Source organism: Rhyacophila brunnea, unplaced genomic scaffold (assembly GCF_057557595.1).
Source record: "Rhyacophila brunnea isolate RB1 unplaced genomic scaffold, BYU_Rbru_1.0 scaffold_13, whole genome shotgun sequence".
In the NCBI taxonomy this organism is placed as follows: domain Eukaryota; kingdom Metazoa; phylum Arthropoda; class Insecta; order Trichoptera; family Rhyacophilidae; genus Rhyacophila; species Rhyacophila brunnea.
This window is the reverse complement of record NW_028232785.1, coordinates 42,038,429-42,110,517: the sequence shown is the minus strand read 5'-3', so window position 1 is coordinate 42,110,517 and position 72,089 is coordinate 42,038,429. Positions and strand designations below refer to the sequence as shown.

Sequence of the window (72,089 nt, the reverse complement as noted above, 5' to 3'; positions counted from 1 at the left end):
GATTGAAGAATATTTTTTATTAGTTATGGTTTGGTATAGGCAAACAAATAATGAATTTTAAAGCCATCTGTGAAATGTTCTACTAATTCAACCAAAACAAATAAGTATAATCGAAAGAGTGTGCACTCTTTTGTCGGATTGCCCATAACATTGGAATGTCGTTCGGTGATTATACATTCACCTGCCAAATAAAGTCAAATATTGGCGACCAATTATTGAAGAAAGAGCTCTGGGAGACCTTCTCTGGCTTATCGTAATGATGATACTGTTACTTAATATTTATAATGTTAATTTCAGAAGCGCGAAAACGGTCTGATGAATATTTAGTATGAGAATAATGATGAGGCAGCCATCATCAAAGAAGAATTAGTTGAGAATACAATTCAACAAATCAATGATAAATTAACTGAACCTGGCTGCTCTAATCTTCAATACAAGCCATTAGACCAGGTATGTTTAAAAACAAATGCGGCTTTCTCCGATAGGCCGACGTCAAATTCTGGGCGCCCAGTTCGGATTACTTTTGTTAAAGCACTGCTGGTCGTATTGTACGGGAAATGTTGGGTTATAAGGCCTTAAATGCTGCTAGTTTATCAGGATAAAACAGTGACTTTACGAATCCATTTCTCAAAATCAATTAATCTCCAAATCTTGATTCAAATAAAGCGATGGTTGCGGTAGCTGTATGGCACTTCCTGTTAAAATCACTGTTCTTTCGAATGATTCCATATTTAAAACCAAGTAATAATCATGGCTCGACAAGGATATCCATTGACCTAAACGTGAGCTTTGGCGCCATTTTTGAAAAATTGTGCGGCGATGCCGCCAGCGTGTAAACCGCACCAAATGATGCATTTTTGTGGATGTAATGAATTATGGGAAGTCTTCTTAATTGGTATTTTTCCGTGTAGGAAATTTTCCTTATTAACACACCCGTTAAGCAAAAATGAGCGTCATCGCTAAATGCATTTTTTTTATTAATAAACATGTCCTTTCTTTTTCGTACAAGGTTAATGTTATTGCATGCTTGCATGCAGCGTATATTTTTAGTGTGGATAAGTGATTTTACCTCTTACCTTAATCTGTTGCAGACTAGACAAATAAAAGGTAATGGAAATTTGTGTTAAAATAACTCTTTTTTATAGACAACCAATAATTAATAGACAAAAGCGAAGTGTGCCGCAAAAGTGGGCAAGCCAAACGTTATTAATTTATTTGCACAATAATAATAGTGATAATATGTTTAATAATCATGTTCCAAATTCACGATATATTGAAAGCAACAGTAAAGGTTTCTACTGGGAATTATTTTCTCCCATACGGAATAGTACCTGTTGTAATAATCTATTAAAACCTGTGGAATTCTGATGTATGGAATATTAAAATACTGTCAATGATCGAGTTTGCTTGATGAATTTTGAATATAATTTTATAGCTTTACCTTTCAGCATGGCAGGCACTGCGCACACTCTCCAACGACACACTAGAATAGAACAAAATATAATTATTGTTCTCGAAGATGATGTATACATACATATAAGTGCATTGTTTTGACCCACTTATGGATCTTTTCGTAACAATATTTCACTCTCACTTCGCTCTTTAATATTGTCTGAAAGCGCTGAAAAACAAAAGCGTCAAAAAAACAAATTGAATATTATAACTCACAATAATTGATAATATTGATATCGATTATTACGATTTTTCTAGGTTTCTACCAAGGGATTTTTCACGAAGCATCACGATACAGTTGAGAGTCAACAATCCTCAGGTGATGGCATCCAGGATAGAAAAATACAGTATTCAGAAGTGACGATAGATGAGAATAGCATTAAACAAGAAATATTAGAACGAAGTGCTCCGAAGGAAATTCGACTTATTCTTAAAAGAGTAAACCATTTCTCGCGTAATATGATTTGCTGCATTTGTAACACAGTTTTCGGATGCGGAAATGCTCTAAAAACTCACAAAATGGTGCACATGGACGTCATTCCTGATCAAAATCAGAGCGTATTAGTCTCGCAGCATAGTAATGTCAAAGTACATTCAAAGACAATTACTGGTGAAAAACCTCATAAATGCAATGTATGCTCATATAGATGCTCGACATCTTGTCATCTTGAAAGACATAAAATGACACATACAGGTGAAAAACCTTATAAATGCAAACTATGTTTATATAGATCCTCGACATCTTCTAATCTTAAAAAGCATAAAGTGACCCATACTGGTGAAAAACCTTATAAATGCAATGAATGTTCATATAGATCCTCAACATCTGGTAGTCTTAAAAGACATAAAATGAAACATACCGGTGAAAAACCTTATAAATGCAATATATGTTCATATAGATCCTCAGCATCTGCTCATCTTAAAAAACATAAAATGACACATACCGGTGAAAAACCTTATAAATGCAATGTATGTTCGTATAGTTGCTCGACATCTAGTTATCTTAAAACACATAAAATGACACATACTAATGAAAAACCTTATAAATGCAAACTATGTTCATTTATATGTACGACATCTAGTATTCTTAAAAACCATATAATGACCCATACGGGTGAAAAACCTTATAAATGCAATGAATGTCCATATAGATCCTCGACATCTGGTCATCTTAAAATTCATAAAATGGCACATACCGGTGAAAAACCTTATAAATGCAATGTATGTCCATATAGATCCTCAAGATCTCATGCTCTTAAAACACATAAAATGACACATACTGGTTAATAACATTATAAATGCAATGTATGTTCATATAGATGCTTGCAACTTTGTAATCTTACAATAGATGAAATGTGACATGTTGGTGAATAACCTTTTTAAAACAATATTATTCATATTACGCAGGTGATACTTTTCGCATTCCTGAATAGTATCTTCAAGTGAACTTCCTCAAATTGTGTCTGCGTAAAGTGTTCAACACATGCGTGCTACCAACGCTCACGTAAGTGTCTGAAACATGCTCTTAATGTCAGATAACATTTAAAAAAAATGGATTGCTTGCGCAACTTGACATGAAAAGGTGCTTCTTGGGCACAACGGTAAAGATTGCAAAATAAACTAATGGACAAGGAAGCAGACAAAAATACGCGATGTGATCGAGCTCGCCAAACAGATGAAATGGTAATAGACTAGAGATGTCTGTCAGTGAGTAAACAACCGCTGGACAAATGGCGTCCTACAGTGGTACCCAAAGAGCGAAGCACTAAATGCCCACAGGTACTCCTTTAAGCCCGTTGGATTCATAATGTTTGGAGAATGCACGTGACAGCAAAAAAACTACGTACCGGGTAGGCTGGAGGTAGCTTTACTGGGTTTCGAGAAAAACTTCAACAAGCTTCCAGCCACATAGATTCTGGTTTCCTGGAAGGTAGTTTAATACCAACTATCTATAGAGTGCACACTGGAGACCTACGAAATGTTGGTGTGGCTTGGAATTATTATGCTAAGAGATTTCAGAGCGACATGTATTCTTGAAGGCGCAGTGTCGTGTCTAGCTGACAAGGGAAAACAATTTAAAAATAATGAATTATGTCAATTACATATTGGAATTTCTTTTAATGTGTTTACTGTCAATAAATGATGGAACTGCATTGTATTATTGATTTAATAAATCTGAAAATTATAAGTACTTATTTTACTTTTACTTTTTAATAAATCTGGACCGGTTTCGTCTGCTTCAGAAAGACATTATCAACTTTCGAATTGTCTCTCTGAGGCGAAAGTTGATAAAGCACTAAAAAATTTGCGTTTTATTAAATTAACCAATAATATATATCATCATCATCAGCCGGGGTCAATTCACTGCTGGATGAAGGCCTCCCTAAGCTTTCTCCAACTTTCTCGGTTCTGTGTCGTTCGCTGCCACGTATTTCCGCCGAACTTTACCAGTTCGTCAATCCAGCGGCTTTTAGGGCGATCCTGTGGCCGTTTCGTGCCCCTTGGGTACCACTGGATGACGGCATTTGTCCAGCGGCCGTCCTTTCGGCGATAATAAGTAATAAAATAAGAAAATAAGTGACAAAATAAAAGTAGATGGAAGCACACAGAGTGAACTTTGATAGACCCTATCTTAAAAACTTATAAAACAACGTCCACCTAAATTCACCCTCACGTAAGTGGAATATATCAATATCCGAAGCTATTTCATTAAACATGGTTACTGCCCTCCCAATTGGCATTACTAATGGCAGGTTAGTTCTGCACCGTGGTAGAACAAACAACGTATGCCATCGATTCCTAAGGTAATTATCAAAGACACACAAGCCAACACCACCAAGAATGGCAGAGTTCACATTTACGCCGCGTATAAGTCTGAAAAAATAATATAAAAATAATAAATAAAAATAAAAGATCCCTTCTAAATTTTAAGCTACAGTATGTAAGCATCCCAAAGAGAAAATCAGTCGGATAGAGCCAGGGATAATATCCATACAGCCGAAAGTAAAGAAGTCTTAAAAGTTTCTTTTGGATTCCCTCCACCACAGTACTTCGACTGATGCGGGGCCCAAATTCACAACCCTGACCAAAGTTTATCAATAAAAAGCGAATGAAAACGAAGGTAAATCAGAACCACAACTTCGCCTATTACAAAATACCTACACATCTTGCTATATTCAACCGTATAAACACAATAATGAATTGGTTTCTATTGTTTTGAGAATGATTTTAAATATTGTTTTATCGGTTTTTGTCTATTATTTAGTGGAAGCCAGCGGCAAATAAATTGAAAATAGCCGAGACGATTACTGGATTATTTGTTGGATTATCTTAGGATAGGTTTAGGTTTTCATTCTTGAATAATTATACAGCATTTTGAAGTAGGTACTAATACCGGGAAGAATGGAGGGACTCACATGAATGCTGGCAGCATTCTTCAAAGGCATCACTTAATTTGAGGGTGGTGTGACATCACGAGGTTTAATTTATATAAAACACATATTTGATTCGACGGTTCCACGTGGAACTAAATTTATTAACGCTAGGGCATAGGTAAACATTGATAATATTACAACATTTACATCTAAGGAGGTCTTAAATTAGTCACCGCACTGTCTTTATATTAGGGGTCGGTTTATCATTATTATCCCGCGCACTAAGCACTGATTCACTTCTTCTCTCACTAGGGAATTGATTAACTTTCATTGGATTTTTGCGCGAGTCACCGATTGGTATTACAGCGATTCCGGGTTATTAACGATTGATTTAAAAATGGGCCGGGGCGCCATCGATACACTTAATCGGATACTTGTTATTTACCACAATATTTATTAATAATAAAAAGTTCATTTAGTAATTGGCTAGAAGCGCGGTTGATTTTTGCGATTTACGCGGGCGACGCCACCCGCTGGCGTAACACTTATTTTTGTTATCACTCCATTGTAGGGTAGATCTGGACTGACTTTATTTTTCGAAAGCATCTTTTAATTTTGCCGGGTCTATCCTACGGTGGGGAAGAGAAAGGGGAAGGTCACTGACTAACGGGAAAAACATTTCGGGACGGGCCGCTTCTGTCCTTGGGCCAGGTAATCAAATGCATCTTTTCTGAATGACCGTTTACGAAATGTTATTTGTAATATTTTCGTGTAAGTCAGAGGTTCTAAACATTCTACAGGGGAGCTGGATATTTTTGTTGTTAAATTGTTGATCTGGAATTTGAAACTGTCGGGCATCAGGGCCTTTTTTATGTCTGGTGACAGTACTCAGTAATGTAAATTGCTGGTGTTCCCGCCTGGCTTCCAGTAAACTGACGTACGCTTTTTCTGTTATAGGTACACGTCAAGATGAAGTTATGTTAAGTTTACTAAACGTCGCTCCGGTTTCAGACGGGACACCGGTGTCGCGCTCGTATATTATAAGGAGGCTTTTGTATACGAATAAAGGGGATTTTGTATTATATTTATAAACGCCCAGAGGCCGGAACCATTTCCGAGCTGATTCATAGTAATGGTCGATAACGAGAAAGAAATTATCCGGCAACGTCGTTTGTCAGAACGCAAAAAAAGCAACGCTGCATTTGTGTCCACCGCTTTTGTGATAGGAGTTCGCTTGTAGCGCTAAAGCGCTTCTCGGTGATAGCGAGATCGAAAGCGAAAAAATTTAGGCTTCCAGAGATTGCAATAAAATAATTGTACATACTTAAACATAATATACATCTCGCGTTCCGAAAAATTGATAATAATGTAATTAATAGTAAAAATAAAAATCGACGTTTTAGACCATTCCGAGGTACCTATTTATTTGTTCACTCCCAAGTCTTAAATAACAGACGTTAACCAGCATACCGAGCGAAGAAAGAGAATGCATCTTCTTCGATCTGACGGGAGATGGCAATAACTACATGGGTTTCAATGATGAACCTCATATTAATGTACCTAGTTTCTTTGTGCGAGCCTGTGCTACTTATTATGAATGGGATAGTGTGAATAAAAGCGATTAAAATCAAATAAGTTTCCCGTTTCTTTATTTATATATAAAATATAATACTTATTGTTACTAAATACAGTTATTAACCAAGCTATCGTCATACTCAGCAGGTTGGTATCTTCCACTTGTCAAACGGCTAAAAATGTTGGGTTCATTATTTATTCAAAACAAAAACTTCCGTCGGCTGACATTTTACTTAGACAGAACCAAGTCCAATCTTTTTGGACATAACTATTATTACCATAACAAGGAAAACTCTTAATAATTAAGAGAAGCATGCATAGAACATTAAATAACACCAATAATTTACAGCCATAAACGAAAATACGATGACAGTTGTACATTTTTTTGTACACACACACATCTATTCTATACACAAGACTACTATCGGCCGCTATCGATAACTATCGAGGGTAGTTTTTAATTTTTTTTTGTATCGAGGTATTAGCACTTATTGTAACAATTACAAGAAATTGGTTGTAATTGTTACAATGCGTGCTTTGTTTTAACATCACCTCTGTTTTTTTTTAAATTTTATAGCGGAATAGCCAGTATTGACTGTTTATACGGCTAACTTATTGTAATTGTTACAAAACGTTCTAATACTTCGATATAAAAATGAAAAACTACCCCCGATAGCAATCTTGTGTACAGAATAGATGTGTAAAGGCACCTAACGCAAAAATACGAATCATGCACACATTTAAATTGTTATAAAAATCGATGTTTTTTATCAAATAAATATAAAAAGAATTAAAACTATGCATTTGCCAAAAAGTGCAACATAGAAAACTTAATAAACTAAATTTTAATAATACCTAAATTTTACCAACCTAATAATAAGATGGGGTCCTTTGACAAATTTACATTTTTGTACAATTGTAAGTTTACTTTAGACTTAAAATATTTATTTTTCAATGTTTTCAGATACATATTTATTAATTAATACAGTTAAAATATTGTAAATTATAGAAAAAATGTATATCGCCTTAAACCCTGCGAATCCAAACCAAAACAGAATATACTTTGTCAAACAATACTCATATAATATAAATTTTCTAAAATTATGCCATATTCATACGTAAAATAAGATATTTTATAGATAGAATAATATTTGTTACTATTATAGTTTTGTTTGAGCAGAGCATAACAATTTAAAAAAAAATAACAAACAACGTGACACGAGTGGTATGTATTTATAATTCAACTAAAATAAATAAATATGAATGAAAGAGTGTCCAACATATTGCCGGATCGCCCAAACAAAGCTATGAACTAGCTAACACCCACGATGGACGCGCAGTTTAAGCGTCGGCAGTCCCAAGTTCAAATCCTTAGTCTGGCATGTACACATACTATTTGTCAATTTTTGTAGGGTCAGAGTATGGACTTAATAGGTTGAGCAAGTGGCTGACACCCATTTCTCGTAAAAACAAAATCTGTTGGAGGCCCATGTCTTAACAAAAAAAAAACTAGCACACTTCAATTTAACGTCCACTTACACAAACCCAAAATACACCAAACAACAAACGAGATTTCTTAGAGCAAGTGGGTTTGAAGTTTTCAAAAACTGTATTTAGCACAGAGTCAATAATTAATATTGTATGGCTTAAAATATTATTACATACGGTTACATAATAATATTATGTCGCTATAGAATGGGCTACAAAAATATTAATTGTTTACGTTATCGGTTGATGATAAAAATGACGTACGCACGTTCGGTCCCTTCTCGACTGACCATTATTTCAAAGTCTTTACTACAGATACTTTATCCTAGCTAAGTAGTGAACGGGTAGCCAATGCCTTTATTGGTATAATATATTATATTGAAATAATGTATAAATAAATACGTTGTTGTGAAATATGCTACCAGAAGTTATGCATGAGTAATTATATCATACTCAAATGGCCTTGTCTGAATACGCCAATTAGGATGGCCCTAATACAACGGATAAATTTCTACCCACCTGACAATTTGACCCTTGCCTGGCGCAACAAATAACGGTCAGTCATTCATCAACTGTGCGCATATAAACACTTACCTAAACTAAAACGTCAAGTTCACGCACCGGATGACCCAATGAACAATACCGAACGAGACTGATATTACGACCAGGATTAACAACTAGGCCATGGTGCCAACTTCTATAGCATAAAGGGTCAGTAACTGGCATCCTAAACATACCCACCCCTCTTCCAAATCATTCCTGCACAGTTTACAGTTCACTGATAAGCACAGCCAGTGTATTTTAGAGACAATTAGCATGCGTATAAGAGTTTACACGAAATGGCTTTTCACCGGAATGGGTCCTTTCATGTGATTTCATCTTATTAAAATATATGCATGGGTAATTGCATTTATCATATTAATTATGTAAATGACTTTTCACTAGAATTAGTCCTTTTATGCAATTTCATGCTACCAAACGTTGTGGATGCGTAACAACACTCATCTCATTAAAATGACCTTTCAACAGAATGAGTCAATTTGTGCGATATTATGACACTGGACGTTGTGCATCAGTAATTACATAAATTTAAGATTTAAATGGCTTCTCACCAAAATGTGTCCTTTTATGCCATTTCATGCTACCAGATCAAATGCATGAGTAAATATTAGATAAATCACATTTAAATAGCTTATCACCAAAATGAGTCTTTGTGTGTATTTTAATGCTACTGGACGTTATGCACGAGTAATTACATTTATCACTTTGACTTTTCACCAGTATGAGTAAGTTTGTGTCTTTTCATGTTACCAGATGTCGTGCATGAGTAAGTGCATGTGTCACATTTAAATGGCTTTTCACCAGAATGAGTCATTTCGTGTTTTCTCATATTACCTGACTCTATGCATGAGTAATTGCACTTATCACAGTTAAATGGCTTTTCACCAGAATGAGTCATTTTGTGTGTTTTCAAGCTAATAGACTGTCTGCATGAGTAATTGCATTTATCACAGTTAAATGGCTTTTCACCAGAATGAGTCATTTTGTGTATTTTTAAGCCAAAAGACTGTCTGCATGAGTAATTACACTTATCACATTTAACGGGCTTTTCACCAGAATGTGTCATTTTGTGTGTTTTCAAGTTACATGCTTGTTTGCATGAGTAATTGCATTTATCACAGTTAAATGGCTTTTCAACAGAATGAGTCATTTTATGTCTTTTCATGCTACCAGATATGGTGCACGAGTAATTGCATGTATCACAGTTAAATGGCTTTTCACCAGAATGAGTCATTTTGTGTCTTTTCATGTCAACTAATCGTTTGCATGAATATTTACATATATAACAGTTAAATGGCTTTTCACCAGAATGAGTCATTTTATGTGTTTTCATCCTACTAGACTGTCTGCATGAGTAATTGCATAGATCGCACTTAAATGGCTTTTCACCAGAATGAGTCATTTTGTGTCTTTTCATGTTACTTGGATATCTGGATGAGAATTTGCACTTATCACATTTAAATGGTTTTTCACCAGAATGGGACATTTTATGTGTTTTCATGTTAACTGATTGTTTGCATGAGTACTTGCATATACTACATTTAAATGGATTTTCACCAGAATGAGTCATTTTGTGTGTTTTCATGCTACCAGACTGTCTGCATGAGTAATTGCATAGATCGCACATAAATGGCTTTTCACCAGAATGAGTCATTTTGTGTGTTTTCATGTTACTTGAATTTCTGCATGAGTAATTGCATAAACTACATTTAAATGGCTTTTCACCAGAATGAGTCATTTTATGTGTTTTCATGCTACCATAAGTCGTGCACGAGTAATTGCATTTATCACATTTAAATGTTTTTTCACCAGAATAAGTCATTTTGAGTGACTTCATGACGTGACCAGGACGAAATCTTGAAAAATGACCATCGTCACATTTAACCAGCCTTGCAACGGATTCGGACGTTTTCGCAATTGTGGTTTTGTGTATCGCTTTGTGAAGCAACATTAGGTCGAACGATGAAAAAAAATCATAACAGATACTGCATACAAAATTTTCTTTGTGAAACGTTTTTTTTTCCAGTTGTATAACAGCCACTAATAATTCTGTGTTTACCATATTCGATTGACAAATATCACGTTTAGTATTGCGACAGGCGACATCTTTGAACCTTTTTATATATTTATTCAGTTCTAGCTTAATGTCTTGTTCCTCAATGTGTAGGTCTTCGCTAGACGCTTGTGCTTCAGTCACATCCCAGGTGGATATGAGGCTCGCATCATTGGCCGGTACAGTGCTTCTAGCGATAATCTAAAAAATACATTTAAAAGTATTAATAAATTATGAGATTTTTAAATAACAGTTCATTATAAGGAAGAGATCGAGGTAGAAATATTATAACTAGACACGGTGTTGGTGAACCTTTTTACATAGGCACCTTGTGACCACGTGCCAAAATTTTCCAAATATAATCTTTCGACTGTCTGACGTGCCGAGCAGTTTCTTTATACGGAAAAAATGAAAAGGTAGTTTTTAAGAAATCTATAAAAAAAAGTTTAAATATTACAATGATAGATTCTATCTTTACCGTGTTTCTAGACGAATGCATATCTTTTATTCTTTGAATATTATGTTATTTTTGCTTGTTTCAAATTTTTCAAAAAGGTCGTGGGAGCATTTAAACTACGCTTTTTTTTATAGAATTCACATATCGGAACGGTTTTCCATTTTCACTGTTTGTCAGAATTACTACTACTAGCTCCACCAAGCTTTTGTGGAGTTGAGGTGAGTAAGACACGATTGTCATTTATTTTCTTTCGCGAACCGATTATAAACGATTGCTTTAGTTGATTTCGAATGATAGACCTGACAATTATTGGCCTCCTCCAAGGTGGTGCGATTTGATATATCTGGATTATTTCAACTTCAAACAACTGCGGTGACCATATAAAGTTTAATGCCAAAAAATGTTTAAAAGTTGTGTTATTAGTGAACCTATTAATGGACGTACCTGGTCTACTGGGCTGTGTTGTCGATCGGAGGAGCCGGGTTGAGGATTCTCATTATTGTTTTGGCGAATTGCATCGACAACAAATTCTTGTTTGATGATGACATCCTCATTATCATTCTCTGACTTTATATTGATCAAGCTGTCTTCACACTCCTGAAAATAACAACATGATTAATAATATTATGTAACAGTCAATCCATTCCAGGATAAGACCTGCCACAGCTGCATCCTCTGTTTTCAGTGGCCACCAATGTAAGACTGCATTCGGCAAGTGAATGAATACTCACCAAAAGACATTCCAGCTAACTGCAGCACATTGCGTACTTTAATCTGCCTTTTTTTAAACATATCGCACATTGATATCTATAGGGTCGTAACTGCAATCATTATGATCTTGAGTCATTTGAGTTTGAATGTAAAATAATTAACTACAATTTAATTAATTGCAGTGGACTGCAGAACATTGTACCATGTTAGAATAATTTTGGGTACTCTATCCTACTGTAGTTTGTAAATATATAAATATATTTTTTTAAATTATATTGTGGATTTTTGCAATCGCGGCCATATAGTTTGAGAATTGACGAACAAACTCTCAGATGCGGCTTCATAGTTTTAATGGAAAAAAACAATATGCACCCTTTTCATATAAAATTTTATTAAAATTAGTGTTTTATATAAAAATTCTTTTAACCCTTAGAATGCTACGCAACGATATATCGTTGTTTTTGATAATGGCCAGAAATGCTAACAACGATCGTCGTTTTGTCTTTGATGCCTGAAATGTTAAGTTAATTTAGGAACATACTACTGCACCAGTGGTACGAAACATTGTTTTATCTATTTAGTTTTATTGTTGTATAATATAACCCGATTCATATATGTTTTGTGACTGGGTAGGCTTAAAACTTATAACTATTGTATTTTTTTTCATGGCATCACCCTTTTTACAATAAAAACAATTCCAAACACAAATTTCAGTTTACCATTTAAAAAATTGTTTACAGTCAAATTCTTGGTGGAAGGACAATGTTTTATTGTATTTTATGCATTTGAAATAATGGGAAAGACTTTTACTCAACTCAGTGTTTGAAGTAGAGTGGATTTGTGCTATATAAAAACCGTTTCATTTATAAAAAAATAATGAAATAAAATCATTTGCAATACATATTTTAAATGTTTTAATAAACAAACACCATGAAGACTTTTTTCACAAATCACGCATATTGTACGCGATCTTTTAACGGGGACACCATGCAATTTTTTTTTTTCAGCCGGGTAGTTTCCTAATTCCACTACTTTGTATTATCCCTAATGTGGAATAACCGAATGTTTCCAATAACTGAAAAAAATCAAAACTCTGTGCGCGGATCGTGCATTTCGCTCGCTCTCGCGATCGCCCGTATGATAGAGCGAGAAAGAGATATGTCAATTACTTGCCTCGTTATCTATTAAAAACGATAAATTAATTACGAAACGTGTTTTCATAATATTCCGATTTCGCAGAATCAATTAGAGTGGTAAGGTATCAAAGGTGTAAAATAATACAATACTTTAAATTATCGACAACTATTGGTAGAAATAATCGACCGGATTTTGCACAACATCGTAGCAGCCAAAGGGTTAATATAGAAATAAAAAAATATATATAAAACATAGAGAAATAAAAGAGAACAATAAAAATAACTTAATCGTCAGAAGGATCCGAAATATAATTCATTTCAATGTCTGACAATTAAAAAAAAATTGGTGTGTGTACTTATGTACACACGTTAGAAGTTATACTTCTTTGGCGTAACAAAATAAAAAGATAACTTGTGATAACCTAGATTCTTCGACTAGCACTTATTTTTTCTTTTAAATTACACACGTAAGAAAACGGGCCGCTTATTGAAGCGCCGTTGGTTTATTTCTATAAAAAATGTTAACTTGCATTACTAAATTATATAATTATTTATCGTTGTTTTATTTTCAAAGTACTAACTGTCACTGTGACGTTTAATAGTTTGTTTATGTAAGGAATTGCTAATGGCCGACAATAATAGATTCGCTGCCTAGGCAACGGAACATTTCTAAACCATAATATTATACTGTATAATCGATCACGATTGCAATATCGTACTGTGGCGTGAAGGTAGTACGTTCGGCCGATAACCGAACAATCGGTGGTTCGAATCCAATCGAGTGCGTCTTTTTTCGTGTGAACAAATAAATTATGTGGTACATATCACACGCCAAAAATACACTCTGATCTGATTTTTTATACGCGATAAAAGATGTATAACTTTAAAAATACATGTGCGAATGTACTTACTCGATCAATGCAAATCATCTGCAAATACGGCTATATAGTACAATAAATATTGTACCAAAGATTAAATATTTTTAGGCAAAGGGACGTCATGTAAGATAATGCCATATAGCTCAGAATGTATTTCTTTATATAAAATAACCATATGGACACAATGGTGTAGGAGGCCACTGCTTCCAAGTAGCAGTAAATGCCATATAGCATTAAAAATAGATTTTAATTTAATTAAAATAGAAAAATAGAAATAGGTAATTTTGCAAATACGACCCTATAGATCTCAGGGTGCGATATGTATTTACCTTACTATGTTAAACATACATAATTTTGAAAACACTTATGAGAAAATATAGTCAATAAAGAAAATCTTTTTCGAAAAAAAGTAAGAATCGAACCTGCGTGTCTTGGGTTCGCGCACTGTGCATTACCTCTATCCTATGACTGCCATGCTTAATTACGACAAATTTTAACTATTGGCCTTTTTAATACCTGTTTATAAGAGCTCTCCAAACAGAAAAAATCCATAAACACAAAATTGTATCAGCTGATATGTTTGTTGAGATACGTTTTAGATTATGTCTTTACTCATAATACGGAGATACGCTTTTGTGTTACAGATAGAACCGATTATAGTGTTCTAATTGAATAAACATCAATTATTTAGACATGACGCCCACGGTGGCCGCGCGGCTTAAGCGTTGGTTAAGAATCAAAACTGCGTCTTGGGTATCGCGCACTGTGCATTACCACTATCCTACGACTGCCATGCTTAATTACGACAAATTTTAACTATTGGCCTTTGTAATACTTGCTCATAAGCGTTATCTAAAGCTGAAAAAATTCTTAAACACAAAAATGTCGATCTTCAGCCATGAGTGTACGACCAAGAAGCAGAGCAAAGCATAGTCTTTGCCGCGTTAAACCGACTCTCACCTCAAAATTCGTTCGCCTGCAATGTGTCGAATACGTCATTGTTATTCACAAAACACACGTTGCTAAATAGAGCTCCGCATATTGGTAGAATGCGACTTTTTAATTTGAAAAAAAATCTATTGTTGCAACGAATTGGTCAGTCTTTTGCAAACGAGCAGGCCACATACGGCTGTCTATGTGAGAAGCATAGATTTTCTGAATTCGGTATAGGAACGCATACGAATAGAAGAAGATATAATAGAAGAAGAGGAAGATGGTTGTACTTATTCAGAAACTTTCGCGGGTGTGCGCACAACAACAGACAAAAGTTTCATCGCTATCGGATGAATGGTATAGGAACGCATACGAATATAAGAAGAAAAAGAAGCATGTTCGTACTAATTCAGAAACCTTCGCGGCTGTGCGCACAACAAATCACCAAAGTTTCATCGCAATCGGACAAATGGTATAGGAAAGCATACGGGACAGACAGACAAATAAACAAACATTCATTTTTAAATATTATATATAGATATTACATTCTAATAAAGCCAGTTTAAATGTAAAAGGTGTTTATATAAAGTTGATCCCGACGTTCTATAACAGTACCTACACAATACATAATAACAACGTGAACTCTATTTGCATTGTAATAAGGGTGAAATTTATATCTCTGTCAAATAGTAAACGCCATTACGGTTTTATCTGCCCTGCGCTTCTGCCGATAGGCACAAAAATCTGCCACAGGACCGCGCTCCTGCGAAAGAAGAAAACTGAGCTGATCTAGCACACTCTCGCGCTCGTTCCTCTTCGGGTTTATTCGGGATATTGTAGAGCAACATAGTAAAGCCTTCCTCTCACGTGGATACTCAAAAAAGACGAGACTGAAACTCCAGTATCCAGCTAATGTATTTCAATGGCGGCAACACTGGAATCTCTCAGTTTCAAAATCTCCGCAATTCAAACCGAGGAGATGCGACATGTAGTCTCCCAGTAGCCAGTCACCATTGCCGACATTCAAAAGATGGCGGTGCAGTTACCCATAAATCAGTGGTACCAACATTAGTAGATTCTATGAAAAATCATATTTTCTTACCAAAATTGGTACCTCTGAACTGAAATACACAAGCATTAACAAGTCAAAATGTAAAGCCGAGATTTGGGAGAAAAAGTTTAGAGATGGGCTAACCGATTTTTAATTTAAAATATGTGGCAGATGTTGAGAAATACTCCTGCCTGTATAATTGCAAGCTGCCAGAATATTCCCGTAAAGATATTACGGAAAAAGCTTAGGATGAAGTAGGAAAGACAATGAATGGGTTTGACAGTTTGGCATTTTGTGCGAAGCATGTCACTGGGCAGTTTATGAATTCCATCAGCAACTAGTTTGTCGGATTTTAGTTTCTGCGTGAGAGGATTGCCTTAGTCTAGCGTGAACAATTATTACCAAAATAAAATAATAATTGCTGTCGAATTGAATGTAGGAGGGTAATTGACTAAACAAAATTTGAAAACCTTTCTAAATAATTTGTAAAATATAGAAACATATTACTATACTCCATACTGGTGTTTTGCAGTAGTATTTGACAGATTCTTAAAAAAACTAACCTCAAACTTGTAACCTGAATCATCAGCATTCTCTTGCTTTATGGTGGAGGCGTCCGGGACGATTGGATTCATTATTTTTGGTGCTTCAAACCAAGGCTGCACTTCGTCATCAGGATCGCGCTTGATAATAGTATCCATGCTTCAATATTTGGGCTTTGGTCTGCGTATATTAATCTATGGCCAGGCTCAGTACCGGGAAGGAAAATGAAGTATGAAGCGTCCTCGTTGGTGTTGCCATAATCGAGAAAATAATATTTTGTGAAACGAAGTAGGTATACATGAGTTACCTAAAATTAGATAATTTTAAAGAGTTAGGTAGGTACAATCATTGATATACATAAAAAAATCAATTTAACTGTTGTTCAAATCAATTGAATGATTCATCATATTAAATAATTCAAAAATAAGTACCTACTTACCTACATAGTCTAAAGCTGGTAATTAATGGTAGGTACTTACCTAATTCTATTATCATAAAATAGAGGTTAACACAGTCAGGCAAACATTATTAACAATATTAATAATTATTGAGTGGATTAACCTGGAACGCAAAGTTCGAGCCCCCGTCCCCCTATCGACCCATCCTTAAATAATAATAAAAATTATTCTAGGTATGTTATTATATTGGTTTTATTCACAACTCTGACCAAAGTTTATCAATAAAAATCGAATGAAAACGAAGGTAAATCAGAACCACAACTTCGCCTATTACAAAATACCTACACATCTTGCTATATTCAACCGTATAAACACAATAATGACTTTGGTTTCTATTGAACATATATAATTTAGAAAAATACTTTCTGAGAAAGTATATAGGTATTATAAGCAATAGAAAAAAATCTTTTATGAAAAAAATGAGCCACCCCGGCCGGGAATCGAACCCTGCATCTCCCGGGTATACGCCCCATCCGTCGCATTTAACCAATATGCTACGGCGTGACATACTAATTGCGTCAATTTTAATACCTACTCATCAGCGCTCTTCCAAATCAAGCAACTTTGGCAATCGATTTTTGTTTCTTAAATCAAAGTAGGTAGGTAACTATTTACTATTACTTCGATTACTAATCGACGTCGTGGAATTTGTTTCTATTGTTTTGAACACAATGATAATATTGTTTTTATCGGTTTTTGTCTATTCCTTAGTGGAAGCCAGCGGCAAATAAATTGAAAATAGCCGAGCCGATTACTGAATTATTTGTTGGATTGTCTTAGGATAGGTCTAGGTTATCTTTCTTGAATAATTATACAGCATTTTGAAGTAGGTACCTACTCAGTAATGTAAATTGCTCCTTGTAAACTGACGTACGCTTTTTCTATTATAAGTACACGTCAAGATGAAGTTATGTTAAGTTCACTAAACGTCGCTTATGCCAGTTTCAGACAGGACACCGGTGTCGCGCTCGTAGGTATATAATAAGAAAGCCTTTGTATTCGAATAAAGGGGATTTTGTATTATGTTTATGAACGCCCAGAGCTAATGAGTCAGCGCATAATTTCGCGATATAAATTAAAACATAAAACTGGCTGCGATCATGAAAACATGTGTATCGGCGGCTTGAGAATGTAGCGGCCGACGGAAAAGTGTACCATACACGCTTTGACTCATTAGCTCGGGGCGTTCATAAACATAATACAAATACCCTTTTGTTCGAATACAAAGACCTCCTTATTATATACGAGCGCGACACCGGTGTCCCGTCTGAAACAGGGGTTAGAGTCTTTGAATGATCAAAAATTAATCAGTAATTTCTTTGCCATAGTATTATACCTACCTATATAATGTGTAATTTTTTACGTCACTCGTATGAAATTAATAACGCAATGATTCATTGAATAACTAGCTACTAAACGCGAAAATGAGCTAATTTTTATAATATTACGAAGAAGCATAATATTATTAGAAATCCTAGGTCAGGGAGGCCAACCTTTTTACGTACACCTGCCAAAATTTCCCAAATAATATTTTACGACTGTCTGACGTGCCAAGCAGTTTTTTTGGCGAATTTTTTTTTTTAGTTTTCTAAAAAAATAGTTTTTAAGAGTTCTATTAAAAAGGTTTCAAAATTACAATTGAGTTATTAATATTTCGTCTCTGTTCTGGCAGAACACACTAACTGGAGAATATTAGTTTTGAGTAATTTGATTTTGAAGTTGTTAAAATGTTTGAATTAATGGTCTATCATGTGAGTTTATTAAATAATCATAGAAAGGATGACTTTAAAATAAAGACTGTTTATTTATTAAGAAGGTTTCCAGACGGTAAAGTTTAAAATAAGGAAATTTTGGTATAACTAACTCAATATGTATTTTTTTTTGAATTAGTGTCTTCTGCCAGAACAGTGACGATTTTATCTTTCACCGTATTTCTAGCCGAATGCATATTTTTTATTCTTTATTATTTTTTCCTTGTTTTCAAATTACTCAAAGAGATCGATGGAAGCATTTAAACCACTCTTCTTTCATAATATATTCTCCATCACTGAGCGGTTATCCATTTTTAGAGATTATGTTGGAGGTAAAATAACAAACGGTTATTATATATATTTGAGTGACTGCCGATAATAATTAATATCATAAAGTTTGTTGATTGTACTTATATTTTTATTTTTAATTCCCTGATCCTTATGACCGACTACACAATTATATATTTACATTAAAAGTAATGTAGGGTAAGAGGTACAATGATGGGCCAGTTAAGCGAATGGCTTGCTTTGATCGGTCAGAACAAGCTTATTAATGCGGTTTTATTGAAATGCATTTTTTTTTCGTGTTTACAAAGCATGTATATTGATATATATGTGTACATATTTTATAATACCAAACATGGTTATTACAAAAAATATAAATGAAAAAAAAATCTCAAAAAGTACAGTGATGGGCCACGCTCAGATAGTGATCGGCCACTTTCCAGACAGTGATGGGCCACCCGTCTTTTTCTGCATAAATTAAACAACTAAGGCTTACTTTTCAATAAAATAATGAATCAACGTGTCTAATCTTATGATATAATCAACAAACATACTCCTTTATCTCACCGCTGACGTAATAAAAGAGGATAGAGTGACAGAGAGTGTATTCTAAGGTCTTAGAAAATTATCGACCTATCTGTTGAATACTTCATCACCTGAGTCACTAAATAAAACATCAATCTCAATTGGGACATGGACCTGCTGAGATTTTGGAACGCAATTTGAATGGAAGCTATCTTTATATACTGAACATTCTAATTTAATAAAATGTTTTATTATTATTTCACAAATCGCACAACGATTTTGGCCGCCATTTTTTAAACTTTATTATTTTTGATTGCCTCTACTTTCAATTGCCTCATTAAAATGTGTGGTTTTTGCCTTTATTCTTTTTATCTTCCTCTGCACTTTTCTTGTTTTCCGTTTTTTGATCTTAAATATCTCTATATTTTTGCGAGGTGATGGCGAATGGAACTCTTTGTAAAACATGTTTATCGTTTATTTTTGGTATCTGAGGCCATGATAATGTTTGAATTAGAACTGTAGATATATTAACCATATGTTCATTTATTTCTTCCATACGTTCAGTATCTATTTCCATGTTGCATTCTCTGACGGCACTGACACGTTAGATACATTTAATTGTGTTATATTTTCTATGCTCTTGCTGTTGTCAGATAATGACTTAATTTGATTAAGTTTTTCCGCAATCGGTAGGTATGGTATAAAAATGTTTTATTTGTTTACGTCAGCTAGTATTTTAAATATTTTTAAGCTTCTCTTCTGTTTAATTGCCCACTACATTCGTTAAATCTTTAAGGATGAAAACAGCATTTTGCGATATTTTGCAGCTTTAACTGGAGGGAAAACAGTTATATCTATAGGCTGAAGAATCCTAGATGCATTAGGATTATAGTGCTATAAGATTTATTTCAAATACAATTTTAGACAAAGCTCACTAACTTGGTAGATAAGATGTGACTTGTGCCTTTCGATAAATTATATAGGAAACTCTATTCACAGAGTAACCAGATTCAGATAGAAAATATTTCCAATGTATTGTGTATGGTGGCACTCCATACGAGGCAGGTACCAACCATAGATTAAATAATAATAAGAGTAGCTTGGTATCGAAGTGGGACAAACACCACGTCCCACTAAATTCATGTTTTGATTGATTATGGTAGTGCAATTGGTGATCTTTTCAAAAAATTCATAAAAAGTATCAAAAACGGTGGTTTTCATATACATTATTGAGTTTAAAGTTGGTATTTTATATGAAAAATGGATACTTTACACCCAATATGTTTGTGAATCTCCTGTATTTTTTTGTAAATGGCTTATGTCCCACTAAATTCTCAGATGAACTGAATTTAAAATGGTGAGATGCAAGATGCAGAATAATTATGAGGTGTCTGGAAACAAAAACGGCAGTTCTTAAAAATTAATAAAAACAAAAAATGGAATTTTTCAGCAGCTGCCACCAGAATATTGCCACTTTTGTTTCTATCAATTTTTAAAAACATCCGTTTTTGTTTCCAGACAACTCTTAATACAGCATAATATGTTGTATTGAGTTGACTCATTTGAGTTCCGTCTTGTTCAATTCAACATCTTAAGTATACCTACTGTCACATTCCCAAATTGTCCCCATTTGAGGATATCTCTTCTGAGGGTCTAAATCGGCCGAAACCATTTCGAGCCGACTCATAGTAATATGAACAGGGGTCAATATCAAGAAAGACCAGAGAATTTTGACACTTTAATCTTCAACTTATTATCTGAAATGAGGAGCAACTTTTCAAATCGTATTTTGTCCACATTAAAGGGCAAAATAAGGGGCAAACTGATATCTTATTATGTACTTATGCAATATTACAGAATGTGTTTAACCGTATAATATCCGAAAATGAATAAGTATAACAATAATAGAACATACCAAAAAGGTGAATTTTATTTTATTTTAGGAAATATTAATTATATAATTATGGACAAAGTTTGTTTTGATGTTACTATGTGGACAAAATACACTTTGATACGAATCATTCGGGACAAAATGTATTTTGATGAAACCACTTTAGAGAAAAAGTATAATATTATAATTATCATTAAGCTTTATTAAAGTAAAAAAAAAAGAACAGATTAATTTTATAATTAACATGAAATACGACATCTGATATTACAATAATTAAGCAAATAATTACAAGATACTTTTTCAAGTTTGGTCAAGAAGGCACGATATTAACTAAGCCTGTGCAGCTGCTGGCGTATGCCGATGATATCGACATCATTGCCATATCATAATTGGCGCTGAAAAAGGCATTCACAGCACTAGAAGCCTCTGCCAAAAGAATGGGTTTACAAATAAATGAGGCAAAAACTAAATACATGCCTGTCTATGTCACACCACGAGAAGTCGCACCAAAGTTAGATATTGGTGCATACAAGTTTGATACGGTCGACAGTTTCATATACCTTGGATCTCTTGTAACTCGACATAATGATATTACAGAAGAAATCAACAAGAGAATCGTGTCTGCGAATAAACGTTACTTTGGTCTGTTAAGATATTTTAAGTCCCGCTTACTATCTCGCCGAACTAAAAGCACTCTTTACAAGACACTTGTAAAGCCAGTGCTCACCTACGCGTCGGAAACCTGGACATTAACTCTGCGAAATGAACGAGCCCTGAACATCTTTAAAAGAAAAATTCTCCGCCGTATGTATGGACCGATCAGGGATGGCACCAATTGGAGGAGAAGATATAATGCTGAGCTCTACGGGCTGTACGAAGATTGTAGCGCAGTTCAATCAATTAAGATTGGGAGACTTCGATGGCTAGGTCATGTGCACCGTATGAATGACAATGAACCAGCAAAGAGAGTGATGTCCAGCAATCCAATAGGACGTAGAAGAAGAGGGAGGCCAAAGATTCGCTTGTTAGATGGAGCTGCCAGTGACTGCCGTATTATGGGGGTACCAAATTGGAAAGCGGCCACACTGTATAGGGACAGGTGGAGGGAGCTGTTGGAAGAGGCCAGGATCCACACCGTGTTGTCGCGACCCTGATGATGATGAAAACGACATTTCACTTTATGTAATTTGAAAATAAGATTTATGTAGTGAAGTTGTTTTTCAAAAAATAGACGCGATTTTTGAAGGCCTAATTACACCAGTTGACACAGAATCTGAACAATATTACATGAACGATATCAACCTAAAATAGCAATTACACAAAATTATTCAGCTACCAACTCGATTGTGATTTTATTGATTTATAATATTATACGCTTAAATGCTAATGTTGACAATTATAAATAAACTAAAAACTATTTATTGTCAGCTTGGTAGCAAAGGCTTTCCTTACGATATTAAGTTGTTACATTAAAATCTTTAATCGCTAATAGAAACTATTGGAGATGACATTTAGAAAGAAGTAACAAGTTGCACTTTGTATTTACTAGTCTTTCAATTATGTAAACGTCAAATTTGTGGGTTTATATTAACGCCATATGCGGCCATTTTCAGTAACTTAATATCGTCTCTGTTCTGGCAGAACACACTAACTGGAGAATACTAGTTTTGAGTAATTTGACTTTGAAGTTGTTAAAATGTTTGAAATGGTCTATAATGTGAGTTTATTAAGTAATCGTGAAAAGGATGAATTGAAAATAAAGACTGTTTATTTATTAAGAAGGTTTCCAGACGGTAAATTTTGAAATAAGGAACATTTTGGTATAACTAATATCAAATGTCATTTTTTAGAATTAGTTTCTTCTGCCAGAACAGTGACGATATGGTAAATTCAGACATTAGTGTACATTTTCGATATTCTTCCGATTTGATCGTTTCCAAAAGATATGAATTATTCCAATTCCATCACGACTCTAGGGTACCACTCAAATGTGACTTTTCATGATCGGGTACGATCGTGACAGACGGTCGGCCTGTGAATTTGCCAATAGACTGAAATTTTTATATTATGCGCTAAGAAAATTTATAAGTGCAACCAACTCTCTCATTATTCATTTTGTAAAGATTTTTGCTAACACTGCTCATTTAAATACAGTCCACCAATAATTCAATGACCACATGACATGGCTATGTTGAAATAATAGTATGACATGTCTTTTTATGCTTTTTGAGAGCATAAAAGACCGTGAACTTGGATTCACATACATCGCATTCGTGAGGTTTTTCACCACAATGTGTTATTTTATGAGTATTTAGATTACTTAATTGCGAACATTTAAATGGACATACATCGCAAAGATATGGTTTTTCACCAGAATGTACCCTTTTATGGTTTCTAAGGATACAGAGGTTTGTGCATTTATATGGACACATGTCGCATTTAAAAGGTTTTTCGCCAGTATGTGTTTTCTTATGTCTTTTGAGATCATTAGCTAACGCAAATTTTAATGAACATACATCACATTGAAGTGGTTTTTCACCAGTATGTGTCATAAAATGTGTTTTAATGCGACTGGAATACGAAGTTTTGTATGAACAAAAGGCGCATTGATAAGGTTTTTTAGCGATGTGTGTTTTCGCATGCGTTTTCAAAGTAGTTATGTCTGAGCATTTAAATGAACAGTATTCACATTGATATGGTTTTTCAACCGTATGCATTCTTTTATGTTTTTTCATGATATCAAGTCGCGTGCATTTGTAAGAACATATATCGCATTGATGAGGCTTTTCACGAGTATGTATCACTTTATGTTTTTCGAGATCACTAACCAACGTAAATTTTAATGAACAAGAATCACATTGATTTGTTTTTTCTGCATGTTTTAACTGATGTCTTTTGAGATTACCCAAGTCCGAGCACTCATACGAGCATACATTGCAATGATATGGTTTTTCACCAGAATGTGTCTTTTTATGCCTTTTGAGAGTATTACTTTGCGTGCATTTATATGAACAAACATCGCATTGATAAGGTTTTTCACCAGTATGCGTATTTATTTTATGCGTATTGCTTGTATGTCTTCTGAGCGCACTAATATAAGCAAATTTTAATGAACAAATAGTACATTCATGTGATTTTTCAAAAATATGTGTCATTTTATGTATTTTTAGTCGACTGAGTTGCCAGCATTTAAATGAGCAATCATTGCAATGGTATTGTTTTACACCGGTGAGTTTTGGCTTCACTTTTTTTTCATCTGTTGTTATCTCGGGGCGCTGTATTACCGTTTCTTGAATATCTTCGGATGTGGGTTCCGCGTGTTTTCCGATATCACCCCCTTTGAAACATGTATTTACATCAACGTCGCTCAGTCGAATTTCGTACTTATTGCAGCGTTCGGTGACCATTTTCAAAGTAGAATTCTATAAAAAAAAAATATTTTTATATTAAAATCAAAATTAAAAATAAATACTGTCGACGTCATCTGATTCCTGTAACCAAGATCTCAATTATTATAATATTATTTATTAAATATTCATTACAACGTTTTTCTTAGCTCGTATTCTTATTTGTCCGGTACAAATCTTGCAATCGATTTTTAACTAACTTCCCGACTAGTTAGACATTTAAAACTTTTAGAATATACTAGAACATGATGCCAGTGCATTTTTTTACCATGCCATACTATTTATTGATAACGTACTTGCAGGCAGAGTTTGGTATTCTATAATGACTGAAGAATATAATTATTATTATATTATATATTATAACTATTAGTTATTGTCGTTTAGAATTGACTGTCACAATGAAAAACGTCCTAGTGCATTATGATATTATTATGCACAGATGAAGTTTACTTACTTTGATCGTCAAATGCATTGTTTTTAATACTTTTAACCATCTTTAAGTAGATTTGAATTCATTTTCAGTTAATTCTGTTTTGTTTGAAAAGTTATTTTATTTCGACACCATTATTGGTTGCTAGGGGTCTGGGGTCTTAGCAACTAAATTATTAATATATACGTGCGTTACTATGGAAATCAATATGACATGTCAAGTACAATTTTTTTTATCGTTTAAGCTAGTCAAGTCAAGTTTATATGATTCAACAGAAAATTTAAAAACATTGTACATAAAAAGTTCTTTTTATCTTGTAATTATTTCTCATATACAATCAGTCAGTACCATTTATATATGTATAATTTATGATTTCGTAATGTTATGATATAGCGGATCTGCAATTTAATAAGGTTTTTCAATTTGTGTGTCAGAGTATATAGCGACATCCATTTCGCGTGAAAATAAGTGGAGGCCCATATGATCCTTTTAGGATCGGACATGGTCGAAAGAGATTCTTTCATATTTCAACATTACATTTCATGGTAAGTCGCTCAGATGCAATTGGACATCTCACTCGATTGCAGGTTTGTGTTAAAGACTTGTGTCTTATTAAAATGAAATACGTATGACTGACAACGTTTAGTGTGCACCATTTATGGTGGTTCTTAACAGCCTACCTCCGCCCTTTCGCTACTGGACTACATACAACAGATGTTAATTATCATACTATCATACTAACAGATATTTATACTAGGTAAGATGTTCTCTGTTCAAAAATAAGTCAAATAAATATACTTACCTTACTTATCAGAAAACAATATTGTAATCATATCAAGGTACTGAAGCTGCATGAAGTCAGTTATTAGGAATTTAATACATGATGAGGAATCAGATGGCAATTAATACAATCACTGCTGACCAGTTAATTACTTTTTTATCATCATCAGCCGGGGTCAATCCACTGCTGGATGAAGGCCTCCCCGAGCTTTCTCCAACTCTCTCGGTTCTGTGTCATTTGCTGCCACGTATTTCCGTCGAACTTTACCAGTTCGTCAATCCAGCGGCTTTTAGGGCGACCCTGTGGCCGTTTCGTACCCCTTGGGTACCATTGGATGACGGCATTTGTCCAGCGGCCGTTCTTTCGGCGAGCAATGTGCCCCGCCCATCTTCATTTCAGCTGTTTGGCAACGTCTATTACATCGCGTACTCTTGTCTGCTTCCTAACCCATTCGTTTCTCTTACGGTCCTTTCGCGTGATGCCCAACATGCACCTCTCCATGCCTCGCTGTGTGACTCTTAGCCTTTGGACATTTCTCGTGTTGAGGGTTCACGTCTCGCAGCCATACGTGAGCACAGGTAGCACACATTGGTTGAACACCCTACGCTTAAGACATGATGGTAGGTCACTCTTGAAGACACTATTCAGACGTCCGAAAGCATTCCATCCCAGCTTTGTTCTTCGAGCAATTTCATCGTGCATGCTTCCGTCTATGGACACCTGCTGTCCGAGATAGACGTAGCTGCTAACTTGCTCGAGTTGGGTGCCAGAAATACAGATAATCGCAGGGTCCGAAAAACAGTTCCTCAACACTTTTGTCTTTGAGACATTTATCTTTAGACCGACCGTTTGACTGACATCCGCGAGTTCTTGCATTCTACCTTGGAGGTCTTTCGGGTCTTGTGAGAGTATAACAATATCAATTACATTTTTATAAACACATTTAAATATCATGTTAATTATATGTAATGGCCAACTAACGCAAACGCCCCAGTCGCGTTGTCAGACTGTCTAAATGAGTTAATAGTCATGTGACTAACTAAATTTTTGATTAGATTTGATCACCTAAAATAAAATTCACTACACAGTAAAATTCACTAAATGCAATTTGTGTTGACAGACAATCAGTATAAAGTTTTACTATATTATACTGGATGAAACCAACTTTATAGAGCTGCATATATTATATTAATTTTACGCATGTAATACGTATCATTTTATTTATTCAACAGTTTGCCCTTTATACAATAATATAAGACATGATTAAGAAGTTTGATATATTATCATAAAGCATAAAGCAATTAGGCACATACACATAATTAATTATATTTATATTAACATGATGGTATTTATAAATGCAAGTAAGCAGCTATGTCTATCTCGGACAGCAGGTGCCCATAGACGGAAGCATGCACGATGAAATTGCTCGCAGAACAAACCTGGGATGGAGTGCTTTCGGACGTCTGAATAGTATCTTCAAGAATGACCTACCATTATGTCTTAAGCGTATGGTGTTCAACCAATGTGTGCTGCCCGTGCTCACGTATTGCTGCGGGACGTGGATTCTCAACACAAAGGCTAAGAGTCGCACAGCGAGGCATATGTTGAGCATCACGCGAAAGGACCGTAAGAGAAACGAATGGGTTAGGAAGCAGACAGGAGTACACGATGTAATAGACGTTGCGAAACAGCTGAAATGGAGATGGGCGGGGCACATTGCTCTCTTGCCGTTGGACAAATGCTGTCATCCAATTGTACCCAAGGGGCACGAAACGGCCACAAGGTCGCCCTAAAAGCCGCTGGATTGACGAACTGACAAAGTTCGGCGGAAATACGTGGCAGCGAACGACACAGGACCGAGAGAGTTGGAAAAAGCTTGGGGAGGCCTTCATCCAGCAGTGGATTGACCCCGGCAGATGATGATGGTTTATAAATGCACAACAAAATATTATTAATAGTCGTAATAAAAAGTATAAACATCAATTGACATAATTAGGTGGTTTGGTCATAGAAATAACGACATATTAATAATATGGACATATAAAAACTATGTGAAATAATCTTCACGTCCGCAATAAGACGCACATATCTTTTGAAAGCTATAACCTGTCCAGTGGGTCTATTGTATACTTATCGACCGCCAAAGTGATAAACTGATAAATATAACACACTTAGGGTAGGTTTATATCAAAATATTAGCACTTATTGTAACAATTACAATAAGTTGACTTTTATTTTTGCAATAAGTGCTATATTTTAATACCACCTATCTTGCTGCTGTTAAAATATAGCACTTATTGCAACCATAAAAACCATGTTATTGTCATTGTTACAATAAGTGCTAATACTTTGATACAAACCTACCCTAAGTTTGATACTATTTATCACTTAAGAGGTCGATAAGTATAGAATAGACCTACTGGTCGGATGGCACGATAGGCTTAAGGCTACACGTCAGTTGAGGCATGGTCTAAAAAGATCGTGGCTAGGCGATGCGCGGATTGCGGGTCGCGGGTGCAAATGACGCATGCCGAACGAAATATAATTTGTGATATAAATCCAACATGCGTCCATTTAATGTTCTGTTTATCGTTCTATTAGTAACAATATTAATATATTCATTGACATGTTTTCTTTTTAAAGTAAATGGTTAACGCTTTTAGTCATCTTTACGAGATTTAAGAATTAATACCCATGTCGCCATCACGAAACAAATCGACGTGCAGTCACCTCGACGGTCGGTCTCCGATTGGAGAGTATTGCGAAATTTTCTTCCACATACTGTTCAAAATTATTTGCCGTTTCACTGAAGTATCGCCTTAACCATTGCCGACTCAAATAGAAAGCCGATACATTCACAACGGCTGGTCCTACTTTTTCCGCCCCTCCCGTTATCTACGGATGACCATTGCATTGCATTGGGCAATGACATTGCTTGTCATTATTCTATAGAGTGCTCATACTAACCCGTCTGTCGTGTTCACACTGGGAATGGTTTGATTTGGATAGATGGGTTACATTATAAATAAAACACTAGCATTAACACACCTTCTACAAATGTAATGCATAGATCAATGCTACATCTTTTTAGGAAATCGATATTACCACCGGTTTTTGTGTGAAGGACTAGTCTGACTTAAACAGCTGATGAATAACAGGAATGTATATTATTTATAAATAACACTGATAGTTAATATATTTGATTTGAGAATTTCTTATAATTCAATTTGAAACGAGAAAGGGTGATTCAATATGTCAAGCAATCTGGGATCTGATTTTGACAGCTGAAAAGTGGACAATTCGTTGCTTGTGTAAAAAGTTATGCTCAGGCTTTATTATTCTAAAGATGGCGGTATTCACTGTGGACCTGTTAATTACTAATTAATTACCACATTCAATCCTTACAGCGCGAACGCCACAGCTGTTGTGTCCTGATTACATGCCCATCAGAAATAATTAGCATGTTATTTAAATGTAGTACCTACTTAATTAAAAAGTAATTAAATGCTCCCCAGTGAATCCGTTAAATACCATGCTAATTATATCTAATGGCCAGGTAATATGTATTGCACGTAGGTAATGAGTTAACAGCCAGTTGGACCAACTAGAGTGACACTTTCCTATCAGTGCACATTCTCGGACATTCCCATATCCATAGGATGTCTTATATCCTATATGTAGTTCTCCGCCTAATGGGCATGTTCGGATCTTAGCAGCCTACCTCCACCCTTTGCCACTGATATAATATATATATTATTGTAGCTTACTGCGAACCGTCGCCATCTTTAGATTAATAAAGCCAGAGCATAACTTTTTGCACAAGCAACGAGTGGTCCACTGCCAAACTATTTATTGATAACGTACTTGCAAGGGTAGTTTGGTATTCATGACTGAAGAGTACAAATAAGTTAATAGTTATTGTCGTTTAGAATCGACTGTCACATTGACAAACGTCCTAGTGTATTATGATATTATTATACACAGAAGAAGTTTAATTACTTTGATCGTCACTTCCAATTATTAATAACACATAACCACTAAATCAAATGAACTCCAAGGTCTCCAAGATACGTTAAAATAATCTGAAACTAAGAATACTCCGACAAGTGAACACGACAGACGCGTCAGTATGAGCACTCTATAGACAATGACAGGCAATGACAGGTCATCCATAGACAACGGGAGGGGCGAAAAGTAGGACCAGGGGCTCTATGTTAGAACTTGCGAGTGCAAGCTTCCCGGTCGAGATGACGTCATATGACATCATTATGACGTACTACCGGAGTGATAATAGCACTCGAGAATATTACGCTACTCCGACAGCGGCGCTATTCATTGTCACCATACACATATACGTGTATCATAATAATATTTTCTATGGTTATTCTGTGCGCGGTCGGCATGCCTCGAGCGTGACGACACAATTACGTCATCTCGTCTGGTGCCACACGAGACGAGAGTTAGGAAATCGCGGTGCAGGGGCTCTATGTTAGAACTTGCGAGTGCAAGCTTCCCGGTCGAGATGACGTCATATGACATCATTATGACGTACTACCGGAGTGATAATAGCATTCGAGAAAATAGCGAGTGGTCAGACAGCGGCGCTATTCATTGTCACCATACACATATAGGTGTATCATAATAAAATTTTCTATGGTTATTCTGTGCGCGGTCGGCATGCCTCGAGCGTGACGTCACAATTACGTCATCTCGTCTGGTGCCACACGAGACGAGAGTTAGGAAATCGCGGTGCAGTCGTGTAATGTATCGGCTTCCTTCTTCAGTGGGCAACGTGCGAACAGATAGCATGTGCAAATGTACTGATAGACAACTGTGGAAATGTTTACTCTTTTTTTAGAAGAAACAATGCCACATCGTGGTGTTAAACAAGCAAATTACTACCTACGTATACCAGTGGCGAAGGGTGACTTTTGGAAAGAGGTAGACTATGCAGATCTGATAAAAAGAGCACACTTGTCAGGTATACTTACGAGAATAGTACGATATTTACTACTAATGAATAGGTACACACTAATAAATGACAACGACACACTAATTCAATGAAACTTCAAAAACTCATTGATGACATAAAAATGAGCGATTTGTTTAAATTACGTATTTTTCAAAACATTTATACCCATCAAAAATCATTAGATAAAATTTATTTTTATTTTTAAAAACAATCTATACTTACTTATTTATTAATATTCGATTAAATGTCGTTGAAATATTTTTTTAATTATTCTATTATTAATGATTTTGGACAAAGAGCGCAGTCGTGACAACAATATTATGCGCGAATGTTTTAGGCTCTGCGATAGGAGCTTACCTTATTTCATACAAATCAACAGACTTGCTGAGGTTACGAGACGTAAAGTCCATACGAAAAAAATTCAGAATTATTTCACACATAATCGGAAATTTATTTACGTCCAAGATATATGGCGCGCTGTGGTATATTTCTTAATAGCTTTGCAGATTGTTTTGTAAACTGTGTAATACTGTAATACATTCATACATATACGACATCTTTCGTTGGCAAAATAAATTATTTTTATAAAACATAAAATAAAGAAGTGATTAAGTATATAAATATGTCAATATGCAATTAAAAAATATTTTTCTTAAGAAGGTAGGCTTTAAATAATCGCCTAGTATGGAGTCTTCGCCACTGACGTGTACCTACCTACTGTCCAAACGACATTTAATTTGATAGGAACTAAAATGATTCCACGGGTTGAGTATCAAACATTAACCATACAATAATTGGTACTGTGCCTTGACTTATATGGGTGAAAAAATTGTACAATTAGTTTGCAGGGGGGTGTTATATCAATATAAATACCTCCATATTGGCGGCGTACGAATGCTCAACACGGAATTGCTTAATAAAGCAGTATGATCGTAACGTTACTTCTTCCGGGCTGCGTGAACGTTTAATCGGTATATCCATAGCACTGAACGGAGTTCCGGGATTGATGTCTAAGTCCACGGGTTCGCTTTTGAATTCCATGATTATAATAATTGTTATTTAAATTAAATGAACAGACAGCTCAAGAATAAATCGGCATCCGCAAGTGACAGCTAACGACGACTACAAACTAGCAGTGTTACTATTCGCTAATTCACTATAGTGTTGCCATATTTTTGTCATCGAATTATTGTACGAGGACCATGAAAATTATTTCGCGTTATTTGGGCAAAATATAGTACCTACCTACGCATTTATAATAAGTAAAAAATATTTATATTTTATTACTTTTAGCGTATTTTGTTACGACAAAATTTAGTCTTTAGGATAAAAATGCATTTTCTCCGAGATTCAAAATAATAGTATTTTGAGCGTACTATTATGACCTAGGTACCTACAATAATATTATAAAAAAAGAAGGCTCAGTACCCCCAAAATACTAGATAGAGTATTCAAATTTAGACAAAAAAGGTTTTATTTCTGAAATATTAAAAATTTACCAACAAAACCATAGTTTTGGTAGATATAGCCGTCCCATAAATTTTGGTCGAAGTAGGTACCTAGGTACTATAATAATTATTTCGCAATGGAGGAAAATATTGTGAGCCCTAAAAATGAGTTTTTTTGAGAGATAGACGCCATCTAAATGTAACAAATTTTCTAAAATTTGCCAGTAATTATTTTTATTTTTCACTGGAAGAGTTAAATAATTATGACTCGGAATTCCTCTAATTCCCGTTACTTTTTTATGACAAACAAAAAACCTACCTACAAATTTTCAACCGAAGACAATAAATAGGTAGGTAATATAATTTTTGGGACTAAAATTAATTAGGCAACAAAATTATGACAGCGCTGTTTGGCAATTTTGCTATTGTATTTTACGGCTGGTAACACATATCACGTCCAGCTACCTATATTTACTTTGAAATACCTACGCAAAATGGATTTAAAACGTGAAAGATGATGACCAATCTTGTTGTTTTTACCTAACAGCCAAGGCGCTGACTTTTACTTGAAACAAGAAATGCTAACGAATCCGGCTACAGTTTTAAGGTTAGTTTTTCCTGTACGGACTAGGTAGGTAGTACTATCAACTAGGTAGTTATCTAGGTACTCTATGACAACATCTTCTTGGCTACGTGTTTAAACTGTGTAGTAACATGCTCCCCCCGTTTTTAACCGCACTTCCATTATAAACTAACAAGCGCCTCCCATTTAGTCGACAACAGCGCCTTCCTTCACGTAGCCAAGAAGATGTTGAAAGATGAAAGATTAAAAATGTGGAAAATAAGAACGCTGATGGATCTTGATAGGATGGATATTCAAAACTATGTACATGAAAATCAATGGTTCTAGAAGATATACGATTTAATTGGTTAAATTATTTTATTAAAAAAAATAGAAAAAATCGACGCTGTGACCGATTTTTTGAAAGAAAAAGAAACATCTGAAATCAGAACGCAGTGAAGAAAATGCAATATTAGCTTGTGTGTAATGTGTATTGAAAACTATCATACTTTATAATAATTCTATTAATAAACCATAGAATCAAAAAAAAAATGATAACATAAATGTCACGCGTGTTCATATTATGGACACGGCTATTATCTCAAAACTTAAAAATGATATGAATATTTTATTTTATATACAGATACTTACATAAAAAATGTAAATAAACAATTTTTAAAACTAATAAAAATTCATGTCACACCATCAACAAAATTGATGTGTCCATATGGACACGTGTGCCACTAATGAGTAGGTAACAGTATTTTTGGCTCGTTGTATGTACCGGTTATTTTCTAATAAATGTTATGTATCACCAGATTTAGACTAACTAATATTTTATTTAATATGATGAATCACACAATTAATTTTAACAACTAGGTACGTTGATTTTTAATTATACCTAAATAATTATAACTGTAATAATTAACTAATGTTATAAGTATAACTCATGTGACTCTACTTCATTTCACAAAAAAATATTTGCTCTATTATTATGGCAACACCAACCTTGACTCCATTTTCCGACAGTATGCATTAAATTTAATAATATACGTTACCCAGGAAATGCGCACACCAAAGTCCAAATATTGAAGCATGGATACTATTATCAAGCGCGATCCGGATGAGGAAGTGCAGCCTTGGTTTGAAGTACCAATAATAACGAATCCAAACGTCCCGGACGCCTCCACCATAAAGCAAGAAAATGCTGATGATTCAGGTTACAAGTTTGAGGTTAGTTTTTTTTTTTTTAAATCTGTCAAATACTACTGCAAGACACCAGTATGGAGTATAGTAACATGTTTCTATATTTTACAAACTATTTAGAAAGGTTTTCAAACTTTGTTTAATCAATTACCCTCCAACATTCAATTCGACAGCAATTATATATTATTTTATGTTAGTAACTTAATAGTTGTTCACCATTATGCAAGTACATGCTAGGCTTATAACCCGTTTACACGTGCATGTATTTACTGCTGACAGTACGTATTATCGCGGCCATAACAAGAAAATTCACGTATTGTCATGCAATTTGCAATATTGCATGCATGAATCAAAAAAGTTCGGAAGCTTCTGAATTTTTATGCAACAAATCTGCGCCAGCGCAGTAGAATAATAGTGGCGAACCTGCCGGCAAAAAAACAAACTACACCGCTCATTTTGAGGTTAACCGATATTTTTACAGTGAAATGATAACATCGCGTCTCGCTTACTCTTGATGAATGAGATTGGAGGAAGTCAGCACTTTTACGTGTAAACAATTGATGTTTAAAATAGTCACGATTACTGCAAATAAATCCATGCACGTGTACAGGCACTATTAATCTACCTATGCTGTTAGATAGGTGTATCTTACTAAAAGATACTGCGATTTTAAACGAATATAGCTAACTTTCAAATACATTTCGTGATTGTTTTTTACTTTCTTATTATTTCATAACATATTATCCTCAAATTTTTGTAAGTATTAAAATTATAAACATTGCATAGGTAGGTAATTATTTTTTAACTTTGTCAAGAGCATACTTCAGTGAAACGGCAAATAATTTTTCAACAATATAGGTGCGACGAAATTTCGGACTCGCTGGCAATCGGAGAGCGAAAGTCGAGCTGTGAACACGTCAATTTGTTCTGTGATGGCGTCGGGGGAGTGAATTCTTAAATCGTGTAAAGATGACTAACAAACGTTACCCATTTACTTGAAAAAGAAAACATTTCAATGATTATATTATTATTATTATTATTATTATGACTAATAGAACAATAAACATAACTTTACATGGACGCATGTTGAATTTTTATGACAAATTATGTTTTGTTCTACACGCGTCGTTTGCACAATCTTCGCGTCGCGTAGTGACGATCGTTTTAGACCGTGCCCCAGCTGAAGTATAGCCTTAAGAAAACGTACGCTAACTTGTCTATAATAACATATACTCCAATTCTCCTACAAAATATATCATAACGATACATGGGCTATACTATTTATATTATAATGTGATCGTATAGTACTCGTATTATGTTCCTTTCAGTACCCTGCAAAACCTGATACCGACTATGGGTTTGTTGACGTCAAGCGCGAGCTTGTCGAAGATATAGTACACCCATTTTATGATGAAGATCCTCAACCAGGATGCTCGTATTCAGATTACAGACCAGTACAACAGGTATGTCCGATTTTAGATGTAAAGACTTCATCTCCTCGGTGGGGGTCTAGGACGTTTTGGCACCGGACAACTGGACGCCACGGAATTCGAAAATAAATAGACTTTAGGTACTTTAAAAAAAATATTCAATATTAATATGTATACTTCAATGATTATATTATGATTTAAAAGTTTGTAAGAATATAAATATGCAGACGTAAACAATGATTTAATCGTGCATATGTTTAAATTCCAACGAAAAAAGAGTTTTTTATTTTATATAAAGCCTTAGGCATGGTAATTCTCAATCCGCGATAAAGAATACATTATGTTAAGTGTAAAATGAATTCAAACTACTAAGTAATAGATAGAAACTGATTAAAATACCTCGTCTACACGTGTCTACGACAGTGCGGCGTCCAATTGTCGGGAGGCCAGTCGTCCCATTCCCCCTCGGTGGCCTCTTATGTCGAAGGTCGGCAATCGAATTGCATTCTAACTCAATTCAGGATCAGCTATAAATATAACTATGTCACTTCTTCATTGAGGTAACTCTATTTAGGTAGCTACATTCATATAAGTACTTGAATTAGTTTAGTATTTGAACGTTGTACCCATGGAGATATTAAATAGAAAGAGGGGCAAGTCATTGGCTTTCTCATACAACTGAATGAAGCAGGCCAACAATAGCCGATAACTTACGAGAAATAGCGACACGATAAAAAAAATTCAGGGCATCACAGAGGATTTACTTTGGTCATTATAATGTACTCATATAATATAATGTTAACGTGGAAATTTTGCCGCAAATTGATTACCAGCCTGCCTTACCATACTTTTTCAAAATTCTTGCCTGCTTCACCATACTTTCATATAACCTGCCGCCCCTGGGTTGTACCTGCGTGTGCTAGCTGATGACTATATTATTAAGATTTTTGAAGTTATACTTCTTTTGAAGCGTTTGGGAAATCAGATCAGAGTGTATTTTTGGCGTGTGACATGTAACACATAATTTATTTTTTCACACGAAAAAAAACGCACTCGATTGGATTCGAACCACCGATTGTTCGGTTATCAGACGAATGCACTACCTTTACTCCACGGTATGGTACTGCAATCGTGACGAATATACAGTATAATATTTTAGTTTAGAATTGTTTCGTTGCCTAGGCAGCGAATTTATTATTGTCGGCATTTGCAATTCCTTGCGTAAACAAATGATTAAACGCCAGAGTGACAGTTGGTACTTTAAAAATAAAAACAACGAGAAACCATTATATAATAATTTAGAAATTTAAGTTAAAGTTTAGAGAAATAAACCAACGGCGTTCCAATAAGCGGTCCTTTTTCTTGAGTGTGTAATTTAACAAGATAATTAAGAGTTAGTCAAAGAATCTAGTTTATCACAAGTTTTGTTTTTGTTTTGTTACGCCAAAGAAGTAACACGCGTAGGTAAGTATACACATCGATTTTTTTTCATTACTTATCACATTTGAAACCCACCATCACTCCATAGTTTGTATGTTCATTTTTTGTTAAATACCATAGCTATTCCGTTTGTGTGGGAGCATTCACTTGTTTTCGCTATTCACCCCTTTTCACATACTACAGTAAGTAAATTACTTTGCTGGAGATAAAATTTGTTGGATTCTTTCACTTCATACAACAAAATATGTAATTATTGTCTACCATAACCTCATAATATGACTGAATAATTCACTTAGTACCTATTAGTAGGGTAATTTATCGTATTTATGTATCGATGAAATATTGTTAGGTACAATAAGTTAGCCGTCAAATTGTCGATCTCGCTCTAAAAGTTAACGAAAGAGGGGCTGTTAAAGCTTATCACTTTTTGATAGTTTAGCTTCAGACGGTTAATTTATTTTAACATATAGCCGCCTCAATACATGAATATAAAAAACTACCCTCGAGGCACCCTTTTTATAGAATAATGGGCCGGGATGCATGATAATAATATAGACTATTTCTTCATCATCATTAGCCTGTATCTATCCACTGCTGAATGAAGGCCTCTCCAAGCTGATTCCACTTCTCTCGGTCCTGTGCGTTGCGTTGCCACGTACTTCCGCAAAACTTTATCATTTCATGATCCAGCAGCCTCTAGGTCTACTTAACGGACGTTTTGTGCCTCTTGGGTACCATTTAATGACTAGATTTGTCCAACGATTGTCCCTTCTTCGAGTTATGTCTCCAGCCCATTTCCATTTGAGGCCTTTAGCGAACTATTTTACGAATGAAAACTATTTAAAACTTTTTAATTCTGGCAATGAATCTCATAGTAAACAATTTCAAAGTCATTAACGATTTTTTTAAATCAACATCAAAATGGAAAATGTTTTATGTAGGTACATATCTTATTAAAATATGTATCATTATTACTATGAAAAAAACCGCCTTATTATGTCAATATATGTGGACAATATCTACCATATGCATAGTTATTATGTCTCTTAATATTGTACATTTATAAATACTGTCATGTTAATATAAATATAATTGAACATACATAATTTTGAAAAACACTTTCTGAGAAAATATATTATAACCAATAAAAAAAATCTTTTTGAACAAAGTAAACCACCCCGGCAGGGAATCGATCCCTACATCTCCCGGTTTACGCCTCATCCGCGCATTACCTCTATGCTACGCAGTGACATACTAATTGCGACAAATTTAACTATTGGCCACTTTTAATACCCACTCATCAGCACTCTTCTAAACAAGCTACTTTAGCAATCGATTTTTGTTACTACCATTACTAACCGACGTCGTAAATTTCTCCAATATTTTTTTAGAATTTATCGCAATAGTTAAAATTTGTCGCAATTAGTATGTTACTGCGTAGCATAGAGGTAATGCGCGGATGGGGCGTAAACCCGGGAGATGCAGGGTTCGGTTCCCCGCCGGGGTGGCATACTTTTTTCAAAAAGATTTTTTCTATTGGTTATAATATATTTTCTGAGAAAGTGTTTTTCAGAATTATGTATGCTCAATAATTAGAATGGTACATTCTTAAATCTTGTGAATGATTAGTTGAATAAAATAAATAGTTAATTATAATTATAGTTAAAAATATGAAGGTACCTAATTGCTTTATGATAATATATCAATCTTTTTAATCATGTATTATATTATTATTGATATATAAATGATAAGTATTACATGCGTAAAATTAATATATCTGCAGCTCTATAAAGTTGGTTTCATCCAGTATATACTAATACTTTATAGTTGTCTGGCAACACATTGCATTTAGTGATCGTCACTGTCTAGTCAAGAATTTAGTTAGTAGTGTTACCATTAATTATTGCCTTCTGATTCCTTATCATGTATTATAATCGTAATAATTGACTTCATGCAGCTTCAGTACCTCAAAATGATTATAATAATGTTTTCTGGTAAGCAAAGTATATTATTTATTTGATTTATTTTTTTGAACAGAGAATTTCTTACTTAGTATAAACATCTGTTAGTATGATAAGTATTAACATTTGTAGTATAGTTGTCCAGTGGTGAAGGGTAGAGGTAGGTTGTTAAGGTGGTGCAAGTTAAAATGGTGCACACTAAACGTTGCCAGTTATACGTATTTGTTTTCATTGAACTAAGACTACGATAATTTACTGATGGTTTTTAAAAATTAACATAAACCCTGGGAAACCAAGCCATAATATGTTATTAAATGACACAATTACAACATTAAACATACATAATTTTGGATATTTTATATATAGAAGACTATTTTTTATTATTTATAATTTGGTATAGGCAAGGCAATTGACACGTCCATTCCTCAAAATCAATCTATCGCCAAATCTTGATTTAAATAAGGCGATGGTTGCGGTCACTCTATGGCACATCCTATTGAAATGATCGTTCTGCCGGATGAATCTGTATTTAAAACAAAATATTAATCATGGTTCGATAAGGATATCCATTGACCTTAACGTGAGCTTTGGCCCCATTTTTTAATAAATGTGCAACGATGCCACCAGTGTGTAAATCGCACCAAACGTTGCATTTTTATGAATGTAACGAATTCTAGGGAGTCTTCTGATTTGGTCTCATTCCGTGTAGGGAAATTTTCTTTATTAACTAACCCTTTTAGCAAAAATGAGCCAAATTGCTATACCTACGCAATGTTGTGATAAAATGCAATGATACGTTTCATTAATCGACAACAGATTGTAAAGACGACAGAAGTAAATTTGGATAAAATAATTATTAGCGTGGTTCTATTCATGAAGATTTGCTGGGCGACGTATACTGATCATTAGGTATGCTCACATCTCTCTCGACCATGTCCGATCCTAATAGGATCATATGGGCCTCCACAGAGTAGAGGTTTGTATTAACATATTTTGTTTTTTACGAGAAATGGATGTCAGCCACTTGCTCAACATATTAGGTCCATACCCTGACTCACACACAAATATGTATACTTGCCAGACCCAGGATTTGAACCTGGGACCCACGGCGTGATAGTCCAACGCTTAAGCCGCGCGGCCACTTAAAGTTTAGAAAGTATCTTTATTTAGCTACATATTTTTTTCCAACGTATACGCGGCGTAAATGAAAACTGTGCTATTCTTGTAGTAGGTACCTAGTATTGATTTGTGTGTCTTTAACCCTTAACATTATAATTTTTCCGTATTACTCGAGTGCCGCCGTAGCGGCGGCACGCCTATAAAAACGTTTTTTGTAATATTTTCAGAAATTTTTATAATGCGATTTCAATCAAGTTAGAATGAATAATAATAGGTTATTACATTTATCTGAGAAAGAAGTCGGCAAATGAATACTGTGTGCGTAATTTCAAGATAGTATTTTTATCGGAATCTTCTCTTTTTTTATTCGTAGGTTGTCGCTTGCAAGCAATGTTTTTTTGTCACATAAATTTTATTTATTGAACGTTCCCAGACTAGAGTGAAGTGTTTGTCACGCATGATTTTGAAGTGTGTTTATATTTTTTATTGGTTCTCGTTTGCGCAGGGGCGTCTCGTATAGTTTACAGTTTTATATTTGAATACTGTTTTTGATGACAATACTTACTAGTATATTATGCCGATTCGGAACCTATATAATGTGAAATACTCTAATGAGTCAAATGAAAATTATTACGTATCGATTTATTATTTTTTGAGAAATCTTTTGATAATGTGTACCGCACTGGGAATGAGTTGTTATGAACCCGAAACTAATTTATGAAATTTACGAGACAGCCGCTTATATTACAAGTGTATTTGAAGGCAATTCATTTGGATCATATTTACAGTCATAACACTCATAACTATATGTATGGACGATTTACACTGTATAGCCACTTCTCTACATACCGCTATTTCATTCATTACGATTCTGTGATAAGCCAGGATTACATATTGGAGATTGCTTTGTGAAATACCACACAATGAAGAATTATAAATAAACTAAAAATAAGTACAGTATATTCATTATAAATCTATTTTACAGAATAATATATTTTTTTTTTTTTTTACATTTTTTTCATCAATTAAATATTTTATATTGAAATTATGCTTTGTACGGAAAAAAGTCTCGAGTGGGTGGTATGTACCTATAAAAAAAAATTTCGAGTGGAAAAGGTTAATAACTATCTTAGGAATCGAGCGTATCAATTTGTTCTCCCATTGGTATTGCCAATTGGGAAAGCAATAACTCTGTTCAACCATATCACATAGATATTGTATTATATTATATCATATAGATATTGACATATTCCAACTGCTTGGTGATGAGTATAGGTGGACATTGTTTTATAAAGTTTGTTTAGCTCATTCGGTGTACGTCCTTGTTATATAATTATATATTTTTGGTATTTACACTTTGCTGCTGTTCAATGCAGATCTATTTTTTAAAATATATTATACTGTTTTATTAATATGTATTTTCTTTAAAATGTCTTTACTAAAATTTACTTTACTTATCTAAACTTTATGTAAAATAATGATTTTGATCATAAATGTCAACAATGGAGCGCAGTGTAACGTATCGGTTTGGCAAAAAAAACACTGAATAATTAACTGTCAAAAGACATCAATGCTATATTAGGGAACATAATTATATTGCATTTAGTGTGATAATTTATATTATTTTAATATACCATTACTATTCTTTTTGTAGAATTCTACCCAGACAAGTTTTGCAGTATGTAAGAGTAAACCATTGGATATCGTTACAAAAGATACGGTTGATAATGACCTGAGTGATAACAAAATAGCACATGCAATCAATAAAAACAGAAAAATGATGTTGCAGCATTCGGAAATAACCATCGATGATCAGAACATCAAACATGAATTTGAGAAATTATACTTGCCAAAGGAGGTTCGAATTAAGTTGAGAAGAGTTACATATTTTCCACGTAACTTTATTTGCAATAATTGTTGTGAAGTGTTTGAAACTGTAAAACATCTAAATCATCACTACGTTTCGTGCATGAAGTCTCAGCATCTTAAGTCATACAAGACAAATACTGGTGAAAAACGACATCAATGCGATGTGTGTTTTAAAAATTTTAAGCAAAACGGTAATCTTAAAACACATAAAATGATACATACTGGTGAAAAACCACATCAATGCGACGTATGTTTTAAAAAATTTATACAAGTTAATTCTCTAAAAACACATAGAATGACACACACTGGTGAAAAACCACATCAATGCGATGTGTGTTTTAAAAGATTTCTAGTAATTGCACATCTGAAAAGCCACAAATTAACACATACTGGTGATAAACGATATCAATGCAATGTATGTTTTAAACTGTTTACGCAGTCAAGTAATCTCAAAACACATATAATGACACATACTGGTGAAAAAACACATCAATGCGATGTGTGTTCTGAAAAATTCGTACAACTTAGTAATCTCAAATCACATAAAATGATACATACTGGTCAAAAACCACATCAATGCGATGTATGTTTTAAAAAGTTCTTCTCAAATAGTAAACTCAAAATACATAAAATGACACACACTGGTGAAAAACCACATCAATGCGATGTGTGTTTTAAAAAGTTCAGCGCAAATAGTAAACTCAAAAAACATAAAATGACACATACTGGTGAAAAACCACATCAATGCGATGTGTGTTTTAAAAGATTCATCGCAAATAGTCAACTCAAAAGACATAAAATGACACACACTGGTGAAAAACCACATCAGTGCGATGTATGTTTTAAAAAGTTTATCACAATAAGTGAACTCAAAAGACATAAAATGATGCATACTGATGAAAAACCACTGAATGCAATGTGAGTTTTTATAAAAATCTGCAAATATTCAACTCAAAAGACATTAAAGAATTACACATTCTGGTGAAAAATCACGAACAATCTTTCACTTGCAGAAATCAATAATAATGAGATCAATAAACTCACTAAAACCTTAAGGTGATACATCAGTGAACTATAAGCATGACGAAATTTTGGACTCGCTCGCATTCTGAGAGAGAACGTCGAGCTGGAAACACGTCACTTTGTTTCGTGATGGCGACGGGCGTATTAATTCTTAAATCGTGTAAAGATGACTAAAAACGTTACCCATTTACTTTAAAAAGAAAACATGTCGATGAATATATCATTATTGTTACTAATAGAACATTAAATGAACGCATGTTGGATTTATATGACAAATTATATTTCGTTCGGCATGCGTCATTTGAACCCGCGACCCGCAATCCGCGCATCGCCTAGCCACGATCTTTTTAGACCGTGCCTCAACTGAGGTATAGCCTTAACCCCCTCCCTCACCTATGTCGAATTTTATTCATAATTTATGATGTGCTAGCAACAGAAATCGATATGCTTTTATACATATTACAGAATAACAAAAATAAGATAAACTAGCTTCGCTTTCCATTGCCATGCATTCTATTACAAGCATTATGGTAGGTACTCTAAAATAAATCAAGTTGTCTTTTTAAACGCGTATATGGAAATGTCTAGAAAAACATATCACTATTTGTACAAATCTTAGAAAAAATAACAAAACATCTTGACAGGGCTGGAAATTACATTATTTACTTTTCTAGTATCCATGAGAATAGTATTTGACCTACTATAAGCCCGATAAGAAGCAATTGGCGATAACAGGAAGTCGCTGTAGATGCATATAGGAGACCTCTCAGCGACGTACCTGTCATGGCGGTAACGCGCACACGGCATGCGTCTTTAAAATAATATATCGACTCTCGTTTAAGGTACGACTCCTTTTCTTTGTAATAAACCAAAAGTTTCCTAATAATAATTCTAACATCGCTCCTGAACGTTTTAGACACATTTTTCATGACACCACGGGAGCTTACAATGAAATGATAAATTTGGGGGCGTTCCTCATTTGATAACGAAATAGGAGCTGCACTGCACGGGATTGTTAGTTCATGGTTTTAAGTCGTGGACAAAAAGTTCTTGTTCGAGAACAGTTGCAAATGTGATCCTTGGTAATATATTCATAAAGTATTGAATTTCTATAGCAATAATTCCTACTCAGCTTATAATATATAGAATTATTTGTATTTGTACATGAAACTAATTAAGATAATAAATATACCTACTTACTTACAAAATCGTTTTTTATTATTGTATTTTTCTGTGTTGATATTTGTTATGACCAACGATTATTTAATACGAAAAAAGTGCATAGGTACATACATATTTATTGTTTAATGTAGGCTCCGCGCTTTGCTAGTGGGAGAATATGTGCTTCTATAGCCGTTGATTTCTCGCAGATTCGAATACCGTAAGTATTTCTATGTTGATGTTAATAATATTTATTTGTTGATGTCTTTGAATCTAGTGTTAGACCCTAATTGTTTTTTTTCTAGAATTAGTAATAACTCTGACCTGTGTTTTCCATACAAGGTTAGTAATTTTGAACAATCACAAACACCAGGCTTATAGAAAAACAAACACATATCGCACCCGGGGAATAATAGTGGCACAACTCGAAATTCTTGTTTATGCAGAACAGTTTGAATATTTTATTTTGCTGTGTTAAAACAGTTCTTTTTTAAATGTACTTTATAATGGCGTGAAGATGGCAAACTTGAGTCATCTCATTTTTAATGTTATCCGCAATAACAATGGCACAATGATCATTGTGCCACTATTTCTGCTTGAATTCAAGTAAAATGTTATAATATGATAATGACAAAAATGCTTTTAAGGCCACCATTATATTTTTAAGAATTATGATGCTATTTGTGCGGATAGAAATGATATCTTGGAATATTTCTGCATACTTAACTCAAAAATGACAGATTATGCCACTATTATTTCTCGACTGCGATAGTGTGTCCTCACTGGGAATCGAGCCCAGAACTCGGAAGTGGAGGTCAGCGCCTTAAGCACTGCACCACGACATCCATCTTATGTGCCTTAATTAGTTGTCCGATTGGTTAACATTTTTATTTTAGGGACAATTGAGTTAACAAACGAGGAAGACGTGGCAAAATTCGCTCCATGTAGAATCTTACTATTTGTCAGAGAATCTGAAGATGGACTTCATAGAATCTGTTGTAAATTAGCAACATCCATTGTGTTTATTGCGTTAATAAACATTATCCAAGTCGATTGCGAGAACATAATTTTACAACCTTTTTTCTTAGCTCGTAGGTATTCTTATTTGTCCGGTGGTTCTTTGTCTTGTACAAATCTTGCAATCGATTTTTAGCTATTTTCCCGACTAGCTAGACATTTAAAACATTTAGAATATATCAGAACTCGATGCGAATTCATTTTCAGTTACTTCTGTTTGGCATAAAAAGTTATTTCGACACCATTATTGGTTGCTAGGGGTCTGGGGTCCTAGCAACTAAATTATTAATATATACGTGCGTTACTATGGAAATCAATATGACATGTCAAGTACAATTTTTTTGATCGTTTAAGCTAGTCAAGTCAAATTTATATGATTCAACAGAAAATTTAAAAACGTTGTATATAAAAATTTATTTTTATCTTGATTAATTTTCTACAACCTATGGCAAAATAAAAAAATGTCTGTCTTATATACAAATATGTGGAAAATGATATACCGTTTATTGAAACCTCTCCCTATCTCGTATCTTGTGGCATCATGCTTTAGTGCTGTTAATCATATTATGACCAAAACAAGAAACCGCCTAAACATTTCCGAAAGAGGAGACCTTCATTGTTTGTTCGTCACAAAAATTGAGTCAGATATCCAGTATTTAGTTTCGCAGCGTCAGCCTCAGAAATCTCATTAATAATTTAATTAATTACAAATGAAATTTCATCAGACTTCGTTCTTCTATGTATGCTAACTAAAATTATAAAGATAGATTTAACTATAGTAAGCTGTTTTTTAAAGATTTATTCTGCCAAACTTCTGAAACAAAATTTTTGATACTTATAGAGTTATTGATAATTATTTATTATTATAGATTTGCTGTAACTCTACTTTATAAAATTTATAAAGTTAAGTTACTTTCCTACTTTATAAATCACCATCACTGTGGCACCGGTGGGCGGTTAAAAAGCTTTACTACTAACAGTGATACAAAAGTGGGTGGAAGGTATAAAAACGTTTACTTTATTGTACATCAAAATATGATGACAGTGAATATTGCCTTCGAACTTGATTGTATTGCAAAATGACGTTCCATCTGAAAATAATTAAATGTAGACTTCAGATAGGTTACTTCCCTACAAAATAGATACCATGTTTAAACTGATCACTTAAAACAGAAAGGGACGATTACTGAGTGAAAAAAAAAATAGTCACCCCTTCTATAGGTCATAAGCAAAAAACGAATAGTTTTGAGACCGGCAACATTAAGGTCTAGATATTTCTACAATTTTACAAAATTAGTTATAAACACCCTTATGAGATATAACAAAGTAGTGAGGTCCCTAGACAAAATGCCGCCACATTTTTTTTATACTTTACTTTATATCATCCTTTCATGATTCCAATATCTAAGAAATGTGTTGAATATATACATTACTAACGATATATTATATATACAACTTAATCTTATTTAAACGCCATCTCCGCTTCAATAGACAATATTGCGAGTCTACGGTGTCAGACACATTTAAAAATACACTTGATAACTTTCATAACTCGCGAGTGACTGTCAAATATATTTGGATAAATTTTAAATTAGGTATACGCGTGTCATTGCTGTTCACCAAGAACGTGACATCCAAAGACAACTGAGGTAAACTAGACATTGCGAACCCGATAAAAAATATTTTTAAAACTTTAATAAGTAGGTAGTACCTAATTATTAATAAGTATATTTTGTATCCAACCAGTGAGTTGATTTTTTTAAAGGAAAGTATAGGTATGTAGCTATTTCTATATATACCTAGTGATTCTCCTCAATTTGCCGCTCTATGAGTAACTGCCGCCCCCAAGCGACGCTCAATCTGCCTACCCCCACGGGACGTCAGTGTAACAAAGCCTCTGCAGCATATTTACCAAACATTCTTTTAATTTATTTAGTCGCAAAGGCAATACTTTTTTAGGTGTTACGAAATTCTATTAACAAAAATGAGATGTACATATTTCCATAGTGAAAAATTTACCGTTTGACAGTACCTAGGTACTTAAGTTATCGATCATTTTTTTTGTGAAACCATCCATTTCCGATGCGAATTTTATAATTTTAAACGTTGTTAGCCAAGGCCTACTATACCTACGATAACATTGAATCATTGATACTAACTGTACTATATTTGGACGTATTTCTGCAAACAAGATCCAATCCACACGTATACCATGTTGAGTAAATTCAATATTTGAGGGGTGATTGATTTAAAAAATATGATTTGTGATTATTGAATTTAAACATCTGATGGGATACTTTAATAAAATCAAATAATCACACAACATTTTAAATCAATCCTAACTCAAATATTGAATATTCTCAACATGTTACACGTGTGCTCTTGTTTGCAGAAATACGTCCAATTATAATACAACACTATAAATTTTATTACGCGAAAAATGTGCAATATTACATATTTTTATTTATGTTATTTATTCAGTAAACAAACAGTTACATTTTTATTACAAATGTGTTTAAAAAAAGAATAGTTATTAAAACCAGCAAAGTTTCCATTTATATAAATTATAATATAGTTAAGCCTAACAAGAAAGAAAGTAAAATAAGAACATACATATAAGGGAAATACGAGTACATAAGACAAATATTGAACGATTATAGACAAAAAAGAGACATTTTATAAAGAATATATAAGTATTTAATATATATATTATAATATGTGTGTGAAGAATTAGTGATCTTTATATATAATATGAGTGATCTAAGATAGAACAGAAAAGGATAAAAATACTAAAGGAAAAAAACATACATTTATAATTCGATTAATGTCCATATTTTAACACCGCCATCTTTAGATTAATAAATCCTGAGCATAACTTTTTGCACAAGCAACGAGTGGTCCACTACCTACCATACTATTTATTGATAACGTACCTGCAAGCAGAGTTTGGTATTCTATAATGACTTAAGAGTATAAATAAATTATTAGTTGTTGTCGTTTAGAATCGACTGTCACATTGACAAACGTCCTAGTGTATTATGATATTATTATACACAGAAGAACTTTAATACTTTGATCGTCACTTCCAGTTATTAATAACACAGAATCACTAAATCAGATGAACTCCAAAGTCTCCAAGATAGGTTAAAATAATCTAAAACTAAGAATACTCCGACAAGTGAACACGACAGACGCGTCAGTGTGAGCACTCTATAGGCAATGACAGGTCATACATAGACAACGGGATGGGCGAAAAGTAGGACCAGTCATGTAATGTATCGGCATCATTCTTCAGTGGGTAATGCCATTATACAAAATTTTGCAGATAGCGTGTTCAAACGAAACAGGTGAATTTTTGAAAGAATCAATGGTGGAGAAATATATATTAATTTAATTTAAATACTTAAATGTCTAACAGATTTTTATTTACAAACTTTACACACTATTATATACAATTATTCACATGTTATATACAGGCTTACATTCTAATTTACACAAAAGTTGAACCTCATTCAGTGACGTCCCTTGATATCGATAATGCCGCCCCTAGGTACTGCGAAAATGCCGCTTCATTTTTTAATACACTATTTTTATCATCCTTTCATGAGTCCAATATCTAAGATATAATTGTCTTCTATGGATACATTACTAACAAAATATCAGACTAATTATTCGCAAATCTACACGTGTCGTTTATGGTCACCAAGGACATCAAAGGGCAAAGGAGGTAAACTTGATATCACGAACCCGACAAAACCAGTGAGCTATTTTTTTAATGGAAAGATATTTTTGTTATTATTAAATTAATGTTGCTATTTTTATAGGTATATTCCAAATGATTTTCCTTGATTTGACGCCCCTCGAGTAACTGCCCCCTATGCCTTAGTGAGAAGCCGGCTTGAGAGTGGGTCGATTGTTTGGGCCCCGCATCAGTTGAAATATGACCTTATGGTGGAGCGAGTTCAAAAGAAATTTTTGAGAATCCTTTATTTGAGGTTATATGGATACTATCCGTGGCTTTATCTAACTGACTTTCTCGTAGGTATGCTTACATACAGTAGTTTAAGTGCTAGAAGATATCAATATTTGGCCACTAATTTTTTCAACTTATACGTGGTGTGAATGAGAACTCTGCCATTCTTGGTAGTATTGACATGTGTCCCTGATAACTATCTTAGAAATCGGGAGCATCAGAGGTTTGTTTTCCCGAGGAGCAGAACTAACCTGCCATTGGTGATGCCAATTGGGAGGGCAATAACTCTGTTCAACCAAATCGCTTCGGATGTTGATATATTCCATCTACGTGAGGATGAGTATAGGTGGACGTTATTTTATAAATTATTAAAATAGGGTCTGCTTAACTCATCCGGTGTACTTCCTTGTACCTATATATTTTTTTTGTATTTACACATTTATACTGTAGAATAACTGTTGATCTATCTCTTTTTTATGTACCTAATATTGTTTTAATAATATTTCGTTGTTTCTAAATGTCATGTTGTGAACGTCTTAAACTTATAATTTGTAATGTCAACAATATGTGAAATAAATGAATTGAATTGAAAAAAAAAATGCCCACTGGACGTCACTGGCTGTAACTGTTTCAGATATTCAAACCATCTCTAGATGCAGAACAATTATTTATTAGGCTTGCGAACTAATTATTTGTCGTCCTTGCTAGTTGCTGTATCTACAACGGTCACAGTTACGACTCGTTAATGGGTACTCGGAATAAGATGTTTAAATTTGTCTATGGTTTTTTTTTTTTAAATTATGAAGACCAATTTAATACAGTAAAAACAAGTAAAATATTATAATACTTAGTCACTAAAAAAATTCAAGAAAGATAAAACATTACCACCTACAGGTTTAATGCTTCATCATAGCTAGAAGTAGTATTAGATTATTACAACAAATCATTAAAATTATAGCAAAGGTAGCCACCTTAGATTAAAGAAAAATATAGATAGAGCTATTGCATCTGTTTGTCCTTCAAAACATGACGAACTTTTTCACGCACTGGCCTCGCCCCTTTCACGCTTCCTCCGCGACCCTTTCCTGGGTTATTCGAAAATATAAGTGACATTGTGCGTGTCGTAGTGTTTCCAGATATCGAATATTTATTCCAATGTTATAATTTTACAAGCGATGTTTTTATAAATTATATTATGGCAACACTGGCGTGTTGAATATGCACTTGGTAAAACATTACTCACAAAAATCGGCTCATGCGGAGGGCTTGGTGGCCACATTGATTTGCGATATTCTTTAAGTAAATTAATGGCAGAGCTAGATTCGTTACATGTTTGTCTCATTTTGATGTTTTTTTAGTTTATTAATTATCAGAACAATTTAAAAAACACACATTGCACTGGTGTGATTTTAAGCCAGTTTTTCATTACAAGTTTTTTAATGACCGATTTGCAGTTATTTTTTAAAACAAAAGCTTTGAATTAGATTTTAACCTGTATGTGTCATTTGATGTCTTTTGAGGTTGGAAATTTGTTGAAATTTTTTTAAACACACATCGCATTGATGTGGTTTTTCACCAGTATGTGTCATTTTATGTTTTTTAAGTGTACCAATTTCTAGAAAACTTTTTAAACACACATCGCATTGATGTGGTTTTTCACCGGTATGTGTCATTCTATGTGTTTTGAGATGACCAAATTGTCTGAATGTTTTTAAACACACATCGCATTGATGTGGTTTCTCACCAGTATGTGTCATTTGATGTCTTTTGAGATGTCTGATTTCCAGAAATTTTTTTGAACACACACCACATTGATGTGGTTTTTCACCAGTGTGTGTCATTTTATGTTTTTTTAGATCAACATTTTCAATAAACTTTTTAAAACATACATCGCATTGATATGGTTTGTCACCGCTATGTGTTATTTTATGTCTTTTGAGATGACCAATTGACTGAAATTTTTTGAAACACACGTTGCATTGATGTGGTTTTTGATTAGTGTGTGTCATTTTATGTCTTTTGAGATGACCAATTTGCAGAAAATTTTTAAAACATACATCGCATTGTTGTGGTTTTTCACCAGTATGTGTCATTCTATGTATTTTGAGGTGATCAATTTGCAGAAATTTTTTAAAACACACTTCGCATTGATGTGGTTTTTCATCTGTATGTGTTTTTTTATGTCTTTTGAGATTACCAATTAGGTGAAATTTTGAAAAGCACACATCGCATTGGTGTGGTTTTTGCACAGTGTGTGTCACTTTATGACTTTTGAGATGAGCAATTTGTAGAAATTTTTTTAAACACACATCGCATTGATGTGTTTTTTCGCTAGTATGTGCCATTTCATGCCGTTTGAGATCATTATTAAGCTGAAATTTTGTTAAGCACACATCGTATTCATGTGGTTTTTCACCAGTATGTGTAATTTTATGTCTTTTGAGATCACTTTTTGCTTTAAACTTCCTTAAACACACATCGCATTGATATGGTTTTTCACCAGTATGTGCCATTTGATGTGTTTTTAAATGACCAATTTGCAGAAAATTTTTAAAGCACACATCGCATTGATGTGGTTTTTCACCAGTGTGTGTCATTTTATGTTTTTTGAGATTACCAATTAACCGAAATTTTGTTAAGCAAACATCGCATTGATGTGGTTTTTCACCAGTGTGTGTCATTTTATGTCTTTTGAGATCACTATTTGCTATAAAATTTTTAAAACACACATCGCATTGGTGAGGTTTTTCACCAGTATGTGTCATTTCATGTCTTTTGAGATTACCACTTCCCTGAAAATTTTTAAAACACAAATCGCATTGGTATGGGTTTTCAACAGTGTGTGTCATTTTATGTCTTTTAAGGTCACTATTTGCTAAGAACTTTTTAAAACACACATCGCATTGATGTATTTTTTCAGCAGTTGTAAATAACTGCTGAGACTTCATGCATGATATGTAGTGACTATTTAGATGATTTACAGATTCAAACACTCCATAACAATCATTGCAAATAAAGTTACGTGGAAAATATGTAACTCTTCTCAACAAAATTCGAACCTCTATTGGCAAGTATAATTTCTGAACTTCCTGTTTGACGATTAGTTCATCCGTAGTTATCTCTAAGTGCCGCATCGTCATATTTTTTATGTTCTCGGTGGCTTGTGCTGTTTTATATTCAGCTGTATCTTTTGTATCCATGTCCGGTGTTTTTCTGTGACGTACAGTGAAATATTGCTGGGTAGAAATCTACAATAAGAATAATGTTGTTATATTAAATTCAACAATATTAAAAAAAAAGGTGTGTGTATTTATGTACGCGCCTTAGAAAAAATAAGTCTTTGGCGTAACAAAACAAAAACAAAACTTGTGATAACCTAGATTATTCGACTAGCTCTTAAGGGGGGACATGCTCGTCGAAGGTCAAAATTGAGTTTTTATTGTATTTTCAAACCATGATCCTGGACACTCCTTAAACGTTGTAGATAATCTATTTATATAATTTTGAAGCCTTATTATCCTTTATAGTTATTTTAAACATTTAATGACTGCATAAAGTATTTTTGTTACATAAAATAGTATTCTTTTAAACCTCTCGCTCTAATGTTTTAGAATATAGTCATATTTCGGTACATAACTGTGCAGTGGTGTTAAGACTTTTTACGTTTATTAATTTTTAAACCCATTTATAAAACCATTAGTATTATTTATTACGAGATAATTTTTGTAAAATATTCACGATAAAAAATTATATTGATAATTTCTGTGATCCCAAATTTGATAAGAATTAGGCATTTTATTATTCAAAGAATCGGCAAGATTAACACATTTGAAGATGATTCTAAAGATACTTATTATAAGCTATGTCTTTGACCATTCAAGTGTCATAAACATCTTATGAATAATGATTGCTTTATAATAATTATTGACCTAAGAATAAGGTAGTGTTTTTTTGAAATACGCCATTTCTTTTGTCATTCCCCAGTGGTTAAGCTACAACATACGGCCGTAGCCATAAATTGACAAACTATAATTGAAGTAGGGAGTAAAATGATATTGACGCGCGTGTTTGAACATGAATAAGTCAGGCTAGTCCTTCACACAAAAACCGGTGGTAAAATCGATTTCTAAAAAATATGTAGCAATAATCTATGCATTACATTTGTAGAAGGTGTGTTAATGCTAGTGTATTATTTATCATGTATTTCATCTATCCAAAGCAATCCATTCCCTATGTGAACACTACAGACGCTTCAGTATGAGCACTCAATAGAACAATGACAGGTCATCCATAAACAACAACGGGACGGGCGGCAAAGGTAGGACCAGTCGTGAATGTTTCGGCTTTCTACTTGACTCGGCAATGATCAGACATAAGATATTAGAATGTAACATTCTATATACTGAATATATGTACACAATTTAAAAAAATCTCATGCATATACACATTTGAAAAAAATCATTCTTGTAGAAAAAATACGACACATGACGTGATTTGAACCTGTATCTACTGGATTCGCGCCAGCATGTTTTACCAATGAAACTACGGGCGCCTTAGATAATAACAACGATTTAAACGACTAGTGTTTACATAAAATGCTTATCGAATTTTGAAAAGAAATGCTTCAAAGTTAACGTTTCTATCTACAATTTAAAGTTCTATTGGGCTTAAAAAAACAACAAATTATATAATACTTGAACGTACCTGGTCTAATGGCCGGTATTTTGAATAAGAGCAGCCAGGTATAGGAGATTCATTTTTAATTAGGCGGATTCCATTGTCATCAAATTCTTCTTTGACGACGACTCCCTCATTCTCATTCTCAGACTTTATATTGATCAGAACGTTCTCACTCGTCTGAAAATAACATCATTATTAAAAGTATGTAACACTCCTCACACATGTCTTTCTTCTGCAATCAGTGGCCTCCAATGTACCAATTCAAATTTTTCAAATTCAAATTCAAATTTATTTACTTTACATTTAATAAACATAACAAATTATACATTTAAAGCGTTCACGACATGACATAAAATAAGTGTCCGAAGCGATTTCATTAAACACGGTTATTGCCCTCCCAATTGGCATTACTAATAGCAGGTTAGTTCTGCACCTTGGGAGAACAAACAACGGATGCCTTCGATTCCTAAGGTAATTATCAGAGACACACAAGCCAACACCACCAAGAATGGCAGAGTTCAAATTTACGCCGCGTATAGGTCTGAAAAAATATGTAGCTAAATAAAGATCCCTTCTAAATTTTAAGCTACAGTATGTAAGCATACCTAAGAGAAAGTCAGTCGGATAGAGCCACGGATAATATCCATACAGCCGAAAGTAAAGGAGTCTCAAAAATTTCTTTTCTACTCTCTCCACCATAAGGCCGTACTTTAACTGATGCGGGGCCCAAACGATAGACCCACTTTCAAGTCTGCTTCTAACTAAGGAGTTATAGAGAATTTTTAGAACCCTAACATTCGAAAAGACCCTGGAAGTACGCAAGACAAACCCAACATCTTTAACGCCTTTTTACAGATGGTATATATATATGACCACTAAACGTCAGTTTACTGTCGAACTTAATGCCAAGATCTCCAATGTAGTATGTAACAGAATGGGAGAGAACAGATCAGTTCTACATAGTATCAAAACCAGGAAACTACAATAGCTCGTCCACATTATGAGAGGACAAGAGTACAACATTCCCCAACTTGCCATTCAAGGAAAGATCAATGGTAAGCGTGGCAGAGGACGGCGCCGTATTTCGTGGGTTAAGAGCCTTCGTGATTGGTACTAGTGCAGCTCCACTGATCTGTTCCGGGTAGAAGACGACAAATCTAAGATCGCCTTGATGGTGGCCAACCTCCGCTAGGGGATGGCACAATAAGAAGAACAGAATCATCATTATTATCAGCCAGAGCCAATAAACCATGTCCTCCATATCCTGAAGCGGGACCCCTAAGCTATCGGTGAGATTCAGGACAGTATAATGTTATACAGTGGTGCTCTCCAAATGATATGCATCGCTTTTTACCACGTTTTTCTTAGCTCGTATTCTTGTTTGTCCGGTGATTGTTTATCCAGTACAAATCGTGCAATCGATTTTTAACTAACTTAGCCAGACATTTGAAACTTTTAAAATATATCAGAACACGATGCCAATGCATTTTTTTAATACTTTAGCTATCTTTAAGCAGAATTGAATTCATGTTCAGTTAATTCTGTTGTAATTCTGTTTTGTATGAAAAGTTATTTCGGAAGAAATTTGAAAAAAGTAAAATACTACGAGTATTATTGCTTGCTAAGGGGATAGTCCAAGCAACTAAATTATTAATATATACGTGGGTTACTGTGGAAATCAATATGAAATGTTAAAATGACATTTCATTATTCTTTCATTTTTATTCAGTACCTATTTCTATCAAGTACAAAAAACAGTATTTATTAATACATAGAATTGTCAAGTTTATATGATTCAACAGAAAATTTAAAAACGTAGTATATATAAGTTATTTTTACCTTGTAATTATTTTAATATAAGAGGAAAATTGTGGTGTGTTTTAATCTCACTTAACATGTCGACCCGCCACGCCGGGCCCCTTCTAAGCCGCTTTGAACGTACCTGATCTAATGGCCTGTATTTTGAATAAGAGCAGCCAGGTAGAGGGGACTCATTTTGAATTTGGCGGTTTGCATTGTCAACAAATTCTTCTTTGATGATGACTCCATCATCCTCAGTCTTTATATTGATCAAAACGTTCTCACTCTCCTGAAAATAACATCATAATTAATCATATATAACAGTTCTCATACAGCTCATTCCTCTGCAATCAGTGGCCGTCAATATATGACAGCATTCGGCAAGTGATTGTATACACACCGAACGACATTACGACCCAATGCCATTTTATCAGTTTAGCTGCACAACATGGTTACATGTAAATTGTAAGTACGTAAAACATTTCACAGTAGCACAGTTCGCCGTGAGCTTTATTATTAGAAAGAGATCACCGTATAGCATGGCCCCCACAAGAGGGGGGGTGACAGGGCTCTAGTCTAGGGGCCCGGCGAGGTGAGTCAACCAGATAAGTGAGATAAACACACATAAAAAATTTGCTTTATTAGTAAAAATAAAAGTCGCATGTGGCGCTATTTTCTTTCAATAATATTATTATTTAGAATAATGTGGTTGTACGATTTAATCTTTAATTGTGTATCAATACTCAATATCTCCATAATTCAAATGGATGTATATACACTAAAGCCCTAAATATACACATTTATTTTACCGCGTACACCATTTGGAAAACGCTACTGTAGAGCGTTAAACTGCCTTTACCCTTAACGATAGGTAGGGGGGCCGCCAAAGATCCTAGCCTTAGGGGCCCGCTTCTCGATGTGGGGCTTATGCCGTATAGGTCGTAGACTATGCGGTCTATAATTTTATTAGATTCAATATGAACATTAATTCAATTTTAATAGCCGATTTTCAAAATTTGTTTGCTGGTGGCGTTCTGCAAAGTGTAAACTGACAAGAACTGTATTTTATTTAGACATGAATTTTATGACAGTAGGTACTATTCGACCTAAAGAGATTGGACGGTCTTTTATAGACGGCCATATCCCTATTTTCGATACAACATTTACGGTGAAGTGTGATACGGTGAACTGCATACGTACAAGTTTCTGGACACGGCATAACATTGCGTACTTTTGATGCCACCGTAATCAGTCTTGTCGCGTGATGTCAAACATGCGACTTACCATGGTTCTGTTGAAGCTACTCATAATTTTGTGATTATTTTTCACACTATTAGCACACATTGATTGATTATTGCACTTGAAGCATATATTATGTACCTAACAGTATCACCATTATGGTCAGAGCATTGCCTACTAAAGTAGAAAACCGATACATTCACAATGACTGGTCCTAATTTTTCCGCCCCTTCCGTTGTTGTTTATGTATGAACTGTCATTGTTCTATAGAGTGATCATAATGACGCCTCTGTCATGTTCACACAGGTAATGGTTTGATTTGAATAGATAAGTTACATGATAAATAATACACTAGCATTAACACACCTTCTACAGATGTCATGCATAGATCAATGTTACATATTTTTTGTAAATCGATATTACCACCGGTTTTTGTGTGAAGGACTAGTCTGACTTTGACAGCTGATGAATAAAAGGAATGCATATCATTTATAAATAATACTGATATTTAATATTTGATTTGAGAATTTTTTATAATTCAATTTGAAACGAGAAAGGGCGAATCAATATGTCAAGCAATCAAGGATCTGATTTTGACAGCTGAAAAGTGGACCAATCGTTGCTTGTGCAAAAAGTTATGCTCAGGTTTTATTAATATAAAGATGGCGGTGACTTGAACCTAACAGTAGGTAGCATCATTATTATCAGTCAGAGCCAATCCACCTCTGGAGAAGACCTCCCATAGTTCTTTCTTCTAGAATAGTTGTGCTTCAGTTTAGAAATTGACTTCGCATTTGTCAACAAAATTATGAATACCTCTTTGAAGTGGGTAATATAGCTGTCGTCCTCGACATTTTCCTGTTTTACTAACACGTCAAATCGACCTTCCCTCTTGACGTGATTTGGGTCAATCCACTGACATGTGCCTTCGCTGATTATCTCCGCCGTGTCTTCAGGCAACATTTCATCGATTGTTTCGGTTTTTACTTCCATTTTATGTGACATTTTACATAAAAATCTGTCAATACCTTCACAACACTGCCGCGTGTCACTGGCTATGCCATAGACTAAAATACAAATGCTGTCTACCATAGACATTAAATTGGACAACGTGAAGTGAAAGATTTCGGCAAATAATAGTTAAGTAGGTAGTTACGCGTTGTCTTACTTTAAAAATAAATGTGTTTTTTGTTTCTAATGCCAGCGCTCCATTGGCGAGCCAAAAGTCCGTGGACAATAAATCGTGCGATTTATCGATGCTCTGCTACTGATCAACGAACGAATAAAAAAGTCGAGCTGTCAAAAGTTGCGATTATCGTAATGTATTCCGATAATCCTATAATTTTGTGTTATTTATATGTAGACTTGCATAAAATAATATGGCAGTGAAAACCACACAACTTTTACGTATTCTTTTATGAATTTAATAAATACAAATATAAAAGCTCCTAAATATACCCTAAATTATGCATAATTAAAAATGTATAGCTCGCGGCACATAATAACTACTTGTCAGTGTGACAGGTTGCATGTATGTATACGGAGATTGTGCGAAGAAGCCAGGTAACCCAAAAATAATGGGTGGTGGTTTGCCTTCTGGGTGACGTTTACATTATATCATTCTCGAGTGGTGAGAAATATGAGATAAACAAGCACAAAGATTAAGTATGTTATAACAATCTCACAGAAAAATAATTGAAGCGCCTATTTTAAAATTCCCCATAAACGGTTTTTGAACAATTTTGAGTTAGATTCTAATAGATTTAATTTTGGTACAAATCCATTTCAGTCGTTTTAGCGACCCGGGTTTCGCCTTTCGGTATTTTCAGGCACCTAGCCCGAAAGGTGAACCCCGAGTCGCAAAAAAAGACTCAAATGGAATAGTACTAAACTTAAATCCATTAGAATTTAAATTCAAATTGACCTTACACGTACCTACCTACAGTCGATAGTATTAATTTTGTATACGTACATATTTAGATAGATAATTATTATTTTTATAACCTATATGATAGCAAAAGATTCAATAATTATTGAGCTTTAAGAAAAGCCAAAACCGTCAAATATTAGGGTGAATTTCAAAACCTGCTAAAATGGTCGGGTGTGTTTTGCAAATACCCCTGAAATGTATAAATAAGCCAATCGCGCTGACGCGAATCCAGTTGTTACGGGCTCGAGTCCCGTCGGACGTATTTTATTAAAAAAAGAACTCTTTTTTGGTAGGTATAATTAATATGTCCGAGGTGTTTTTAAATTATGTACCTATATTCAATAAAGTTTATGTTGTAAACATTATGATTTGTTAAGAGCATACTTCAGTGAAACGGCAAATAATTTTCAACTATAGGTGCGACGTAATTTCTCACTCGCTGCCAATCGGAGAGCGAAAGTCGAGCTGTGAAGGCGTCGGCGGATTTAATTCTGAAATCGTGTAAAGATAACTAAAAAACGTTACCCATTTACTTGTAAAATAAAACATGTCAATGTATATATTATTATTAATACTAATAGATAAACATAACATTAAATGGACGCATGTTGAATTTTTATGACAAATTATGTTTTGTTCTGCACGCATCGTTTGCACAATCTTCGCGTCGCGTAGTCACCATCGTTTTAGACCGTGCCCCAGCTGAAGTATAGCCTTCAGTTTATTGATACCTAATTTTGGTTAGGTTCTTTGACTATTTTTTGAATACTTGCGTTAATGCATTTTTTACTTGTAGGTACCTACCATCCACATTTATTTTGTCTCCAATAAATATAAACACGAGACGCCTTTTTGGCGATATCTTCATGCATTGCTATAGAATGTGAGTTTCAGAACCCCCTAAAATAATGTATAGATAAGTTGCAAAGTCCCCTAAAATGAATATCATTTGATTTTTAATTATTTATTTTCTTAGTGAAATATGCTAAAAGTGAGTAAAAGATTACCTACTCTTTAGAATGTATGAATCAAAAATAATAATTACAAGATAAAAATAACTTTTTATATACATATGTTTTTAAATTTTCTGGTGAACCGTATAAACTTGACTTGACTAGCTTAAACGATCAAACAAATTTATATTTGATAGAAATAATACTGAAATGTCATTTTGACATGTCATATTGATTTCCATAACCCCAGACCCCTAGCAACCAATAATGGTATCGAAATAACTTTTCATACAAAACAGAATTAACTGAAAATTAATTCAATTCTACTTAACACTCCCGTTGCCACGATGGTCTCGCAGTTTAGAAATGACCTTAAATCATAGATACCCCACTTATTATTATGTATATAAACGTCTACTTTTAGCTATTTGTAGATAAAATATTTAGGCATAAAAAGAAAAATATATAGGTGGTTGAATTGAATGTTTTATATGTAAAATTAATCACTTTTCGAAAGTCTAATCAATATTTTGATAAGACAGTGATAGGGCTATCTAGAAAGATATACGTTAGAGAAACGCGCATAATAGTAATGTAAACATGAGACACTATTTTAAAATGTCATTTGTTAGTCAGAGATAGAAATGTATGTCTTTGTTCAACATAATTCTGTGAATAATGCAATCAGTTATAGCCTCCCATAATATATCGAACCTTGAAGTATACATTGTTCAAATACATCTGACGATAAACGCCAAAGCAACCCTTAACGCAATGTTATTAGTGTTCATTTTACCGTGTTAACTTCGCTACATGTGGCGTTTATTCATAAACAATTAACGAAAAGGATCCAATGCTATTGACCATTGTCTAGTCAAGTCATAAAACCTTTTTTCCCGGATTTAGAATACAGACCCTTGCTACAAGGTTTGTAAAGATTACATCAGTTTGTGGGACATAGGCAATTGAAAAAAATTCTCGAGCGGGCTAAATAAAAACAGCACAGCATGTGGCGTGGCGTATTCACATGTTCTACATGTTTATACTATTATCATATTAGGCAATGCAATATGTTAAATATTGGCAAGGGTAATATTATTTCATTCTGTTTTAGAATTTTAGGAAAATAATACAATGCGATAAATTTCATAATATTGATGTACCTACCCATTCAAATGTTGTATTCAAACCCAAATATTAAACCCGTTTAAATAAATACCCTGCATTGAAATCAGACAGCTACAGAAAATGTAGGTATGTTCTAATGACTAGCATCAATAATAATATATTTGTATCTATAGTTAACTGTAGCTTTGTAAATTGCGGTGCGGTGCGGTTAATACGATATTCTAAAATATCCTTTTCTTGACGATATTACTAATACCTACCTATATTAGTTTTTTTAATTATAAAAGATTATAAATGAGACATTATTTTGTTGGTCCATGGTTGAACCGTAATAAATTGTATTGTCGTCGTAAATCACTAATAATAGCTTTCATCCGAAAATAATAATGAGTCAGCAAATGCAATTTAAGTGCAACTAGGTAGTACACGTGGAGTTTCTTTTGTTTATGAAGTAGACACACAGTTGCAAAAAATATTTTATAGTGTTTGCAGCATTTTTATTTTTTAATTTTACAAGTACCAATAATAAAATTATAAAGTAGGTACCTACTTACATACCTAATATGTAAATAAATAATCATAGTGAACCTGTTGTGTTTACATGATATTGTGTTATAATATTATATATTATTATTAACTATAATATGTCCATAATATCGGTGGATTGTATGTAGGTACAAGAAATTCATATTAAGATTACTGAATCATTCTAATTTCATAAGTACTTACCAAATAATATTATTATATAAATAAATATTATCATACTCAATCTGATGTAGGTATATACATAATAATATACTATTATATTATTTCTCAGTGGTGAAGTGTGGAGGTAGACTGTTAAGATCCGACATAAATAGTGCATTGTGAGTCATACGTACCTATTTGTTTTTATTGAACTAATACTACAATAATTTACATAATATGGTGTTATATAGTTTTTAAAAATCAGATAAACCCAGGCCGAAATAAAACCATAATAGTTTCGGTACGCTTTGGGCAATCCTACAATTTTGTGCACACTTTTTCATTCATACTTCTCTTTTCGTTAAATATAAAATACATATTATTATTACACGTCATGTTGTTGGTATTTTTTAACTCTTCAAGTGAAGCGCCTAGTTTCAGAAGCCCTTAAAAGGTTTTCATAAAATTTTGAGTTTGATATATATTTAGATATATGTTTTTGTCCACTATATATTGGACAAAATGTAAGCAATAAAACTTAATGTGTTCATTAAAATATATCGAAGCCAATATTATTTCATAATATGCTAGGTATCTATTATTTTATGTGGCGAACGTAATAACGAACGCCTGCATACGTGTTATTCTACCTTACAACACCCTCGTCCGCTTCGGATGAATTAGCCATCCCCACTCTCCGTGAAATGACAGCGTGTGTTCGTTGTTCCATTTAAAACAGATCGAGACACACCGTGGTTTGGTTATGACGTACATTTATCGATGTTCGATTATTATACACGATTATAAGATAATTGCATGTGATATACACAGAATAACATGTTAAACGATGACTAAATAGTATTTAAAAACATACTTTACCTTTTGAAGCAATCAATTAGCTTTTAAAATGCCTTAAAATGCCAAATTTCTAGCGGGACACTGAGTGGACGGCATGGGAACGGGCGTAATTTTTTTACCATGGTAAGGGAAAGGTTAAAGATGGCTAAAAGTATTTAAAAAAAAATGCATTGGTATCGTGTTCTGATAATTATTCTAAAAGTTTCAAATGTCTAGGCATGACATAAGAGTCAGGAAGTTAGTTAAAAATCGATTGCAAGATTTATACCGGACAAAGAACCACTGGACAAACAAGAATACGAGCTAAGAAAAACCTTGTAATAAACACATATTATTAATGTTTACGAAGTTTAATAGATAATAATATGTTGTCACACATTATAGACATCCAATAGCGCATTGCAATCTTCAAATACACTAATCTTGAATGAGCGTAGGCGCATAAACCAAATGCAGCTGCCAGAACGAAAGACAAACGTATTCTTAACACGTTAAGTTTATCCAACATTCCATACCTATTATTCTAAAACCCGGATCGGTTGCCTGTTTCTTCACACCCATTAGGTATTTCAGTTCCTTCATCATTAGTCATCTTATGGGCCGGTAATTATTAAGAATCAAAATGTGAAGTCGTCGATTGTTTAACATTATAAGAATATTATAATTCTTTAAAAATTGACTAATAACTGTGAAGCCGGCAATGTGATATAAAAAAATTCTATGAAACAAAAATTTCTGATGATCAAAATGAGGAGGGATGTGAGAAGTGGCTAGCCAACAAAAGCGTGCAAACTCGGCGGTCAGTAACAATGTTCCATGTAAGGTACATTTACCAAAATGTCTCCGCACACATGTTTTTATCCTCCGCACAGTCCTCAAACAAAAATATTGTAAAAGTTTCCTTCGCCAGAATTTAGTTTTGCAATCACAATGCACAATAATTATTCTTCGACTCATTACTCGGAAGGCGAAGGTCAAGTGCGATTAACGCGAGGACGCAAGTGAAATTTTACGTCAAGCGAGATCAGTTTATCCGTACCATTCTATCGCTTGCCAAAGTATACGAAAATTAGATACGTATAACAAATAGGCATAAAGATTTAATATAAAATAAAGAAAAAACTTCTGCTAGTTAAGTAATTAGGTACTATATTTTATTAACGAATATTTCTTTATTTCTTATTTTTTATTTAATTATGAAAAAATATAGGTTTTAATGAAAAATTGTATTTATGTTTGTGGAGGGGGGATGTAAGTTTACCGCACCGGGTGACACCAACCCTAGTTACGTCACTGCTCAGATGCGTTGAGGATCTTCCAGCAACGTCCCGTGGGGGTAGGTAGATTGAGCGTCGCTTGGGGGCGGCAGTTACTCGAAGGGCGCCACATCGAGGAGAATCATTTGGTATATATGGAAATAGCTACCAAAACTTACTTAATAACGAAAATATCTTTCCTTTAAAAAATTGAGTTCACTTGTTAGAAACAAAACGTATTAACATATAAGGTTTAACATGACTGTATTTTTCGTCGGGTTCGCGATGTCTAGTTTACTTCCGTTGCCTTTCGACGTCCCTGGTGACTAAAAATTACACGAGCACGGATGCTAAAAAATATTGTATAGAAAATTGGGGCGGGACAATGGCCCTGCCCAGGGGCGGCCTTTTTTCTTGGGACGTCACAGTGATCTGCACACACAATAGAAAAACTACAAGGAACGTTTCTCAGGAATAATTATCTGCTGTTTGAAGATTTGCAAAATCGAGAGTAAACTTAGACTGCCTACTGTGATATTATGTAGGTAATGTAAATGTCTGTGCATAAAAAGAAATTCAATAGCCTTCAAATTGAGATACACGATGTCAAAATTATTAAAACCGTTATTAATTATTAATAATAGGGTGGCCGCGCGGCTTAATCGTTGGACTATAACGCCGTGGGTCCCAGGTTCAAATCCTGGGTCTGGCAAGTACACATAATGTTTTGCAATTTGTGTTGAGTCAGGGTATGGACGTAATAGGTTGAGCAAATGGCTGACATCCATTTCTCTTAAAAAACAAAATCTGTTAATACAAACATCTACTCTGTGGAGGCCCATAATAATATAAGTTCGGACATGGTTAAAAAAAAAACAGAATTGACGGAACAAATGTATTGTTATTTTTATTTAATAAAAATAACAATACAATGCAGTTCCACCATGAATTGACAGTTAACAAAATAAAAGAAATGGAACAAATGTACTATCTGTATTTAAACAAACATTTTTACTTAGAAGGAGGACAAATTACCTTGATATGTAAGAATTCAACGGTTTAAGTTAACATAAGGATTAAAAACTAAATAGAAGCCAGAGTCTGTCTTCTATAAGGTGGCGTGCCGTCCCCCCCCCCCAGCCCACTTCAGCATCCACCTCGTTACCTCTCATTGAAAACTTGCAACAGTTGAACGCGATGGCACAATGCTTTCCATGTGACGTGACTTTATCGAATACAGACTGTAGGTAGTATTCCAAACAAAAACTGACGTAAGGAAAATTATAAATAAAAAAGACGAGACAATCTTGCAACTATATGGCGTTGATATTACTCCGCAAGCATCCTCTGGGCGTCCGAAGATAGCTGAAAGACGTTCTTTTCTCGCGAAGTAACTAGGCCAAAAGAATGAAAGCCCTCACGTTCAAACTTGAATTCCGCCACAAAACCTCCAACTTCTCTCAACATCCATCGCCTGATTCCTATATCCCGGAATATATATGTGTAGGCATCAGTGGCGAAGGATGGAGGTGGGCTGTTAAGATTCGACATAAATAGTGCACACTAAACTTTTACAGTCACAATTATTTGTTTTCGATGAACTTAGAATACAATTATTTGCAGATAGTGCTGCTTAGTTTTTTTTAAATTGAATTAAACCTTGCCTAACCAACCCGTAATATTTTATGACGTTTAGGTTATATACAAAAATTATGCACACTTTTTCAGTCTATTTCGTTGGATTATGAATACATATTACATACTGTGGCGTTGGTTAGTTTTTTTTTTAATTCATATAAAGCCGTAATCGATACAAATTATTCTTAAATCTATACCATTCACTACTGGTAGGCATACTTGAATATAACAAGGGTCCACTATATATTTATTATTTTCTTCTTAAAAATATGAAATAACACTTTGCCATTACCTTGTATTTTAATTATTACTCTTCTATCGTTTATAACCGCTCCTCTAGACGTATTTCTGATTTTTTATTGACAATTTAAACAAGGCATCATTTTTTTTTTTTTTATTTTATACATTTTTTAACACTACAACATGTCATGAGGCTTGATTATAGAAGTGTGGTAATAAATGGAAGTGAAACAATCACAAATACCCAGGATTTAACAAAACCACATACATAATATTGCTACTTCGCCTGAAAACGAACCCAGCGTTCCCGGATTATAAAAAAAAAACTCTTTAGATAAAATAACAGCAATGAACTACGAAGACTGCAGAGTTGTTTCTTTCGAAACGGAATGGTCTGTTTGTGGATTTTTTAAAAATTGGATTCAAAACTTAATCAATGAACATAGGAAACAGTTTATTTCATATAGCATTTTTAAGTGTAACTGTTTCAAATAATCAAACCAACTATAGATGCGAAATAATTATTTGGAGTCCATACTAGTTACTGTATCTGCAACAGTCACTGTTACGAATCGTCAATGGGAACACGGCATAAGATGTTTAAATTAGTTTGTAGGCAAACATTTTTTTTAAATTATGAAAACCAATTAATGTAGTAAAAACAAATTACATACTATAATACTTAGTCACTAATAAAATTTCAATAAAATTTAAAAATTGCCACATACAGGTTTAAGGCTTTATCATAACTTATTATAAAATAATTAAAATATAAAAGAAATTTTTATATACAACCTTTTTAAATTTTCTGTTGAATTATTATGCTCAATATGCTCAAACTTGTACTTGATATGAAGAAAATAAAAAGCAAACAAACAAAATATAGAATACTGAAATGTTATTTTGATTTCCATAGTAACGCACGTATATAATAATAATTTAGTTGCTAGGACCCACTTAGCAACCAATAATAGTCTTTTACTTTTTACGGATTTTTCTGAAATAACTTTCCATACGAAACAGAATAAACTGAAAATGAATTCAATTCTACTTAACGTTGGCTAAAAGTATTAAAAGAATGCATTGGCATCGTGTTCTAATATATTCTAAAAGTTTCAAATGTCTAACTAGTCGGGAAGTCAGTTAAAAATCGATTACAAGATTTGTACTGGACAAACAACCACCGGATAAACAAGAATACGAGGTAATAAAACGTTTTAATATCGAGTAGTAGTATTAGATTATTATAAAATATTATTCAAGTTACAGCAAGTGTGGCCAAGTTGTTTCTAGTTGCGATATATATTCGATGTTAGGAATTAATGGCAAACTAGATTCCTTGTATGTATGTCCCAATTTATGTATTGAGTTACTAATTTTCAGAAAAATTAAAAAAAAAAACATCACATTGGTGTCATTTTTAGCCAGATTGACATTTCATGTTTTTAAATGATCAATTTGCTGATACTTTTTTAAAACGCAACACCGCTTTGATGTGGATCACCAGTGTGAGTGATTTTATGTTTTTTAAGATGATCATTTCGTGTGAATTTTTTAAAACAAACATCGCATTGATGTGGTTTTTCACCAGTGTGTGTCATTCTATGTATTTTGAGATTACTAATTGCAATAAACTTTTTAAAACACACATCGCATTGATGTGGTTTTTCACCAGTGTGTGTCATTTTATGTTTTTTGAGATCACTATTTGCAATAAACTTTTTAAAACACACATCGCATTGATGTGGTTTTTCACCAGTGTGTGTCATTTTATGATTTTTGAGATTACCAATTGACCGAAATTTTGTTAAACAAACATCGCATTGATGTGGTTTTTCACCAGTGTGTGTCATTTTATGTCTTTTGAGATCACTATTTGCTACAAAATTTTTAAAACACACATCGCATCGATGTAGTTTTCTTCTTCTTATCTCGTGACAAGCACGCTGCGAGACTTTATATGATTGAACATTGGATTCATATAGTTTTTCAGTAGTATGGGTGTTGAATGACTGCTGAGACTTCATGCATGAAATGTAGTGACTATTTAGGTGATTTTCAGATTCAAACACCCCATAACAATCATTGCAAATAAAGTTGCGTGAAAAGTATGAAACTCTTCTCAACATAATTCGAACCACCTTTGGCAAGTATAATTTTTGAACTTCCTGTTTGACGTTTGGTCCATCCATAGTTATTTCCGAGTGCCATATCGTCATATTTTTGATTACATTGGTTGCTTGTGCTGTTTTATTGTCAACTGTATCTTTTTTAACGATATCCAGTGTATTACTGTGACGTACTGTGCTGTAACATTGCTGGGTAGAAATCTACAATAAGAAAAGAGTTGGTATATTTGTCGGTGCATTACAGTGATCTGTTTAGGTATCATCATAGTTTATTTAAGTGCCTTGGTTACATATTAGGAGCTAATACATTGTAGTGTTGTTAATTGTAATATTATATTAATTCATAAATCGATTGTCGTCTGGCAGCGAGCAAGAGGTCATCTACATCGGGTCGGGTAGACGATTGTTTCAAAATCTCTAATATAATTTAAAACGTTTTAAATCCGCGTTTCTTGCAATATGCAACAATATACCTATCATAAGCATTGTTGAATCGAACGAGTCACTGCGGTCAATTGCGAAATGCTTACTTTGAAGGATAAATTAGTTAATAAAAATATTCACTTCCATTGTTTTATAAAGCGACCTTCGCAACTGCTGAAGGTGTCAATTTCATAACTCGCTCGTCCTGTGTGAACCCTAATGCAGGTCATATAGTAAAAAATGACATGACGCTTTTAGGACGTTTGCACTGGACAAGAAGAAACTAGCAGCATTTTATTTTGTTCCAAATCAGTATAACCAACGGATCGAGGAGACCAAGCAACACAAGTATTAACATCGTTGCCTTAGTCGAATCTCTGATCCATCGTTTAGTAACTTTTTCACGACGCATCTTCATAATATCAATTATTGTCAATAGTAATTTAACTTATCTAGCTATTGCTGTAACCTGTCTATAATCATTGTATCATTTTATTGTTGGGGGCTAAATAAATTGGGTTTTTACTTTTATCACACGCATCCTTTGACTAACATCATTGAGTTAACCTACCTACCCCACCCAAAATCATCCCTTACGATATATTCAATTCAATAATAATAAAATAAATCCAATATCATTGTGTTTCCTAATATAGCACGCAAGGTGTTTTGAGAGTTAATTGTCAGAAATAGTGCGTGATTTTTGGCTAGATAGAAGATAAAATCAACCAAAGCGTTAACTATCAAACTTTCAATCATCATGAACAGATTTTTATGCTACCAATTTATCCAAAATTAGTTGTAATTCGCACAACTTATAATTCCATTTTATCGAATAATTAGATTCATCGATGAGGGTAATAAAATTATTGGCTTAGCGGGATGATTAATAGGAAAGGAAAATTGTCGCAAATGAAATGAGACCAACAGTTCCAACAGACTCCATTGTATCCACAAAATTCACCGTTAGATACGGTTTACATAATGAGACCAGACGTCACGTTTTCAGGCGACGTGTCCCTGTATCCCCGAACATAGCTTCGGGACGCCAAAATGTCCCGTTTTCGAAAAGAGAGAAACTCGCAGTAGAAATTTGAAAAAAAACACGCAAAATCAAATTTTTGACGGTAAAATCCAGTACTCAACACCAGATATGCCTACATAAGAAGATTTGTTCTTCGGAAAATTATAACACCTGATAAATTTTCATGTAAGTACCTATTCATTCCTGTATGTATGTAGTTTTCATTAATAAATAAAATAATAATATGTACTATAAAACAATATGACGAGGGAAAAATATGGGGGAAAATGAGAACATTACTATCTTGCCAATTGTATTGTATGAAAGTGTGAGGCCCCTAAAACGGATAAGTAGATATCTACCTTTTTTAGGTGTCCCGGTTTGGGGGAAAAAATAAATGGCCAAGTTAGGTTTACTGTAAACGGGGACGGGACACGCCGCCTGAAAACGGGACTGTCCCGGTGAAAACGGGATGTCTGGTCACATTAAGTTTACACCATGGTGGCATCAACGGAAAATATTTTTTAAAAATTATACCGGAGGTCGCGTTAAGGTTAATGGAGATAGTTACCGAATTATGATCAATGATGTTTTTTTTTAATATGGACGACATTCATACGGACGAGATGTGGTTCAAACAAAGTGGCACTAAGTGCCATACGGCGACCGCAATGATCGATTTGTTGAAATCAAAATTTGTCCAGAAGTTGATTTCGAGAAATGTACATGTCAATTGATTTCCAAATTTTCCTGTGAAGCTTTGTAAATTCACTGGTTATTCTAAATAATTCAGCAACAATTGAAGCCATGGAAACCCTATTTGTTCGTGCTATCCATGATATATGGCCAGCAGTGCACGAAAAAAAGTGGCCCAAACTGGACGCTCTGAATTTGCTTTGTTGATAACAGCTATCTAATCATTTATAAATATTGTGTATCGATCTTTTGAATAAAATGAAATGCTTAATTCAACGTTTATTTTTTTTGTACAGTTTAAAGTTGGGCTTTAAAAAAACAACATGTATAATAATTGAACGTACCTGATCTGGTGGTCTGTATTCTGAATAAGAGCAGCCAGGTAGAGGGGACTCATTTTTAATGTGGCAGATTGCATAGTCAACAAATTCTTGTTTGATAACGACTCCCTCATTATCATTCTCATTCTCAGACTTTATATTGATCAAAACGTTCTCACACTCCTGAAAATAACATCGTAATTATTATCATATATAACAGTCCTCACACAGCTCTTTCATCTGCAATCAATGGCAGTCAATGGTCATTTTTTACGATTGGATCAATTTATTTGTGATATGCGATTATCTCACTTATCCGGTCGACCCCCCAAGCTAGAGCCTTGTCAGCCGCCCTTTGTGATTGCTATAGTAATTTCCAAAGTTCAGTTCAATTTTAGTCTGGAAAATCATCTCGATTTTTTATCTTAGTATTAGAGTCTATGACCGAATGTCTTCCACTGAGTAACCAGCGATCAACGTGTCTTGAAGGATCGAAAAGTATCAAAGGTGGTCCGACGAGTTGGATGAACAATAGTGGCAATACTGTTGTGGTCTTCAACGAGGCTCTTATTGGGTAATAATTAGATTCATTTGCGAAAATTCGCGTTCGCATTCACTTGAAGAAATGGTACCTAATAGAATTCAATGCATATACCAAACGCGATAGTTTTTCAGGATAAGTCTTTGCATATGAGATGATTCAGTAAAATTAACTTGTACTATGCAAGCGCGAACATTGTTTCGCCTAATTGCTTTTGAAACATTAAAAATCCGTGAAAAAACGTGCCGGAACGCCGTTCCACCGCGTTACATGACAAAAAGCACTGCCAAACAGTATCACCATTATGATCAGTCAGAGCACCACCATCTTTAGATTAATAAAGCCTGAACATAACTTTTTGCACAAGCACGAGTGGTTCACTTTTCAGCTGTCAAATTCAGATCCCAGATTGCTTGACATATTAATTCGCCCTTTCTCGTTTCAAATTGAATTATAAGATATTCTCAAATCAAATATATTAACTATCAGTGTTATTTATAAATAATATACATTCCTGTTATTCATCAGCTGTCAAAGTCAGACTAGTCCTTCACACAAAAACCGGTTGTAATATCGATTTCCTAAAAATATGTAGCATTGATCAATGCATTATATTTGTAGAAGGTGTGTTCATGCTAGTGTATTATTTATCATGTAACTCATCCATCCAAATCAAATCATTCTCTGTGTAAACACGACAGATGCGTCAGTATGAGCACTCTATAGAACAGTGACAGGCAATGACAGGTCATCCGTAGACAACAACGGGAGGGGCGAGAAAAGTAGGACCAGTCGTTGTGAATGTATCGGGTTTCTACTTGAGCCGGCAATAGTCAGAGCCAATCCAAATCCGATCAAAGCTCTCTATTCTAGAATAGTCGTACTTTTAGGTACCTGCTTATGTTTAGAAATTGACCACATTTGTCAACAAAATCATGAACACCCTCGCATAAACAAATTAGGAATCTACTTACCTCTTTTAAGTGGATAATATTGCTGTCGTCCTCGACATTTTCCTGTTTGACTGACACGTCAAATCGACCTTTGCCCTTGAAGTGATTTAAGTCTATCCATTGACATTTGCCATCGCTGATTACCTTCGCCGTTTCTTCAGGCAACATTTCATCGATTGTTTCAGTTTTTACTTCCATTTTATGCGACATTTTACATCAAAATCTGACAATACATTCACAACACCGTCTCGGGTCACTGGCCATGCCATATAATTATAAACTATTGCAGTCTACCATAGACATTATGAAGTGCTGCCATTTTTATAATCTTCCTTTGAAATAAATAGATTATTTTTTCTTACAAAATAAAACAACTATTCATTAGAATAATTAATTGAGAGGCTCTTTTTATTCAGAGGTAATTTAGTAGATAAGGTATTTGAATTTTTTATTTAATTTTTAAAGATTGTTTATTAAATTTATTTATTTTTATGTTTTATAAAAATTTGCATAATTTGTGACTAAGTGGTGGGTCGTATCAAAGCATATTTATTTGAAATTATCCATTTTTGACAATATTTTTAACCACTTGCTGTAGGTACCAATATTACACGATTCTAAATAGAAGATTATTTTATTGTCAACTAATCACCGAGGTAATAATAATTATTAG

The 72,089-nt window shown here is 34.1% G+C and overlaps 2 protein-coding genes and 1 long non-coding RNA gene across 3 annotated transcripts; 1 reads left to right on the top strand and 2 right to left on the bottom strand.

The window, feature by feature from the left end:
* The first annotated feature begins 33,801 nt into the window (after positions 1 to 33,801).
* Positions 33,802 to 43,019, top strand: LOC147077564 (uncharacterized). The gene is made up of 3 exons (XM_085940875.1): positions 33,802 to 33,955; positions 35,257 to 35,391; positions 41,533 to 43,019. Exons 1-3 carry the CDS (start codon positions 33,818 to 33,820, stop codon positions 42,667 to 42,669), a joined length of 1,410 nt encoding a protein of 469 aa, XP_085797001.1. The 5' UTR covers positions 33,802 to 33,817; the 3' UTR covers positions 42,670 to 43,019.
* A 7,022-nt stretch (positions 43,020 to 50,041) lies between these two features.
* Positions 50,042 to 57,708, bottom strand: LOC147077563 (uncharacterized). The gene is made up of 4 exons (XR_015069484.1): positions 57,457 to 57,708; positions 55,544 to 55,690; positions 53,626 to 53,778; positions 50,042 to 52,169 (listed from the first exon to the last, which is right to left on the bottom strand). It is a non-coding gene; the product is annotated as an uncharacterized LOC147077563 (long non-coding RNA).
* A 1,294-nt stretch (positions 57,709 to 59,002) lies between these two features.
* LOC147077562 (uncharacterized) lies at positions 59,003 to 71,673 on the bottom strand. The gene is made up of 4 exons (XM_085941120.1): positions 71,438 to 71,673; positions 69,947 to 70,105; positions 67,003 to 67,660; positions 59,003 to 59,061 (listed from the first exon to the last, which is right to left on the bottom strand). The coding sequence occupies exons 1-4, from the start codon at positions 71,624 to 71,626 to the stop codon at positions 59,003 to 59,005; spliced, it is 1,065 nt and encodes a 354-aa protein (XP_085797246.1). The 5' UTR covers positions 71,627 to 71,673.
* Positions 71,674 to 72,089: the final 416 nt, after the last annotated feature.

Coding starts and splice junctions, on each gene's coding strand:
- LOC147077562 (XM_085941120.1), bottom strand. CDS start 71,626: ATGTCGCATAAAATGGAAGTAAAAACTGAAACAATCGATGAAATGTTG. Junction 70,106..71,437: donor ATATTATCCACTTAAAAGAG/GTAAGTAGATTC, acceptor TGTTATTTTCAG/GAGTGTGAGAACGTTTTGAT. Junction 59,062..67,002: donor ACATAAAATGACACACACTG/GTGAAAAACCAC, acceptor ACACGATTTCAG/AATTAAATCCGCCGACGCCT.
- LOC147077564 (XM_085940875.1), top strand. CDS start 33,818: ATGGATACTATTATCAAGCGCGATCCGGATGAGGAAGTGCAGCCTTGG. Junction 33,956..35,256: donor ATTCAGGTTACAAGTTTGAG/GTTAGTTTTTTT, acceptor TGTTCCTTTCAG/TACCCTGCAAAACCTGATAC. Junction 35,392..41,532: donor ATTACAGACCAGTACAACAG/GTATGTCCGATT, acceptor TTCTTTTTGTAG/AATTCTACCCAGACAAGTTT.